Source organism: Scomber japonicus, chromosome 8, assembly GCF_027409825.1.
Source record: "Scomber japonicus isolate fScoJap1 chromosome 8, fScoJap1.pri, whole genome shotgun sequence".
Taxonomy (NCBI): Eukaryota; Metazoa; Chordata; class Actinopteri; order Scombriformes; family Scombridae; genus Scomber; species Scomber japonicus.
In genome coordinates, this window is record NC_070585.1 from 389,947 (window position 1) to 462,035 (window position 72,089).

Genomic DNA, 72,089 nt, shown 5'->3' on the forward strand with positions numbered 1-72,089 from the left:
GTTTAATACATAATGACCAGACTTATAGACTATTTACCTCTATTATAACTAGACTGGAAAGGTTTTTGTCTAGTTTAATACATAATGACCAGACTTATAGTCTATTTACCTCTATTATAACTAGACTGGAAAGGTTTTTGTCTAGTTTAATACATAATGACCAGACTTATAGAGGACTATTTACCTCTATTATAACTAGACTGGAAAGGTTTTTGTCTAGTTTAATACATAATGACCAGACTTATAGTCTATTTACCTCTATTATAACTAGACTGGAAAGGTTTTTGTCTAGTTTAATACATAATGACCAGACTTATAGACTATTTACCTCTATTATAACTAGACTGGAAAGGTTTTTGTCTAGTTTAATACATAATGACCAGACTTATAGACTATTTACCTCTATTATAACTAGACTGGAAAGGTTTTTGTCTAGTTTAATACATAATGACCAGACTTATAGAGGACTATTTACCTCTATTATAACTAGACTGGAAAGGTTTTTGTCTAGTTTAATACATAATGACCAGACTTATAGAGGACTATTTACCTCTATTATAACTAGACTGGAAAGGTTTTTGTCTAGTTTAATACATAATGACCAGACTTATAGACTATTTACCTCTATTATAACTAGACTGGAAAGGTTTTTGTCTAGTTTAATACATAATGACCAGACTTATAGAGGACTATTTACCTCTATTATAACTAGACTGGAAAGGTTTTTGTCTAGTTTAATACATAATGACCAGACTTATAGACTATTTACCTCTATTATAACTAGACTGGAAAGGTTTTTGTGTAGTTTAATACATAATGACCAGACTTATAGTCTATTTACCTCTATTATAACTAGACTGGAAAGGTTTTTGTCTAGTTTAATACATAATGACCAGACTTATAGAGGACTATTTACCTCTATTATAACTAGACTGGAAAGGTTTTTGTCTAGTTTAATACATAATGACCAGACTTATAGTCTATTTACCTCTATTATAACTAGACTGGAAAGGTTTTTGTCTAGTTTAATACATAATGACCAGACTTATAGACTATTTACCTCTATTATAACTAGACTGGAAAGGTTTTTGTCTAGTTTAATACATAATGACCAGACTTATAGACTATTTACCTCTATTATAACTAGACTGGAAAGGTTTTTGTCTAGTTTAATACATAATGACCAGACTTATAGACTATTTACCTCTATTATAACTAGACTGGAAAGGTTTTTGTCTAGTTTAATACATAATGACCAGACTTATAGACTATTTACCTCTATTATAACTAGACTGGAAAGGTTTTTGTCTAGTTTAATACATAATGACCAGACTTATAGACTATTTACCTCTATTATAACTAGACTGGAAAGGTTTTTGTCTAGTTTAATACATAATGACCAGACTTATAGACTATTTACCTCTATTATAACTAGACTGGAAAGGTTTTTGTCTAGTTTAATACATAATGACCAGACTTATAGACTATTTACCTCTATTATAACTAGACTGGAAAGGTTTTTGTCTAGTTTAATACATAATGACCAGACTTATAGTCTATTTACCTCTATTATAACTAGACTGGAAAGGTTTTTGTCTAGTTTAATACATAATGACCAGACTTATAGAGGACTATTTACCTCTATTATAACTAGACTGGAAAGGTTTTTGTCTAGTTTAATACATAATGACCAGACTTATAGTCTATTTACCTCTATTATAACTAGACTGGAAAGGTTTTTGTCTAGTTTAATACATAATGACCAGACTTATAGACTATTTACCTCTATTATAACTAGACTGGAAAGGTTTTTGTCTAGTTTAATACATAATGACCAGACTTATAGAGGACTATTTACCTCTATTATAACTAGACTGGAAAGGTTTTTGTCTAGTTTAATACATAATGACCAGACTTATAGACTATTTACCTCTATTATAACTAGACTGGAAAGGTTTTTGTCTAGTTTAATACATAATGACCAGACTTATAGTCTATTTACCTCTATTATAACTAGACTGGAAAGGTTTTTGTCTAGTTTAATACATAATGACCAGACTTATAGACTATTTACCTCTATTATAACTAGACTGGAAAGGTTTTTGTCTAGTTTAATACATAATGACCAGACTTATAGAGGACTATTTACCTCTATTATAACTAGACTGGAAAGGTTTTTGTCTAGTTTAATACATAATGACCAGACTTATAGACTATTTACCTCTATTATAACTAGACTGGAAAGGTTTTTGTCTAGTTTAATACATAATGACCAGACTTATAGAGGACTATTTACCTCTATTATAACTAGACTGGAAAGGTTTTTGTCTAGTTTAATACATAATGACCAGACTTATAGACTATTTACCTCTATTATAACTAGACTGGAAAGGTTTTTGTCTAGTTTAATACATAATGACCAGACTTATAGACTATTTACCTCTATTATAACTAGACTGGAAAGGTTTTTGTCTAGTTTAATACATAATGACCAGACTTATAGTCTATTTACCTCTATTATAACTAGACTGGAAAGGTTTTTGTCTAGTTTAATACATAATGACCAGACTTATAGTCTATTTACCTCTATTATAACTAGACTGGAAAGGTTTTTGTCTAGTTTAATACATAATGACCAGACTTATAGTCTATTTACCTCTATTATAACTAGACTGGAAAGGTTTTTGTCTAGTTTAATACATAATGACCAGACTTATAGTCTATTTACCTCTATTATAACTAGACTGGAAAGGTTTTTGTCTAGTTTAATACATAATGACCAGACTTATAGACTATTTACCTCTATTATAACTAGACTGGAAAGGTTTTTGTCTAGTTTAATACATAATGACCAGACTTATAGAGGACTATTTACCTCTATTATAACTAGACTGGAAAGGTTTTTGTCTAGTTTAATACATAATGACCAGACTTATAGACTATTTACCTCTATTATAACTAGACTGGAAAGGTTTTTGTCTAGTTTAATACATAATGACCAGACTTATAGACTATTTACCTCTATTATAACTAGACTGGAAAGGTTTTTGTCTAGTTTAATACATAATGACCAGACTTATAGACTATTTACCTCTATTATAACTAGACTGGAAAGGTTTTTGTCTAGTTTAATACATAATGACCAGACTTATAGTCTATTTACCTCTATTATAACTAGACTGGAAAGGTTTTTGTCTAGTTTAATACATAATGACCAGACTTATAGAGGACTATTTACCTCTATTATAACTAGACTGGAAAGGTTTTTGTCTAGTTTAATACATAATGACCAGACTTATAGTCTATTTACCTCTATTATAACTAGACTGGAAAGGTTTTTGTCTAGTTTAATACATAATGACCAGACTTATAGTCTATTTACCTCTATTATAACTAGACTGGAAAGGTTTTTGTCTAGTTTAATACATAATGACCAGACTTATAGACTATTTACCTCTATTATAACTAGACTGGAAAGGTTTTTGTCTAGTTTAATACATAATGACCAGACTTATAGAGGACTATTTACCTCTATTATAACTAGACTGGAAAGGTTTTTGTCTAGTTTAATACATAATGACCAGACTTATAGACTATTTACCTCTATTATAACTAGACTGGAAAGGTTTTTGTCTAGTTTAATACATAATGACCAGACTTATAGACTATTTACCTCTATTATAACTAGACTGGAAAGGTTTTTGTCTAGTTTAATACATAATGACCAGACTTATAGTCTATTTACCTCTATTATAACTAGACTGGAAAGGTTTTTGTCTAGTTTAATACATAATGACCAGACTTATAGTCTATTTACCTCTATTATAACTAGACTGGAAAGGTTTTTGTCTAGTTTAATACATAATGACCAGACTTATAGAGGACTATTTACCTCTATTATAACTAGACTGGAAAGGTTTTTGTCTAGTTTAATACATAATGACCAGACTTATAGACTATTTACCTCTATTATAACTAGACTGGAAAGGTTTTTGTCTAGTTTAATACATAATGACCAGACTTATAGACTATTTACCTCTATTATAACTAGACTGGAAAGGTTTTTGTCTAGTTTAATACATAATGACCAGACTTATAGACTATTTACCTCTATTATAACTAGACTGGAAAGGTTTTTGTCTAGTTTAATACATAATGACCAGACTTATAGAGGACTATTTACCTCTATTATAACTAGACTGGAAAGGTTTTTGTCTAGTTTAATACATAATGACCAGACTTATAGACTATTTACCTCTATTATAACTAGACTGGAAAGGTTTTTGTCTAGTTTAATACATAATGACCAGACTTATAGACTATTTACCTCTATTATAACTAGACTGGAAAGGTTTTTGTCTAGTTTAATACATAATGACCAGACTTATAGAGGACTATTTACCTCTATTATAACTAGACTGGAAAGGTTTTTGTCTAGTTTAATACATAATGACCAGACTTATAGAGGACTATTTACCTCTATTATAACTAGACTGGAAAGGTTTTTGTCTAGTTTAATACATAATGACCAGACTTATAGACTATTTACCTCTATTATAACTAGACTGGAAAGGTTTTTGTCTAGTTTAATACATAATGACCAGACTTATAGACTATTTACCTCTATTATAACTAGACTGGAAAGGTTTTTGTCTAGTTTAATACATAATGACCAGACTTATAGACTATTTACCTCTATTATAACTAGACTGGAAAGGTTTTTGTCTAGTTTAATACATAATGACCAGACTTATAGACTATTTACCTCTATTATAACTAGACTGGAAAGGTTTTTGTCTAGTTTAATACATAATGACCAGACTTATAGTCTATTTACCTCTATTATAACTAGACTGGAAAGGTTTTTGTCTAGTTTAATACATAATGACCAGACTTATAGTCTATTTACCTCTATTATAACTAGACTGGAAAGGTTTTTGTCTAGTTTAATACATAATGACCAGACTTATAGAGGACTATTTACCTCTATTATAACTAGACTGGAAAGGTTTTTGTCTAGTTTAATACATAATGACCAGACTTATAGACTATTTACCTCTATTATAACTAGACTGGAAAGGTTTTTGTCTAGTTTAATACATAATGACCAGACTTATAGAGGACTATTTACCTCTATTATAACTAGACTGGAAAGGTTTTTGTCTAGTTTAATACATAATGACCAGACTTATAGTCTATTTACCTCTATTATAACTAGACTGGAAAGGTTTTTGTCTAGTTTAATACATAATGACCAGACTTATAGTCTATTTACCTCTATTATAACTAGACTGGAAAGGTTTTTGTCTAGTTTAATACATAATGACCAGACTTATAGACTATTTACCTCTATTATAACTAGACTGGAAAGGTTTTTGTCTAGTTTAATACATAATGACCAGACTTATAGAGGACTATTTACCTCTATTATAACTAGACTGGAAAGGTTTTTGTCTAGTTTAATACATAATGACCAGACTTATAGTCTATTTACCTCTATTATAACTAGACTGGAAAGGTTTTTGTCTAGTTTAATACATAATGACCAGACTTATAGACTATTTACCTCTATTATAACTAGACTGGAAAGGTTTTTGTCTAGTTTAATACATAATGACCAGACTTATAGTCTATTTACCTCTATTATAACTAGACTGGAAAGGTTTTTGTCTAGTTTAATACATAATGACCAGACTTATAGTCTATTTACCTCTATTATAACTAGACTGGAAAGGTTTTTGTCTAGTTTAATACATAATGACCAGACTTATAGAGGACTATTTACCTCTATTATAACTAGACTGGAAAGGTTTTTGTCTAGTTTAATACATAATGACCAGACTTATAGTCTATTTACCTCTATTATAACTAGACTGGAAAGGTTTTTGTCTAGTTTAATACATAATGACCAGACTTATAGACTATTTACCTCTATTATAACTAGACTGGAAAGGTTTTTGTCTAGTTTAATACATAATGACCAGACTTATAGACTATTTACCTCTATTATAACTAGACTGGAAAGGTTTTTGTCTAGTTTAATACATAATGACCAGACTTATAGTCTATTTACCTCTATTATAACTAGACTGGAAAGGTTTTTGTCTAGTTTAATACATAATGACCAGACTTATAGAGGACTATTTACCTCTATTATAACTAGACTGGAAAGGTTTTTGTCTAGTTTAATACATAATGACCAGACTTATAGAGGACTATTTACCTCTATTATAACTAGACTGGAAAGGTTTTTGTCTAGTTTAATACATAATGACCAGACTTATAGAGGACTATTTACCTCTATTATAACTAGACTGGAAAGGTTTTTGTCTAGTTTAATACATAATGACCAGACTTATAGAGGACTATTTACCTCTATTATAACTAGACTGGAAAGGTTTTTGTCTAGTTTAATACATAATGACCAGACTTATAGTCTATTTACCTCTATTATAACTAGACTGGAAAGGTTTTTGTCTAGTTTAATACATAATGACCAGACTTATAGAGGACTATTTACCTCTATTATAACTAGACTGGAAAGGTTTTTGTCTAGTTTAATACATAATGACCAGACTTATAGTCTATTTACCTCTATTATAACTAGACTGGAAAGGTTTTTGTCTAGTTTAATACATAATGACCAGACTTATAGAGGACTATTTACCTCTATTATAACTAGACTGGAAAGGTTTTTGTCTAGTTTAATACATAATGACCAGACTTATAGACTATTTACCTCTATTATAACTAGACTGGAAAGGTTTTTGTCTAGTTTAATACATAATGACCAGACTTATAGACTATTTACCTCTATTATAACTAGACTGGAAAGGTTTTTGTCTAGTTTAATACATAATGACCAGACTTATAGAGGACTATTTACCTCTATTATAACTAGACTGGAAAGGTTTTTGTCTAGTTTAATACATAATGACCAGACTTATAGACTATTTACCTCTATTATAACTAGACTGGAAAGGTTTTTGTCTAGTTTAATACATAATGACCAGACTTATAGAGGACTATTTACCTCTATTATAACTAGACTGGAAAGGTTTTTGTCTAGTTTAATACATAATGACCAGACTTATAGACTATTTACCTCTATTATAACTAGACTGGAAAGGTTTTTGTCTAGTTTAATACATAATGACCAGACTTATAGTCTATTTACCTCTATTATAACTAGACTGGAAAGGTTTTTGTCTAGTTTAATACATAATGACCAGACTTATAGACTATTTACCTCTATTATAACTAGACTGGAAAGGTTTTTGTCTAGTTTAATACATAATGACCAGACTTATAGACTATTTACCTCTATTATAACTAGACTGGAAAGGTTTTTGTCTAGTTTAATACATAATGACCAGACTTATAGACTATTTACCTCTATTATAACTAGACTGGAAAGGTTTTTGTCTAGTTTAATACATAATGACCAGACTTATAGTCTATTTACCTCTATTATAACTAGACTGGAAAGGTTTTTGTCTAGTTTAATACATAATGACCAGACTTATAGACTATTTACCTCTATTATAACTAGACTGGAAAGGTTTTTGTCTAGTTTAATACATAATGACCAGACTTATAGACTATTTACCTCTATTATAACTAGACTGGAAAGGTTTTTGTCTAGTTTAATACATAATGACCAGACTTATAGAGGACTATTTACCTCTATTATAACTAGACTGGAAAGGTTTTTGTCTAGTTTAATACATAATGACCAGACTTATAGACTATTTACCTCTATTATAACTAGACTGGAAAGGTTTTTGTCTAGTTTAATACATAATGACCAGACTTATAGACTATTTACCTCTATTATAACTAGACTGGAAAGGTTTTTGTCTAGTTTAATACATAATGACCAGACTTATAGAGGACTATTTACCTCTATTATAACTAGACTGGAAAGGTTTTTGTCTAGTTTAATACATAATGACCAGACTTATAGACTATTTACCTCTATTATAACTAGACTGGAAAGGTTTTTGTCTAGTTTAATACATAATGACCAGACTTATAGTCTATTTACCTCTATTATAACTAGACTGGAAAGGTTTTTGTCTAGTTTAATACATAATGACCAGACTTATAGACTATTTACCTCTATTATAACTAGACTGGAAAGGTTTTTGTCTAGTTTAATACATAATGACCAGACTTATAGACTATTTACCTCTATTATAACTAGACTGGAAAGGTTTTTGTCTAGTTTAATACATAATGACCAGACTTATAGAGGACTATTTACCTCTATTATAACTAGACTGGAAAGGTTTTTGTCTAGTTTAATACATAATGACCAGACTTATAGACTATTTACCTCTATTATAACTAGACTGGAAAGGTTTTTGTCTAGTTTAATACATAATGACCAGACTTATAGAGGACTATTTACCTCTATTATAACTAGACTGGAAAGGTTTTTGTCTAGTTTAATACATAATGACCAGACTTATAGACTATTTACCTCTATTATAACTAGACTGGAAAGGTTTTTGTCTAGTTTAATACATAATGACCAGACTTATAGACTATTTACCTCTATTATAACTAGACTGGAAAGGTTTTTGTCTAGTTTAATACATAATGACCAGACTTATAGAGGACTATTTACCTCTATTATAACTAGACTGGAAAGGTTTTTGTCTAGTTTAATACATAATGACCAGACTTATAGACTATTTACCTCTATTATAACTAGACTGGAAAGGTTTTTGTCTAGTTTAATACATAATGACCAGACTTATAGAGGACTATTTACCTCTATTATAACTAGACTGGAAAGGTTTTTGTCTAGTTTAATACATAATGACCAGACTTATAGACTATTTACCTCTATTATAACTAGACTGGAAAGGTTTTTGTCTAGTTTAATACATAATGACCAGACTTATAGACTATTTACCTCTATTATAACTAGACTGGAAAGGTTTTTGTCTAGTTTAATACATAATGACCAGACTTATAGAGGACTATTTACCTCTATTATAACTAGACTGGAAAGGTTTTTGTCTAGTTTAATACATAATGACCAGACTTATAGAGGACTATTTACCTCTATTATAACTAGACTGGAAAGGTTTTTGTCTAGTTTAATACATAATGACCAGACTTATAGAGGACTATTTACCTCTATTATAACTAGACTGGAAAGGTTTTTGTCTAGTTTAATACATAATGACCAGACTTATAGAGGACTATTTACCTCTATTATAACTAGACTGGAAAGGTTTTTGTCTAGTTTAATACATAATGACCAGACTTATAGTCTATTTACCTCTATTATAACTAGACTGGAAAGGTTTTTGTCTAGTTTAATACATAATGACCAGACTTATAGTCTATTTACCTCTATTATAACTAGACTGGAAAGGTTTTTGTCTAGTTTAATACATAATGACCAGACTTATAGACTATTTACCTCTATTATAACTAGACTGGAAAGGTTTTTGTCTAGTTTAATACATAATGACCAGACTTATAGTCTATTTACCTCTATTATAACTAGACTGGAAAGGTTTTTGTCTAGTTTAATACATAATGACCAGACTTATAGACTATTTACCTCTATTATAACTAGACTGGAAAGGTTTTTGTCTAGTTTAATACATAATGACCAGACTTATAGAGGACTATTTACCTCTATTATAACTAGACTGGAAAGGTTTTTGTCTAGTTTAATACATAATGACCAGACTTATAGAGGACTATTTACCTCTATTATAACTAGACTGGAAAGGTTTTTGTCTAGTTTAATACATAATGACCAGACTTATAGTCTATTTACCTCTATTATAACTAGACTGGAAAGGTTTTTGTCTAGTTTAATACATAATGACCAGACTTATAGTCTATTTACCTCTATTATAACTAGACTGGAAAGGTTTTTGTCTAGTTTAATACATAATGACCAGACTTATAGAGGACTATTTACCTCTATTATAACTAGACTGGAAAGGTTTTTGTCTAGTTTAATACATAATGACCAGACTTATAGAGGACTATTTACCTCTATTATAACTAGACTGGAAAGGTTTTTGTCTAGTTTAATACATAATGACCAGACTTATAGTCTATTTACCTCTATTATAACTAGACTGGAAAGGTTTTTGTCTAGTTTAATACATAATGACCAGACTTATAGAGGACTATTTACCTCTATTATAACTAGACTGGAAAGGTTTTTGTCTAGTTTAATACATAATGACCAGACTTATAGACTATTTACCTCTATTATAACTAGACTGGAAAGGTTTTTGTCTAGTTTAATACATAATGACCAGACTTATAGAGGACTATTTACCTCTATTATAACTAGACTGGAAAGGTTTTTGTCTAGTTTAATACATAATGACCAGACTTATAGACTATTTACCTCTATTATAACTAGACTGGAAAGGTTTTTGTCTAGTTTAATACATAATGACCAGACTTATAGTCTATTTACCTCTATTATAACTAGACTGGAAAGGTTTTTGTCTAGTTTAATACATAATGACCAGACTTATAGAGGACTATTTACCTCTATTATAACTAGACTGGAAAGGTTTTTGTCTAGTTTAATACATAATGACCAGACTTATAGACTATTTACCTCTATTATAACTAGACTGGAAAGGTTTTTGTCTAGTTTAATACATAATGACCAGACTTATAGAGGACTATTTACCTCTATTATAACTAGACTGGAAAGGTTTTTGTCTAGTTTAATACATAATGACCAGACTTATAGACTATTTACCTCTATTATAACTAGACTGGAAAGGTTTTTGTCTAGTTTAATACATAATGACCAGACTTATAGAGGACTATTTACCTCTATTATAACTAGACTGGAAAGGTTTTTGTCTAGTTTAATACATAATGACCAGACTTATAGACTATTTACCTCTATTATAACTAGACTGGAAAGGTTTTTGTCTAGTTTAATACATAATGACCAGACTTATAGACTATTTACCTCTATTATAACTAGACTGGAAAGGTTTTTGTCTAGTTTAATACATAATGACCAGACTTATAGACTATTTACCTCTATTATAACTAGACTGGAAAGGTTTTTGTCTAGTTTAATACATAATGACCAGACTTATAGACTATTTACCTCTATTATAACTAGACTGGAAAGGTTTTTGTCTAGTTTAATACATAATGACCAGACTTATAGACTATTTACCTCTATTATAACTAGACTGAAAGGTTTTTGTCTAGTTTAATACATAATGACCAGACTTATAGAGGACTATTTACCTCTATTATAACTAGACTGGAAAGGTTTTTGTCTAGTTTAATACATAATGACCAGACTTATAGACTATTTACCTCTATTATAACTAGACTGGAAAGGTTTTTGTCTAGTTTAATACATAATGACCAGACTTATAGAGGTCTATTTACCTCTATTATAACTAGACTGGAAAGGTTTTTGTCTAGTTTAATACATAATGACCAGACTTATAGTCTATTTACCTCTATTATAACTAGACTGGAAAGGTTTTTGTCTAGTTTAATACATAATGACCAGACTTATAGACTATTTACCTCTATTATAACTAGACTGGAAAGGTTTTTGTCTAGTTTAATACATAATGACCAGACTTATAGTCTATTTACCTCTATTATAACTAGACTGGAAAGGTTTTGTCTAGTTTTAATACATAATGACCAGACTTATAGAGGACTATTTACCTCTATTATAACTAGACTGGAAAGGTTTTTGTCTAGTTTAATACATAATGACCAGACTTATAGACTATTTACCTCTATTATAACTAGACTGGAAAGGTTTTTGTCTAGTTTAATACATAATGACCAGACTTATAGTCTATTTACCTCTATTATAACTAGACTGGAAAGGTTTTTGTCTAGTTTAATACATAATGACCAGACTTATAGACTATTTACCTCTATTATAACTAGACTGGAAAGGTTTTTGTCTAGTTTAATACATAATGACCAGACTTATAGTCTATTTACCTCTATTATAACTAGACTGGAAAGGTTTTTGTCTAGTTTAATACATAATGACCAGACTTATAGACTATTTACCTCTATTATAACTAGACTGGAAAGGTTTTTGTCTAGTTTTAATACATAATGACCAGACTTATAGAGGACTATTTACCTCTATTATAACTAGACTGGAAAGGTTTTTGTCTAGTTTAATACATAATGACCAGACTTATAGACTATTTACCTCTATTATAACTAGACTGGAAAGGTTTTTGTCTAGTTTAATACATAATGACCAGACTTATAGACTATTTACCTCTATTATAACTAGACTGGAAAGGTTTTTGTCTAGTTTAATACATAATGACCAGACTTATAGTCTATTTACCTCTATTATAACTAGACTGGAAAGGTTTTTGTCTAGTTTAATACATAATGACCAGACTTATAGAGGACTATTTACCTCTATTATAACTAGACTGGAAAGGTTTTTGTCTAGTTTAATACATAATGACCAGACTTATAGTCTATTTACCTCTATTATAACTAGACTGGAAAGGTTTTTGTCTAGTTTAATACATAATGACCAGACTTATAGTCTATTTACCTCTATTATAACTAGACTGGAAAGGTTTTTGTCTAGTTTAATACATAATGACCAGACTTATAGACTATTTACCTCTATTATAACTAGACTGGAAAGGTTTTTGTCTAGTTAATACATAATGACCAGACTTATAGACTATTTACCTCTATTATAACTAGACTGGAAAGGTTTTTGTCTAGTTTAATACATAATGACCAGACTTATAGAGGACTATTTACCTCTATTATAACTAGACTGGAAAGGTTTTTGTCTAGTTTAATACATAATGACCAGACTTATAGAGGACTATTTACCTCTATTAATAACTAGACTGGAAAGGTTTTTGTCTAGTTTAATACATAATGACCAGACTTATAGACTATTTACCTCTATTATAACTAGACTGGAAAGGTTTTTGTCTAGTTTAATACATAATGACCAGACTTATAGTCTATTTACCTCTATTATAACTAGACTGGAAAGGTTTTTGTCTAGTTTAATACATAATGACCAGACTTATAGAGGACTATTTACCTCTATTATAACTAGACTGGAAAGGTTTTTGTCTAGTTTAATACATAATGACCAGACTTATAGTCTATTTACCTCTATTATAACTAGACTGGAAAGGTTTTTGTCTAGTTTAATACATAATGACCAGACTTATAGACTATTTACCTCTATTATAACTAGACTGGAAAGGTTTTTGTCTAGTTTAATACATAATGACCAGACTTATAGAGGACTATTTACCTCTATTATAACTAGACTGGAAAGGTTTTTGTCTAGTTTAATACATAATGACCAGACTTATAGTCTATTTACCTCTATTATAACTAGACTGGAAAGGTTTTTGTCTAGTTTAATACATAATGACCAGACTTATAGACTATTTAACCTCTATTATAACTAGACTGGAAAGGTTTTTGTCTAGTTTAATACATAATGACCAGACTTATAGACTATTTACCTCTATTATAACTAGACTGGAAAGGTTTTTGTCTAGTTTAATACATAATGACCAGACTTATAGACTATTTACCTCTATTATAACTAGACTGGAAAGGTTTTTGTCTAGTTTAATACATAATGACCAGACTTATAGACTATTTACCTCTATTATAACTAGACTGGAAAGGTTTTTGTCTAGTTTAATACATAATGACCAGACTTATAGGTCTATTTACCTCTATTATAACTAGACTGGAAAGGTTTTTGTCTAGTTTAATACATAATGACCAGACTTATAGAGGACTATTTACCTCTATTATAACTAGACTGGAAAGGTTTGTCTAGTTTAATACATAATGACCAGACTTATAGACTATTTACCTCTATTATAACTAGACTGGAAAGGTTTTTGTCTAGTTTAATACATAATGACCAGACTTATAGTCTATTTACCTCTATTATAACTAGACTGGAAAGGTTTTTGTCTAGTTTAATACATAATGACCAGACTTATAGAGGACTATTTACCTCTATTATAACTAGACTGGAAAGGTTTTTGTCTAGTTTAATACATAATGACCAGACTTATAGTCTATTTACCTCTATTATAACTAGACTGGAAAGGTTTTTGTCTAGTTTAATACATAATGACCAGACTTATAGAGGACTATTTACCTCTATTATAACTAGACTGGAAAGGTTTTTGTCTAGTTTAATACATAATGACCAGACTTATAGACTATTTACCTCTATTATAACTAGACTGGAAAGGTTTTTGTCTAGTTTAATACATAATGACCAGACTTATAGTCTATTTACCTCTATTATAACTAGACTGGAAAGGTTTTTGTCTAGTTTAATACATAATGACCAGACTTATAGAGGACTATTTACCTCTATTATAACTAGACTGGAAAGGTTTTTGTCTAGTTTAATACATAATGACCAGACTTATAGACTATTTACCTCTATTATAACTAGACTGGAAAGGTTTTTGTCTAGTTTAATACATAATGACCAGACTTATAGACTATTTACCTCTATTATAACTAGACTGGAAAGGTTTTTGTCTAGTTTAATACATAATGACCAGACTTATAGAGGACTATTTACCTCTATTATAACTAGACTGGAAAGGTTTTTGTCTAGTTTAATACATAATGACCAGACTTATAGACTATTTACCTCTATTATAACTAGACTGGAAAGGTTTTTGTCTAGTTTAATACATAATGACCAGACTTATAGTCTATTTACCTCTATTATAACTAGACTGGAAAGGTTTTTGTCTAGTTTAATACATAATGACCAGACTTATAGACTATTTACCTCTATTATAACTAGACTGGAAAGGTTTTTGTCTAGTTTAATACATAATGACCAGACTTATAGAGGACTATTTACCTCTATTATAACTAGACTGGAAAGGTTTTTGTCTAGTTTAATACATAATGACCAGACTTATAGTCTATTTACCTCTATTATAACTAGACTGGAAAGGTTTTTGTCTAGTTTAATACATAATGACCAGACTTATAGAGGACTATTTACCTCTATTATAACTAGACTGGAAAGGTTTTTGTCTAGTTTAATACATAATGACCAGACTTATAGAGGACTATTTACCTCTATTATAACTAGACTGGAAAGGTTTTTGTCTAGTTTAATACATAATGACCAGACTTATAGACTATTTACCTCTATTATAACTAGACTGGAAAGGTTTTTGTCTAGTTTAATACATAATGACCAGACTTATAGAGGACTATTTACCTCTATTATAACTAGACTGGAAAGGTTTTTGTCTAGTTTAATACATAATGACCAGACTTATAGACTATTTACCTCTATTATAACTAGACTGGAAAGGTTTTTGTCTAGTTTAATACATAATGACCAGACTTATAGAGGACTATTTACCTCTATTATAACTAGACTGGAAAGGTTTTTGTCTAGTTTAATACATAATGACCAGACTTATAGACTATTTACCTCTATTATAACTAGACTGGAAAGGTTTTTGTCTAGTTTAATACATAATGACCAGACTTATAGACTATTTACCTCTATTATAACTAGACTGGAAAGGTTTTTGTCTAGTTTAATACATAATGACCAGACTTATAGAGGACTATTTACCTCTATTATAACTAGACTGGAAAGGTTTTTGTCTAGTTTAATACATAATGACCAGACTTATAGACTATTTACCTCTATTATAACTAGACTGGAAAGGTTTTTGTCTAGTTTAATACATAATGACCAGACTTATAGACTATTTACCTCTATTATAACTAGACTGGAAAGGTTTTTGTCTAGTTTAATACATAATGACCAGACTTATAGACTATTTACCTCTATTATAACTAGACTGGAAAGGTTTTTGTCTAGTTTAATACATAATGACCAGACTTATAGTCTATTTACCTCTATTATAACTAGACTGGAAAGGTTTTTGTCTAGTTTAATACATAATGACCAGACTTATAGACTATTTACCTCTATTATAACTAGACTGGAAAGGTTTTTGTCTAGTTTAATACATAATGACCAGACTTATAGTCTATTTACCTCTATTATAACTAGACTGGAAAGGTTTTTGTCTAGTTTAATACATAATGACCAGACTTATAGAGGACTATTTACCTCTATTATAACTAGACTGGAAAGGTTTTTGTCTAGTTTAATACATAATGACCAGACTTATAGACTATTTACCTCTATTATAACTAGACTGGAAAGGTTTTTGTCTAGTTTAATACATAATGACCAGACTTATAGTCTATTTACCTCTATTATAACTAGACTGGAAAGGTTTTTGTCTAGTTTAATACATAATGACCAGACTTATAGAGGACTATTTACCTCTATTATAACTAGACTGGAAAGGTTTTTGTCTAGTTTAATACATAATGACCAGACTTATAGAGGACTATTTACCTCTATTATAACTAGACTGGAAAGGTTTTTGTCTAGTTTAATACATAATGACCAGACTTATAGAGGACTATTTACCTCTATTATAACTAGACTGGAAAGGTTTTTGTCTAGTTTAATACATAATGACCAGACTTATAGACTATTTACCTCTATTATAACTAGACTGGAAAGGTTTTTGTCTAGTTTAATACATAATGACCAGACTTATAGTCTATTTACCTCTATTATAACTAGACTGGAAAGGTTTTTGTCTAGTTTAATACATAATGACCAGACTTATAGAGGACTATTTACCTCTATTATAACTAGACTGGAAAGGTTTTTGTCTAGTTTAATACATAATGACCAGACTTATAGACTATTTACCTCTATTATAACTAGACTGGAAAGGTTTTTGTCTAGTTTAATACATAATGACCAGACTTATAGTCTATTTACCTCTATTATAACTAGACTGGAAAGGTTTTTGTCTAGTTTAATACATAATGACCAGACTTATAGACTATTTACCTCTATTATAACTAGACTGGAAAGGTTTTTGTCTAGTTTAATACATAATGACCAGACTTATAGAGGACTATTTACCTCTATTATAACTAGACTGGAAAGGTTTTTGTCTAGTTTAATACATAATGACCAGACTTATAGACTATTTACCTCTATTATAACTAGACTGGAAAGGTTTTTGTCTAGTTTAATACATAATGACCAGACTTATAGACTATTTACCTCTATTATAACTAGACTGGAAAGGTTTTTGTCTAGTTTAATACATAATGACCAGACTTATAGAGGACTATTTACCTCTATTATAACTAGACTGGAAAGGTTTTTGTCTAGTTTAATACATAATGACCAGACTTATAGACTATTTACCTCTATTATAACTAAATTGGAAAGGTTTTTGTCTAGTTTAATACATAATGACCAGACTTATAGACTATTTACCTCTATTATAACTAGACTGGAAAGGTTTTTGTCTAGTTTAATACATAATGACCAGACTTATAGACTATTTACCTCTATTATAACTAGACTGGAAAGGTTTTTGTCTAGTTTAATACATAATGACCAGACTTATAGAGGACTATTTACCTCTATTATAACTAGACTGGAAAGGTTTTTGTCTAGTTTAATACATAATGACCAGACTTATAGACTATTTACCTCTATTATAACTAGACTGGAAAGGTTTTTGTCTAGTTTAATACATAATGACCAGACTTATAGAGGACTATTTACCTCTATTATAACTAGACTGGAAAGGTTTTTGTCTAGTTTAATACATAATGACCAGACTTATAGAGGACTATTTACCTCTATTATAACTAGACTGGAAAGGTTTTTGTCTAGTTTAATACATAATGACCAGACTTATAGTCTATTTACCTCTATTATAACTAGACTGGAAAGGTTTTTGTCTAGTTTAATACATAATGACCAGACTTATAGACTATTTACCTCTATTATAACTAGACTGGAAAGGTTTTTGTCTAGTTTAATACATAATGACCAGACTTATAGAGGACTATTTACCTCTATTATAACTAGACTGGAAAGGTTTTTGTCTAGTTTAATACATAATGACCAGACTTATAGACTATTTACCTCTATTATAACTAGACTGGAAAGGTTTTTGTCTAGTTTAATACATAATGACCAGACTTATAGAGGACTATTTACCTCTATTATAACTAGACTGGAAAGGTTTTTGTCTAGTTTAATACATAATGACCAGACTTATAGAGGACTATTTACCTCTATTATAACTAGACTGGAAAGGTTTTTGTCTAGTTTAATACATAATGACCAGACTTATAGTCTATTTACCTCTATTATAACTAGACTGGAAAGGTTTTTGTCTAGTTTAATACATAATGACCAGACTTATAGAGGACTATTTACCTCTATTATAACTAGACTGGAAAGGTTTTTGTCTAGTTTAATACATAATGACCAGACTTATAGACTATTTACCTCTATTATAACTAGACTGGAAAGGTTTTTGTCTAGTTTAATACATAATGACCAGACTTATAGAGGACTATTTACCTCTATTATAACTAGACTGGAAAGGTTTTTGTCTAGTTTAATACATAATGACCAGACTTATAGTCTATTTACCTCTATTATAACTAGACTGGAAAGGTTTTTGTCTAGTTTAATACATAATGACCAGACTTATAGACTATTTACCTCTATTATAACTAGACTGGAAAGGTTTTTGTCTAGTTTAATACATAATGACCAGACTTATAGACTATTTACCTCTATTATAACTAGACTGGAAAGGTTTTTGTCTAGTTTAATACATAATGACCAGACTTATAGAGGACTATTTACCTCTATTATAACTAGACTGGAAAGGTTTTTGTCTAGTTTAATACATAATGACCAGACTTATAGACTATTTACCTCTATTATAACTAGACTGGAAAGGTTTTTGTCTAGTTTAATACATAATGACCAGACTTATAGACTATTTCAATCTATTATAACTAGACTGGAAAGGTTTTTGTCTAGTTTAATACATAATGACCAGACTTATAGACTATTTACCTCTATTATAACTAGACTGGAAAGGTTTTTGTCTAGTTTAATACATAATGACCAGACTTATAGACGTCTATTTACCTCTATTATAACTAGACTGGAAAGGTTTTTGTCTAGTTTAATACATAATGACCAGACTTATAGTCTATTTACCTCTATTATAACTAGACTGGAAAGGTTTTTGTCTAGTTTAATACATAATGACCAGACTTATAGAGGACTATTTACCTCTATTATAACTAGACTGGAAAGGTTTTTGTCTAGTTTAATACATAATGACCAGACTTATAGACTATTTACCTCTATTATAACTAGACTGGAAAGGTTTTTGTCTAGTTTAATACATAATGACCAGACTTATAGACTATTTACCTCTATTATAACTAGACTGGAAAGGTTTTTGTCTAGTTTAATACATAATGACCAGACTTATAGAGGACTATTTACCTCTATTATAACTAGACTGGAAAGGTTTTTGTCTAGTTTAATACATAATGACCAGACTTATAGTCTATTTACCTCTATTATAACTAGACTGGAAAGGTTTTTGTCTAGTTTAATACATAATGACCAGACTTATAGACTATTTACCTCTATTATAACTAGACTGGAAAGGTTTTTGTCTAGTTTAATACATAATGACCAGACTTATAGACTATTTACCTCTATTATAACTAGACTGGAAAGGTTTTTGTCTAGTTTAATACATAATGACCAGACTTATAGTCTATTTACCTCTATTATAACTAGACTGGAAAGGTTTTTGTCTAGTTTAATACATAATGACCAGACTTATAGAGGACTATTTACCTCTATTATAACTAGACTGGAAAGGTTTTTGTCTAGTTTAATACATAATGACCAGACTTATAGACTATTTACCTCTATTATAACTAGACTGGAAAGGTTTTTGTCTAGTTTAATACATAATGACCAGACTTATAGAGGACTATTTACCTCTATTATAACTAGACTGGAAAGGTTTTTGTCTAGTTTAATACATAATGACCAGACTTATAGAGGACTATTTACCTCTATTATAACTAGACTGGAAAGGTTTTTGTCTAGTTTAATACATAATGACCAGACTTATAGACTATTTACCTCTATTATAACTAGACTGGAAAGGTTTTTGTCTAGTTTAATACATAATGACCAGACTTATAGTCTATTTACCTCTATTATAACTAGACTGGAAAGGTTTTTGTCTAGTTTAATACATAATGACCAGACTTATAGACTATTTACCTCTATTATAACTAGACTGGAAAGGTTTTTGTCTAGTTTAATACATAATGACCAGACTTATAGAGGACTATTTACCTCTATTATAACTAGACTGGAAAGGTTTTTGTCTAGTTTAATACATAATGACCAGACTTATAGACTATTTACCTCTATTATAACTAGACTGGAAAGGTTTTTGTCTAGTTTAATACATAATGACCAGACTTATAGTCTATTTACCTCTATTATAACTAGACTGGAAAGGTTTTTGTCTAGTTTAATACATAATGACCAGACTTATAGAGGACTATTTACCTCTATTATAACTAGACTGGAAAGGTTTTTGTCTAGTTTAATACATAATGACCAGACTTATAGTCTATTTACCTCTATTATAACTAGACTGGAAAGGTTTTTGTCTAGTTTAATACATAATGACCAGACTTATAGAGGACTATTTACCTCTATTATAACTAGACTGGAAAGGTTTTTGTCTAGTTTAATACATAATGACCAGACTTATAGACTATTTACCTCTATTATAACTAGACTGGAAAGGTTTTTGTCTAGTTTAATACATAATGACCAGACTTATAGAGGACTATTTACCTCTATTATAACTAGACTGGAAAGGTTTTTGTCTAGTTTAATACATAATGACCAGACTTATAGACTATTTACCTCTATTAAAACTAGACTGGAAAGGTTTTTGTCTAGTTTAATACATAATGACCAGACTTATAGTCTATTTACCTCTATTATAACTAGACTGGAAAGGTTTTTGTCTAGTTTAATACATAATGACCAGACTTATAGAGGACTATTTACCTCTATTATAACTAGACTGGAAAGGTTTTTGTCTAGTTTAATACATAATGACCAGACTTATAGAGGACTATTTACCTCTATTATAACTAGACTGGAAAGGTTTTTGTCTAGTTTAATACATAATGACCAGACTTATAGTCTATTTACCTCTATTATAACTAGACTGGAAAGGTTTTTGTCTAGTTTAATACATAATGACCAGACTTATAGTCTATTTACCTCTATTATAACTAGACTGGAAAGGTTTTTGTCTAGTTTAATACATAATGACCAGACTTATAGACTATTTACCTCTATTATAACTAGACTGGAAAGGTTTTTGTCTAGTTTAATACATAATGACCAGACTTATAGTCTATTTACCTCTATTATAACTAGACTGGAAAGGTTTTTGTCTAGTTTAATACATAATGACCAGACTTATAGAGGACTATTTACCTCTATTATAACTAGACTGGAAAGGTTTTTGTCTAGTTTAATACATAATGACCAGACTTATAGTCTATTTACCTCTATTATAACTAGACTGGAAAGGTTTTTGTCTAGTTTAATACATAATGACCAGACTTATAGAGGACTATTTACCTCTATTATAACTCGACTGGAAAGGTTTTTGTCTAGTTTAATACATAATGACCAGACTTATAGAGGACTATTTACCTCTATTATAACTAGACTGGAAAGGTTTTTGTCTAGTTTAATACATAATGACCAGACTTATAGAGGTCTATTTACCTCTATTATAACTAGACTGGAAAGGTTTTTGTCTAGTTTAATACATAATGACCAGACTTATAGTCTATTTACCTCTATTATAACTAGACTGGAAAGGTTTTTGTCTAGTTTAATACATAATGACCAGACTTATAGAGGACTATTTACCTCTATTATAACTAGACTGGAAAGGTTTTTGTCTAGTTTAATACATAATGACCAGACTTATAGTCTATTTACCTCTATTATAACTAGACTGGAAAGGTTTTTGTCTAGTTTAATACATAATGACCAGACTTATAGACTATTTACCTCTATTATAACTAGACTGGAAAGGTTTTTGTCTAGTTTAATACATAATGACCAGACTTATAGTCTATTTACCTCTATTATAACTAGACTGGAAAGGTTTTTGTCTAGTTTAATACATAATGACCAGACTTATAGAGGACTATTTACCTCTATTATAACTAGACTGGAAAGGTTTTTGTCTAGTTTAATACATAATGACCAGACTTAGACTATTTACCTCTATTATAACTAGACTGGAAAGGTTTTTGTCTAGTTTAATACATAATGACCAGACTTATAGAGGACTATTTACCTCTATTATAACTAGACTGGAAAGGTTTTTGTCTAGTTTAATACATAATGACCAGACTTATAGTCTATTTACCTCTATTATAACTAGACTGGAAAGGTTTTTGTCTAGTTTAATACATAATGACCAGACTTATAGACTATTTACCTCTATTATAACTAGACTGGAAAGGTTTTTGTCTAGTTTAATACATAATGACCAGACTTATAGACTATTTACCTCTATTATAACTAGACTGGAAAGGTTTTTGTCTAGTTTAATACATAATGACCAGACTTATAGACTATTTACCTCTATTATAACTAGACTGGAAAGGTTTTTGTCTAGTTTAATACATAATGACCAGACTTATAGAGGACTATTTACCTCTATTATAACTAGACTGGAAAGGTTTTTGTCTAGTTTAATACATAATGACCAGACTTATAGTCTATTTACCTCTATTATAACTAGACTGGAAAGGTTTTTGTCTAGTTTAATACATAATGACCAGACTTATAGACTATTTACCTCTATTATAACTAGACTGGAAAGGTTTTTGTCTAGTTTAATACATAATGACCAGACTTATAGACTATTTACCTCTATTATAACTAGACTGGAAAGGTTTTTGTCTAGTTTAATACATAATGACCAGACTTATAGACTATTTACCTCTATTATAACTAGACTGGAAAGGTTTTTGTCTAGTTTAATACATAATGACCAGACTTATAGAGGACTATTTACCTCTATTATAACTAGACTGGAAAGGTTTTTGTCTAGTTTAATACATAATGACCAGACTTATAGACTATTTACCTCTATTATAACTAGACTGGAAAGGTTTTTGTCTAGTTTAATACATAATGACCAGACTTATAGAGGACTATTTACCTCTATTATAACTAGACTGGAAAGGTTTTTGTCTAGTTTAATACATAATGACCAGACTTATAGACTATTTACCTCTATTATAACTAGACTGGAAAGGTTTTTGTCTAGTTTAATACATAATGACCAGACTTATAGTCTATTTACCTCTATTATAACTAGACTGGAAAGGTTTTTGTCTAGTTTAATACATAATGACCAGACTTATAGAGGACTATTTACCTCTATTATAACTAGACTGGAAAGGTTTTTGTCTAGTTTAATACATAATGACCAGACTTATAGTCTATTTACCTCTATTATAACTAGACTGGAAAGGTTTTTGTCTAGTTTAATACATAATGACCAGACTTATAGAGGACTATTTACCTCTATTATAACTAGACTGGAAAGGTTTTTGTCTAGTTTAATACATAATGACCAGACTTATAGTCTATTTACCTCTATTATAACTAGACTGGAAAGGTTTTTGTCTAGTTTAATACATAATGACCAGACTTATAGAGGACTATTTACCTCTATTATAACTAGACTGGAAAGGTTTTTGTCTAGTTTAATACATAATGACCAGACTTATAGACTATTTACCTCTATTATAACTAGACTGGAAAGGTTTTTGTCTAGTTTAATACATAATGACCAGACTTATAGACTATTTACCTCTATTATAACTAGACTGGAAAGGTTTTTGTCTAGTTTAATACATAATGACCAGACTTATAGAGGACTATTTACCTCTATTATAACTAGACTGGAAAGGTTTTTGTCTAGTTTAATACATAATGACCAGACTTATAGTCTATTTACCTCTATTATAACTAGACTGGAAAGGTTTTTGTCTAGTTTAATACATAATGACCAGACTTATAGACTATTTACCTCTATTATAACTAGACTGGAAAGGTTTTTGTCTAGTTTAATACATAATGACCAGACTTATAGTCTATTTACCTCTATTATAACTAGACTGGAAAGGTTTTTGTCTAGTTTAATACATAATGACCAGACTTATAGACTATTTACCTCTATTATAACTAGACTGGAAAGGTTTTTGTCTAGTTTAATACATAATGACCAGACTTATAGACTATTTACCTCTATTATAACTAGACTGGAAAGGTTTTTGTCTAGTTTAATACATAATGACCAGACTTATAGAGGACTATTTACCTCTATTATAACTAGACTGGAAAGGTTTTTGTCTAGTTTAATACATAATGACCAGACTTATAGACTATTTACCTCTATTATAACTAGACTGGAAAGGTTTTTGTCTAGTTTAATACATAATGACCAGACTTATAGAGGACTATTTACCTCTATTATAACTAGACTGGAAAGGTTTTTGTCTAGTTTAATACATAATGACCAGACTTATAGAGGTCTATTTACCTCTATTATAACTAGACTGGAAAGGTTTTTGTCTAGTTTAATACATAATGACCAGACTTATAGACTATTTACCTCTATTATAACTAGACTGGAAAGGTTTTTGTCTAGTTTAATACATAATGACCAGACTTATAGAGGACTATTTACCTCTATTATAACTCGACTGGAAAGGTTTTTGTCTAGTTTAATACATAATGACCAGACTTATAGAGGTCTATTTACCTCTATTATAACTAGACTGGAAAGGTTTTTGTCTAGTTTAATACATAATGACCAGACTTATAGTCTATTTACCTCTATTATAACTAGACTGGAAAGGTTTTTGTCTAGTTTAATACATAATGACCAGACTTAGACTATTTACCTCTATTATAACTAGACTGGAAAGGTTTTTGTCTAGTTTAATACATAATGACCAGACTTATAGAGGACTATTTACCTCTATTATAACTAGACTGGAAAGGTTTTTGTCTAGTTTAATACATAATGACCAGACTTATAGTCTATTTACCTCTATTATAACTAGACTGGAAAGGTTTTTGTCTAGTTTAATACATAATGACCAGACTTATAGACTATTTACCTCTATTATAACTAGACTGGAAAGGTTTTTGATTCTGACGGCGCGTGCGCGTGCATGTGGCGCAAGCACGAGAAGTAGGTGAAAGGTTAAAAATGTCTCAGCTTGAAGAAAAAACACAAAATTAAACTTTAAAAAAAACGTTTTAAACTCTTTTATGAACTTAATGGATCCTGATATTAAACTGATGGGTTAGTGATTGATTATTGATTATTAATTATTGATTGAGGGGTTTTTTCTAAAGTTGCTCTGACGTCACAGTTTAGCGTTTTAATGACCGTTTATTTTAAGAGTTAATAAAAGTTTCTCACCCTCTGAGCAGAAGTCTGCACAGCTCTGAGAAGTTCAGCTCTCCTCCAGAAAACAACGTTTCTGAAATTATTGTATACTGCTGTAAATTAAATACAGTGAATAACACTTCACAGTGAATAAAAATACATGTATATCAGTATCTATGGAGTTAGATTTGTTTCATAATATACATAGAACAAATAAACACACACTAATAATCACTGTATGACATTATTAACATGAAACCATGAATGCACGTCACTTATCGCTGATAAACATTTTAAAAAGCTCATAGAAAGACTGCGTGCTCTTACTTTGATATGTGGAAATGACATCATCAGTAGGCGATCACTTGCTATCCGAAAATGGTCGGATGGAGATCCACAAATAAAAACTGAGTTCACAAATGCTTTTCATTTATTTGTAAATTAATTTAATGTATTTTTTATATTTGTGGAATTTGTTTGTGTATTTGCAGATCCGTTTTATATTTGCTAAATATTTTTGTGAGTATACAAATCTTTTTTTTGTATTTGTGGAAGGTGTTTATATTTACAGATTACACATTTACACACAGATTGTCGACCTGCACACACACAACATTATGAAACAAATCTAACTCCATAAATATGATGGCCTCCAGTGTCAGCTTCCCTCTCATCTCTCTGTCCCTCCGCTCTGCGTCTATTCACAGAGCCGGGGGCCCCAGATAACGACTGGTTATGAATTGAATGCAACGACAAACTGTGTGCGGCCCTTTAAATGCTGTGATGGTCAATGCAGGAAAGTGCAGACACTGTTATCGGAATCCCCCTCAAGGGGCCCCCCACAGTAGGGGCCGCTAGCTCGGCGGCTAACTCGGCTGCTAACTCAGCTAAATGGCTAACTGTAGATGGGATCATCCCTATGTTCCCCGCTTTGTATGTGACCGGGGAACATAGGGATGATCCCGTCTACAGTTAGCCATTTAGCTGAGTTAGCTGCCGAGCTAGGAGCTGAATTAGCAGCTTCCTTTCCTTCCATCCTCTAACCTCTAACCCCTAATATATATATATTAATAAGTTGATAGAATAAAGAGTGGAGTCCACTTTTCCTCCGTCTCTCCTTACTCCTTTATTTCCTTCCCTCCTTCCCTTCCTTCCTCTAACCCCTAACTTATATAACTGATAGAATAAAGAGAAAGGAGGGAGGAAAGGAGGGAGGGAGGAAGGAAAGAGAGAAGGAGGGAAGGAAGAAAAGGATGGAGGAAGGAAAGGAAAGGAGGGAGGAAAGAAAGAAAGAGAGAAGCAGGGAAAGGATGGAGGGGGGAATGAAATTAAAGTAAATGCACTCAAAGAAATGATTCTTGGACATCAAAAAAACAAGAAAAGCTGAGGTTAATTTTCTCCCATCTCTCCCTCGCGGTGAAACAAGAGAGAGTCTTGAAAATGAAAGAGTAGCTCTCTTGACAGAGGTGAAAAAGAGACACAATGAGGCTGTGGTCAAGGAGAAAATGCAGAAGACCTTCTCCTACATACGTCAAGAGGTTGTCCAGGACTCGCCTTTAGTCTCTGACTTTGTGAACAGGTGGACTGCCTTGTTCACAGTGAGTGAGGTAAGCATTACTGATGACATTTTGCACACTTATCTGCTGATGTATAACTGCTTTCCAAAATTATTTTAAGGTAATTATTACCTGGGGGAAAAGATTCTTTTATTTTATATAAACATATCTATTTGTACAGTACAAGCAATGGTAAGCAGTTTTATTTCCCTTCATGTCAACAGAATTTTTTAAGACTGTGTTTTCAGAGACTGATTGTAGAGGGAGACTGTACACTGATTTTTACATTCCATTCCATCAAGCTTTCACAATTTTATTTTATTTTTGTAGCTGCCAAACTTTGTTATTGGTGACTTGTGCAACTGCTCTCTATAGCCTGATATGAGCTGGAGCAGGTGCTTTTAAGACTTTAACATACTTATAGTTGTAGAAAGTTATTACTTCTCTCTTCTCCCATTTACACCTTTTTTTCCTCTCTTACAGATAAATGCAGAATTCATGCGTATAACAACTTTGCCACTTCAAGCCAAGTTTTTGGCAGAAGTTGACAAATACACACCTAACTTCATGAAGGTCTTCAGCAGTAGAGGAGGAGCTATTGGAAAGAAGATCAGGCTCCCCATGGCTCCAACAGCTAAGGCAAGTACAGTAAACGGTTAAATTATTTAGCCAGATAAGGTTTTTCTCCCCATGTAACATCTCCTTTTCCTATCTACCTTCATCGTTTAATCTTCTTCCTCCTCAATCTACTTTGTCATTCTTTCATTTTTCCTTTCTTTGCCTCCATCCTTTATATCCTCTGTGGATGAGATGTTGGACCCCTCCCATATTTAGGTGTTTTCATCTTCCGTACTTCATCTTACTACTTCTCCCTTCCACTCTTCCTCTCATCTCCTACAATTTCTCCTTTTCTTTACATGATCACCCCTCTTTCATCCATATTCTCTTCTTCCCCTTCAACTTCCTTTCTATGCCCTCCACTTTCCAATGTCCATCTTTGTTTACCTTTGCAACCTTCCTCTCCACCTCACATGGGGGGTTATCTGTGACAAAGATTTGATAAATGCTGGAAAATGTCTTGAAAAATGAATAGCTTTAATATTTCATATACATTCTTTTGCAGAGTGAGGACATCGAAGTCAAGAGAGACTGTGTAATTTGCGGCCTTTGTGCTTATTTTAACGAGGACAGCAACACTCTTATCAAGGAGTACTTGGTCAGTAATTGCATTTTATTTTACTGTGATCTTTCAGTCTTGCAATGTTTTATTTTATTTCAAAATGCTCAAATTGTTTCTCACCATTATAGAGCGTCAACCATGAGGAAGCAGAGAGAGGCATCGCACAGACCACCATGGGGCTGTATGTCATCCAGAAAGAGGGTGCTGATGAGGAGGAAAAGCCAGAGGATGTTGGAGTAGTGATTGAGGGCGTGCAACTTCTGTGCAATCTGGGAAGTGTTTCCTTTGGGTGTGCCATGCTTTTTGGCCTCATCTACACACTCAACCTGAGCTATCCCCAGGAACTCAAAGTCACATTTGAGTTCTTCCAGAAAGTGTTGATGAACTTGGATGGTAACAGACTGTCCCCAAAGGTCCAAGCAATTAAAATAAAGATGCTACAGTGAGCTCACAAGTTAAGGTGCTGGACAATTGAGCTAGCCACATTTGGCTTGTTGGACATTGCCATTGTGATCTTCTTCCGCCACTTTGACTTTGTTTGAAATTGTTGATTGTTCATATAATGTGCTGTTGGAAGGGATGGTGCATTTGTTGGATGAACCTGCTTCTGGACACTTTTCATTGACATTACTTAATATTATCTTGTTCCAGTTGAAGAGGAATACAGCATTCATATGCACAGCTTTCATTACTGCAACTGACTGAATGCTATTTGTTCATTAGTAATGGAAACAACTTGCATTTTTCTTAATGTTGTTAATTATTACCAATATTGATATGTGCAGACCATGTTCTTCTCCCTCAATCCTCTTCTTGTTTCTACCCCTGGACCTGCATCCCTGGAGGTCAGGTGGACAGTCACCTACAATGTGGATGTGTACAGTTTTGTCATGAATGCCCCCACCCCACATTAGCTCAACTGCTGTTCTGCTGTAATTTCACATTTTAACTGTTAGATGTGTTATGTCTCAACCTTATTGTGAAAGTTGTGCCAGTTTGCTGAGCTTGCTTGGCCCTCTCTTGTGGTGAGGCTAAAATGAGTGTCCTTAAATTAGGACTTAAGTCTTCACTTTTATTAATATATATATATTTTTTGGTAGCTCCTTTGATTGGACCTTTTTCCAAATAGTTAAGGCCAACTGCATTGAACTTAGAAATGTTGGTGGTTGTACATTCATGGTGGGATTTTTTTTTTTTTTTTTGTAGAATCTGGTGTAATGCAGTTTATGCTCTGTGGCCATTTTATTAGGTACATGTGTACACTCTAATGCAGTCCAATACATGTTGATCCAAAGCATATTTGCATAATGCCTCCTATAATCAGTTTTTATAGCATCATAGAATGAAATTTTTGAAGTCATGGTCATGATTTCTAAAGCTGGAATTGACAGTAAAGCCATTGTATTTATGTGCAATAGATTATTCAAGTGTACCTAATCAAATAGCCACTGCTTTCATTATCATCTAATTGCAAGATATCAAAGATGATGTTCCTTAAAGTTGTAATGTGCTGAATTTTATCAGTTCATGCTATAGCGTGTCATACTGTTCCGGTGCATCAGTGTCTGATTAACCTTCACAATTGTGGTTCTTGTCTTCCTGTATTAGTCTACTTGCCAGCCCACAGGGCCCCATTGTGAACCCGGAAATGTTGAGTACCCCAAAGTTTTATGTTAGAAATAGATAGTATGGGTCCCCAGTATTCAGAAACTGCTGGATGCTAACTTATATATATTGGGCAATTAGCATAACTGACATAATTAGAATAAATTAGCATAATTGCCTATATGGGCAATATTTCAACAAAATTGACTTGGCTGATCTGGGCAATATTGGAGTGGTTTTAGGGGTTATTGATGATGCTGAATCCATTTCTGACATTTTCAAAATTCAAAATGGCTGTCTAAACCGGAAGTGACCAGATTTTAACCGCCAGTGGGCCGATTTTGATGGATTTCAAAATCTGGTCACCGGTTTAGACAGCCATTTTGGATTTTGAAAATGCCAGAAATGGATTCAGCATCACCAGTAACCCCTAAAACCACTCCAATATTGCCCAGATCAGCCAAGTCAATTTTGTTGAAATATTGCCCATATAGGCAATTATGCTAATTATGTAAATTATGCTAATTGCCCAATATATATACGTTGGCATCCGGCAGTTTCTGAATACTGGGGACCCATACTATCTATTTCTAACATAAAACTTTGGGGTACTCAACATTTCCGGGTACTCATTGTTGGCAAGACTATATTTGTGTTGAGGTAGACACAAATTTGAATTCAGCAGGGCCTGTAGTGGCTGTGATGTGCCTTGTTCAAGTGCCAACACCACAGGTGTCAGGTGTGGCAGCCAATGTGGTACACATTTAAAGTTACTGTAATTTGAAAATTTGAACTTTGAAAATAAAGTTGTCAAGAGATATGCTGTGTTGCTTTGTGATTTTAGCAGGAGGTAGGATAACACATTTGAAATGCATTACTATTGTATACTATAACACATAGGGTTTATGTGAACTTTCACCTTAACTTTAACTGAAGAATCACATAAAGTTTATGTGAAAGTTCACCTTACCTTTAACTGAATCAACACACACGGTTTATGTGAAAGTTCACATTACCTTTAAGTGAATAAACACATGAGGTTTATGTATTTATTTAATGTATTTACACTGATTCAGCATGGTTGAAACACATTGCATTAAATAGGACCCTCACATTGAACTTACCTAATAAAGTTACATGGAAAAACTTCATGTAATTAAAATACATAAAGTCTATGTTTTTGCTTCAATTATTTTTTTGAGTGCAGGTGGGGATGAGATGAGGGATGTGAGGAGAGGTGTGATGTGCAGGTGGAGGTGAGATGAGATGAGAGGTGTGATGTGCAGGTGGGGATGAGATGAGAGGTGTGATGTGCAGGTGGAGGTGAGATGAGGGATGTGAGGAGAGGTGTGATGTGCAGGTGGAGGTGAGATGAGGGATGTGAGGAGAGGTGTGATGTGCAGGTGGAGGTGAGATGTGGGATGTGAGGAGAGGTGTGATGTGCAGGTGGGGGTGAGATGAGGGATGTGAGGAGAGGTGTGATGTGCAGGTGGAGGTGAGATGAGGTGTGAGGTGCAGGTGGAGGAGAGGTGTGATGTGCAGGTGGAGATGAGATGAGGTGTGATGTGCAGGTGGAGATGAGATGAGGGATGTGAGGAGAGGTGTGATAACCCTAACCCTAAAATACATGTAAACTGATAGGATTGTGGAAGGCCACCATGTTTCAACCATTTATCATTGATTTTGACCTTTGACCTCAAACGACCCCAAACGACCCCAAGCGACGAAGGCAGATGGCAACACGCTGTGGCTTCCGCCAATGCTGTGTTAGACCGGAATCCGAGTAGTTTTCAGAGCGGCGAGATTAGAGTCTCTAGGCCGCTCCCCGGCCGAGCTAGGGTTAGGGTTAGAAGCAAAAACAAAACGGATTACAATACTGGAGGCCTTGGACGAAATCCAGAACAGGAGTGATGTCGAGGTAGCAGACTCCTCTGATAGCAGCAATGCTGAATATGATGAAGAGGAGGACACACATTTTCTGCTGAGCAGGGATCCAGTTTATGAGTAAGTTATTGTGTTTCTTATACATTTTGAACAACGTTGCAGTACATGTTGGCAATTTTGCAGACAATAGCGACTGTTTTGGTTTTTATTTCACCTTTTCAAACAATAGCGTCAGCTGATCTGTGTAAAGGGACGAGCCACAAAATGGCGGCGCCTACTTTGAGGTTTTGTTTTCTTTTGTACATATATGCGTGTATAAAGTTATATATGCATTTTGTCTGCATGTTTTTCACAAAATCTGATATTGCACTTATTTATTTAATGTTAGTGATGTTGTTACTATTATCAGATAGCCTAAAAACATTCGTTTTATTTCACCTACACGCTCACTCTAAACAGCTGATCTGTGTAAAGGGACAAGCAACAAGATGGCGGGGGGTTTCAAACCTGACCTTTCACCAAATCTGATATTTTACTGTTTGATTTCATGTTAGTGATTTTTTCTTACTATTATCATTACACTATTATCATTACACTATTATTATATTTTTGATTTCATTTCACCAACCTGCTTGTATGTTTTTTTTTTTCCATTATTTGTGCTGCAATCACTATTTGTACATAGTAGCTCAAGATTGATCTCTTTTGGCTAAACAGGTTATGATGAATTGGGTAGATGTATGTGGAATGATTCTCATCATTTAACTCCATTTGTCTTCAAAGCCAAGAGGATGACCAACTGGAGGAGACCCCAGGTCCATCTGGCACCAGCAGCACTACAGCCCCCCAGCTGAAGCGACATCTCCTCTTTCTAGCGAGGATGATGAAGATGAGGAGTTGCCACAGGCAAGGAAGACAAGGCGTGGTTCTGCTTCCTCAATATACATGATACACAGTTCAGAGAGCCTCTGCATCTACAACAAGAGTGTCACCCTTCCCTGCCCCAGCCCCCGTTCCTGCCCCAGCCCCCGTTCCTGCCCCAGCTATATAAGTACAGTCCATTCATTGTTTTATTCTTATTTATTGGTCTTATATATTTTTTATATTTGTACATAGTTTACAGGATTTTCATTGGTGTTTTGTCTTGTGAAAAATACTTTTACAAGTTTTACATAATTGTTATCAATAAAATTACTCCATTTGGAGACAAAATTATACAATTTAGTTGTTTTGTTTGTTTAAAAATTGATTTTATACTGTGCACAATGGGCCACAAGGTAAATTTCATATCCAAAAGCTCCAGTAAATGGTAATAGACTCCTGTAATGGACATAAGTTGTATTTTTCAGCCAGTTTCCTTTGGAAGTGGCAAATAACCTATTTGGCACACTTTGGTGCCAAACTGTGCCAAATAGTGCCAAATGAATGTCCGCCTAGTCCTATCCTTACTAAAACCTTTGTGGAGGCTTTGCCCTTTGCCCAAATTCTATCAAATTTGGTAAATGTGTAGTCAAGGAGTTGCTGAAGGTGATCAGTGGCATCTGTGTGCATGGAATTATTGTTAGCATGGTGTTATCCTCTATCAAATAAAAAAAAAAAACTAGGCGAGGATAGAAATTTCACATTTCTCCTTTGTTTTACTCCAATTTACTCAGGTATAATAACAGACACACTATTTCTGACACTGGGAATAGATTCCCTGAGGTCCCTAGATGTCCCCAGACACCAAGGGAATGCATATGAACCTTTTAATTGTGAAGCAATTCTTCATTTACTTTGGGTATGTCTTTTTAGGTGTTTTTTCCGAAAATATGGCTAGGGCTTAACAGGTTAACATAGGGATAAGGACCAAGCTCGAGGCCTGTGTTGATGACAATGGCAAATAAACATTTTTGTAAAAAGGTATGTGACTTGTCCTCGTGAATGCGGGGAAAGGGAAGGGAATTTAAATGCAGTTTCCAGAATATGGATGACTCCAAAATCGATACTTCCAAATGATGAAGTACAGACTTTGGAAGCCTTCCATTTTCTCGCTATTTGTCCGTAATTTGGAAGGGGTTAGATTTGGGGCACCTTCCAGATTATGGACAGTGGGAATTTGGAAGCCTTCCACATTCACGCTTGTTTGCATGTAATGTGGAAGCCTTCCACATTCACGCTTGTTTGCATGTAATGGGTTAGGGTTACTTGGCTTTTTATTTTTCATATATATAAAATCAAGTTGTGTTTATTCAAGCTGGGTTCACCTTGGCTATATCAAATATAAAATCATTTTTTGTCTTTTTTATTTTTCTGTTTTTTTGTTATTTTATTTTTATTTACCACCCTCTATTTAGGTTAACCATTTGTTGTTCTTTGTGTCTGCAGCGGCTACGTTTCGGATCATCTTGTCCTTCTTCAGGCCTGACACACAAGGTTTTGGGTTTGGGTTTTTGGATTTGGGTTTGCTTGAGATGTTTCCCCTTTGCTGGTAAGTTCCCAACTGAATTGTTTCGTCTGCTCTCTCCCTTTTATACTCTCCCGTGTTGTTCCGTAACTTTGGTTTTTCTTTCGTGTGTTGGTTTTAACGTATCTTTTAACCCTGTAAGCGCTGTTTCCAATTAACTTGTTTGTCTTTTAACCCATGTATATTGTTTTTAACCCTTAATAAATCAAATTATTTATTCATGAATTTATTTATTTATTGCCCCTAATCTTGTTCTTCCCTGTTGTAGCCCTCCTTCCATAAGCCGTTCTTGGCATTCTTCGTGTCTTTCTTGACTTCATTTATTCTTTGTTTCTTCATGTCTATCTTGACCTTATTCTTTGTTGTCTGTCTTGACTTTATTTCTTCTGTAGTGTCCTTCTTGACTATACTACTTTGTTTATTCCCCCCAGTATTTGTTGTCCTTTAGTTAGGCTTCTTCTTCCTTTATTTAGGTTTAGGTCCTTTAGTTAGGCTTGGTCTTCCTCTGCTTGGGATAGGTTAGGTTTAGGGCTGGGGGCTAGGGCTAGGGTTAGACAGTGTTGTATTCCCACCCTTATTTTATTTAACCGGTGTAGTTCTGCTGTGTGCTCCATAGGTGGCACCGCGACGTTTCGTCCGCATTTTGGGACTTCTTCAAGCTTGCCACTTGCACACAGGTTCCCATTAATTTGGAGAAGGAGATGTTGCTTCCTCTGTGTCTCTTGCCAAACTGATCCTGCTCCGTGTTTCTCTCCCTTTTATACTCCACCCCCTGGCGCCGTAATTTTTCTTCGTGTTTCGTTTCGTGTTTAGTTTTAACCCTTATTTTTCCCTATTCCAATTGGTTTTAACGTTTCATGTTTCTTTCTTTTCACAGGTATCCTTTCTTTTCTTCCTTTTCTTTCAGGTAAGTATCTTTCTCATCTCTGCTCCCTGTTTGGGAGTCTTACGAGGCATCGTCTTTTCCTTTTCGGCACGGTAAGTAATCTCTTCCTTCTCTGTTCCCTGTTTGGGAGTCTTACGATGTTGTCTATCTTCTTGTTTCTTTCCTTCGTGACTTTCTTGTCTTTCTTCGTGACTTTCGTCTTCTCTTGTACTCACTCTTTCTTCTTTTCAGGTACCCGGTAAGTATATGTTTTTGGTTTTGATTGTCAATAAATTTTGCTTCTTCCATCCAATTGTTGTTGTGTTTTATTCCCATGTTTATTCATCAAATTCCCTTATGTTTAATTTCTTCCCGTGTCCAATTTCCCTTCTCTTCTCTGGTCCGTCTTTCAACTTTCCCAGTCCATTCACCGTTCTCTTCTCCGGTCCTTGTCTCAACTCTGCTTCCTGGAGAGGTTAAATCAAAATAAATTAGGGTTAGGGTTATCTCCAATTAGGGTTAGTTTGCCTTAGGGTTATCCTCACTTAAGGTTAGGTTTAGGCGTGAATTTGGAGTGGTAAGGTTTAGGCGTGAATCCTGGAGATGGCAGTCCTCCATCTCCATCGTCTTTGTCGAGGTTTTAATTATATTTGTTGAATAGCAGCTAACATTAGCGTCAAACATATATGTTCATGGTGACCACTGCATTAAACTGACACTAACGCTAGCTTGCTGGCCATAAGTTACAAATAAAAAATAAAAAATGCAAGGTTAACCTAACATTAGTTGCTGTCCTCTTTGACAGCAAGCAGCAGCACTCTATTAACTTGCTAACAGGGTAACAGAAAGTTAATAAGCTAACTTATAATGTTACAGTGTTTAAATGGGATATTCAGTATTATAATATCAGCATTGACCCCTTAACAGATTTATATGCTACAGTTTTTCTTAACTTTTAACTTGTTTTTAACTTTTTATGCAGTATTGATTGTAAAGTTTACTTCTTGTGCCATGCTTGCTGTGTGGACATGGGTGTTTGTTGAAGGTACATGTATTGGAGTGATTTGGAGCTTTTTCTGTAACTAATAAAGTTGTGTAAGAGTTAATAGCTAACGTTAATGAATGCTATGATAGCAATGAATAATGAAAGCTATGCCCAAGGAGAACAATTACAAATCCCTCTCTTATCTCTCTTCAGGATCATTACTTAAATTTATGTCCACAAAACAGACAAAGTGCCCCTACCAAATGCTGTCGATGAAAACCGTAAGTCCATTGATAACATATGCCATGCCCAGTAAATATTCTTTATCACAATATACACTATTTAGTTTTTTGTCACATCAGTTCCAGCAACATCCACCTCCAGTTGGATAGTGGCCGCTCCACCTGGTGGTTGTCATGAGCAGGAAGAGACACCAGAGGCACATCGAGCGCCCATTCCAAGTTATGGTACTGATAACTGTGAGTTTAATAAATCAATAAAATTCACTTTAATTGATAGCATATACCATGCCCTGTAAAGATTGCTTATGACAATGTACAGATGAAGCCATTTCAAGTACCCGTCCAGTTTTGTGTCAGGGTGATCACAGTGTATGATTTCAGTTGTGTCATCCTTCCCCCCAAGGTTGTGGTTCCCTGACGGTCTAGTGGCTAGGATTCAGAGCTCTCACCGCCGCGGCCCAGGTTCGATTTCCGCTCAGGGAAAGCGGAGGTGGCATGACTTGACATGAGATTGCTGCTTATATAGCCAAGCCAGCAAATTGGTCTAGCCAGGCCAATTTTGTGTCAGGGGTGATTTTCAGTTGTTTCATCCTTCCACACCCTGGTGTCTCAGAGGTGTTCACAAGTCATTTTTTGCAAGTCCAAGTCAAGTCTCAAGTCTTTGAGGGTCAAGTCCAAGTCAAGTCTCAAGTCTCTGGTTAAGAGTCTAAGTCAAGTTTCAAGTCTCTCGCAAACACTAAATCAAATTCAAATTCTATAAGCTCTGTAAAATCCTCTATATAAGACAGTATTGATGATTGTTTCACTAGAATCTACAGCAATGTGATGTGGAAAAAATACAAAGGATTGTTTCAATTTCATAACTGTATTTTTCTTTAACAAGAGTTTTTTTTAACAATGCTGTAAAATACAATAAAAGAAATATATCGCACCAACAATGTATTTTGATAACAGGCACGCAGCACACAATATTTTGCATTTTAACAATAAATGAAAAAACACACCCACAATGGTGCAAGTAAATTATGAGTTGTACTCATTTGACTTACTAACTTAAAAATGAAAAACTGGTTCTTTAAAACCTCTTTCACATTCCTGAAAAAAAAACAAACAAATATTTTCCTTAACAAGAAATAACTGCATGCGCGTGTACACACACGGCGCATGCATGATGTTGGTGTTTACTGTCAGCCTCAGTCACAGCCAGAGATCACTTCCCAAATGCAAACAGAGAAGATGAATGACAGATAATAAATAATGAGACTATAAATGATAACATGAAAATAATGGTAATTTGCGAGTCTCCAGCCTCGAGTCCGAGTCAAGTCTGAAGTCTTTTGAGGTCGAGTCCGAGTCGAGTCTGAAGTCAATGTGTAGTGCGACTTAAGTGCGACTCGAGTACGAGTCGCAAGTCCAAGTCAACAGCTCTGTGGTGTCTCCCTGACCATCTAGTGGTTAGTGCTCTGTGTACTGCAACTTATTTAAAAGGACTTATCACTTCCCCCGTAGATGAACAGATGGCACAGCTGACTCTTCACTTCATGCATCGAACCCGGGTCAACTGCTTGGGAAGCAGCTATGCTCGCCACTATACGACCAATGCCTTGAAAAGCCTCCTTTCAACGCCAGCACAAATGATGAACCCATAACAGCACTTGCCAGACGTCGTAGAATTATTACTAAATCAGAGTCTACAATCCCAGACTGGCATTTGCAATGAACACACTGTCAATTTCAGCAATCGCACACGTTTCGGTGTAACGCCTCACTTCAACAACGCACGTACGTCTGACACAGTGACGAAGTAAGGAAGGAGCAACGTTTGAGGTTTCCGTAGTTGACAGGATTCGAACCTGCGCGGGGAACCCCCAATGGATTTCAAGTCCATCGCCTTGACCACTCGGCCACAACTACCTTCCCGCCCCTTTTTCAATGGGTTCGGCCAATTTTAGAGGTTTCCATGTTTACAATGCCAGCCCAATTGGATGAAAAAAAGGCTGCAGTACATATGGGAATGACAATGATTCACAGCCATTGCAATATCAGTTACAAGCATGCTAAGTGGGACAGCCCCGAGATTTTGAACCCTGTGGAACATCTTTTCTATGAGCACAAGTTTTGATTGAACATGTTTCTTCCAGTCAGGGAAAAGAGGGTCCCTGATGGTCTAGTGGCTAGGATTTGGAGCTTTCACCGCCGCGGCCCGGGTTAGATTCCCGGTCAGGGAACGATGAGGTGGCGTGTGAGGTTACTCAGAGGCGGGTAATAGCGAAGTGCGTCATTTAGTTGAACAGGCCAAAGTTGGCAAAGGGTGATCAGTGTCTGATTTACTTTTGTGTTAAGCTTGCCGACAAGCATGGTTCCCTGATGGTCTAGTGGCTAGGATTCGGCGCTCTCACCGCCGCGGCCCGGGTTCGATTCCCGGTCAGGGAAAGCGGAGGTGGCATGAAGTGTGATTGATACTCATGTAGCCATGGCAGTTGTTTGGTCGAACTCGTCCAGTTTTGTGTCAGGGTGATCACAGTGTATGATTTCAGTTGTGTCATCCTTCCCCCCAAGGTTGTGGTTCCCTGACGGTCTAGTGGCTAGGATTCAGGGCTCTCACCGCCGCGGCCCGGGTTCGATTTCCGCTCAGGGAAAGCGGAGGTGGCATGACTTGACATGAGATTGCTGCTTATATAGCCAAGCCAGCAAATTGGTCTAGCCAGGCCAATTTTGTGTCAGGGGTGATTTTCAGTTGTTTCATCCTTCCACACCCTGGTGTCTCCCTGACCATCTAGTGGTTAGTGCTCTGTGTACTGCAACTTATTTAAAAGGACTTATCACTTCCCCCGTAGATGAACAGATGGCACAGCTGACTCTTCACTTCATGCATTGGCCGGGAATCGAACCCGGGTCAACTGCTTGGGAAGCAGCTATGCTCGCCACTATACCACCAATGCCTTGAAAAGCCTCCTTTCAACGCCAGCACAAATGATGAACCCATAACAGCACTTGCCAGACGTTGTAGAATTATTACTAAATCAGAGTCTACAATCCCAGACTGGCATTTGCAATGAACACACTGTCAATTTCAGCAATCGCACACGTCTCGGTGTAACGCCTCACTTCAACAACACACGTACGTCTGACACAGTGACGAAGTAAGGAAGGAGCAACGTTTGAGGTTTCCGTAGTTGACAGGATTCGAACATGCGCGGGGAACCCCCAATGGATTTCAAGTCCATCGCCTTGACCACTCGGCCACAACTACCTTCCCGCCCCTTTTTCAATGGGTTCGGCCAATTTTAGAGGTTTCCATGTTTACAATGGCAGCCCAATTGGATGAAAAAAAGGCTGCAGTACATATGGGAATGACAATAATTCACAGCCATTGCAATATCAGTTACAAGCATGCTAAGTGGGACAGCCCCGAGATTTTGAACCCTGTGGAACATCTTTTCTATGAGCACAAGTTTTGATTGAACATGTTTCTTCCAGTCAGGGAAAAGAGGGTCCCTGATGGTCTAGTGCAGGGCTATTCAATTAAAAATTCAGTTGAGCCTCAAACCTCAAAGTTCAGCTGGGCCAAACTTTTTCAGTGGCTCATAAGCAGCAGTTAATGATGAATTTTAAACCAACACAAATGAATGTAATAAAGCAAAAAAATAAAATAAATTGTATTTATTGTTCCCTTTTAATGTGGTCACATCTGACACAAGCATAGCCTATCAAAAAGTGCAAAAACAAGAGATTTTTGAAAAAAACAAACCAAAAGACAAAAACAATTTGGTCATGTCTGACCCAGGCCCATCTCAAAGTGCATATAAAAACAACAAAAAAATAGCTATCCATTGTCGTTTTAAGCTCACCGCTCAGTTTTGCGCACAGGACAGTTTGATGCACAATGCAGTGCAAAGACATCATCTGAGGTGTAACAGCGGACCAACGTGCTCCCAAGCCATTCACTTTTCCAGCCATGGATGGAGCCCCATCCGTGACAAGCATACACACGCCTCATATCTAGACCATTGTCTTTAAAAAATGCTGAAATTTTCTCAAAGACAATCTCGCCTGTTGTGTGTCCCTCTAACGGCAATAAGCCCAGCAATTCCTCTCGGAAACATTTGCCGTCAAAAAAACGGACATATATGCACAGCTGGGCAGTGTCGGTCCTGTCTGTGGATTCGTCAACTGCCACAGACATGACATCAGCTTTCTTTAGTTCTTCCAGCAGTGTTTCAAACACATCTGTAGCAAGAATTTCAATCCTGCGTATATTTCATGTGTCTGACAGGGGTACGTTTCTGATTGCAGATGTCACACTTGTTTTAATTTTCTCATCATTTATTACCTCATCCACGACTGCCAACATGCATTCTTTCACTGTTTCGGAGTCTGTGAATGGCCTTTTTTTCTTCGCCAGGATCCAGGACACACGGAGGGATGCTGCTGTAGCGCTCTCTTGGGCTGTGCATGACCTCACCATTGTGATACAGCTCCGGTTAGAAGGTAAGAAGCGACTAAACTTTGTACTTTCGCAGCCCTTTCCTGTGATCCTTCGGGGAAGTTTGTTTGGAAGGTGCAGTGTTTTTCAAAGTGGTGCCTCTGAACGGTTTGGCGCTTGGAGTGGATGGCAAAATAAAGAGATATTTGTCAGTCCAAGCAGGGTTAAACTGACGGTTTTCATTTTCAATTTTCCGTTTCAGGGTTGAGAGAGACATGTTTGACAGTGGGCTACAGGTTGTGTTATGCTAGCCAACGAATTAGCTATACGGTACCGGGATGCAGCAGGTCCAGCGTTGCTAGGTTACTTATAATGTTGCATTCACGATCTGAAGTACTGTAGGAATTTCTATAGAAACATCTGCAGGCTCGCCGGGCTACTTTGCAAGTGCCTCTGGGCCGCATGCGGCCCGCTAATTGAATAGGCCAGCTCTATGGTATATTGGTTAGATGTCAAACTAATACCCTATGATGGGCTAGAGATGGAATGTGAAGACTGTCTGCCCTATTCTATTAGAGCTGTTGTACTATCTCCCGTCCCAGTCAATAGATCTTGTTTTAAACATAACCCTGTAATTAATGCTTTAATTAAGATTTGGAAACAACTAAGGAATCATCTCAAACTTAAGGCAGTTTCTTTTGTGCTACCTATAACTGCAAACCCCTCTTTCACTCCCTCAGCTCTGGATGAGGCCTTTTCCACCACAATTGGGGATCTGTATTGTTGGTAACCTATACATAGAGGGGACTTTTGCCTCTTTCTAACAACTCCAAGAAAGGTTTAATTTACCGAGGAATCAGTTTTTCAGATATCTTCATATTAGGAATTATGTCAGAACACACCTCCCAGACAAGAAAGAGAGTTTATTGTGTGGGAGCTAGTCCTACACGATTTATCATATCAACTTCGTTTCAATGTCAAATTGTACATATCCATAAGGAGATGTGTGCTATTACTTTTCATATCTCTAACATATTCCATTGATTTTATATAATTTTTTAAAACATTAAAATTTATAATGGAAAGTCAATGGGAGCGATGTTTGAAAGCTCATATCTCAAGAAGTAAAAGTGCTAAAGTGTTCAAACTTCAACTACAGGTGGCCCATGAGCAAATGCTTCACATTTTGTAAAGAATGATCTGTAGCGCCACCATATGGTCAGTTATTACATGTTTTACATTTTGGCTTATAACTCATGAACCGTAAGGCGTATTCAAACAATCTTTGCACAGTGTGTTCCTTGGATGGTACCAAGTAGACTGATATAGGCCACGCCCATTTGCGTCTAGAACATTTTTCCGCCATTTTGATTTTTTTGAAAAATACATTTTTTACTACTTTTGGCACGTTTTTCATCCAATCTTCATCAAACGTGGTACACAACATGTTTAGAGGACCCCGAACACAGCTATTATCTTCATTTTTTGGTAACCCTTACCGTTTGTCCGTAATTGGTTAGCAAACTTTTGGGGGCGTGGCCTGATGCATTTAACGATCAATAACTCTTCAATGCCGATTCGGATCGCCACAAAATTTGATAATCTTGTACACATGGTGGCACTGTACCATTATGTAAAATTTGATACAATTTTACCAAATGGGGGCGCTACTGTAATATTATAACACAATATTCCTACAGTTCTGTTGTCTTCAATGAAATGAAACTTGGTACATTAGTTCTCCATGTCAATGTGTACGATATAGTGAAACATGGAGCCAATAGCCCCACCTTGTGGCCATTAGTGAAACACCAACATATGACTTATTAAGTTCCATATCTTTTAATGTCAACCTTCTATGATGACAGCAGAATTGTACAGATGGGGATATTGAACACCTTTGTGGTATTTAATGAAACTTCACCTGTAGGTGGCGCCACAAAATGTTGAATAATTGCTGCTCCAACAGAAATCTGCAGTGAAGGTAGCAATAACAGGAATGGTGGCAGCGGCTGCATCTGGCAGTTTGCGAGGGATGCGTCTGCCAGTTTGCAGCTCCCACACGCAATTTCTTATGAAATTGCTAAATTTTCTAGTTTAATCTGTTCCCCAATCCACGCTACATAATCTTGCATCTATATGAGATACTACAAAGCATGTGCATTCCCAAGATGGACAGGATAAAAGAGGAGTGGGAAAGAGAGCTCGGAGCCCTGGGTTGTTTTTTTTTTTGTTTGCCTTTTGTCCTGTCCTTTTTGTTTCATCTGCTTTGTTGATGCAGGGCTCTGCTTGTTTACTTGCTAATCATTTTTGTCATTAGTCCTTTTTGTCAGGGTTTACTTTTTCTCAGCTTCTGTAAAAAAACAAAGGAAACATAACTGTCGACTGTTAATTTATCTGTTAAGTGATTGGTTTCCCAATAAACATATTTGAAACAATTCAGGGGGACAAGAAGCCCAGCCCGTACACACCGATAAGAACTTGCAGCGTGAGAGTAGTAACAACAACATGATGAGCGGGACTCAAAAGGCAGACATGGACAAAAACAGAACCCAATCTGAACTCTCTGCTCAGACAGTGTGTGGGGCTGGGCAGCTCCTCGTTGCCCCCCCCCCCCCCCCCCCCCCCCCCGGTTGCCGACACAACAGTGGGAGAGGACCTGGGCACACCACGGAGCCCAGACCCTCCCTCAACATCCACTGAGAAAGAACATATTAACTTGATTGTGAGCTTTTTTTGCAGGGATCAGTACCAAACTAAGATTTCAAACTAAGAAGTCTCCATGTCTTCGCGTCCGATGTTTAGATCAAGACATGGTATTTAAGTTGGAAATTCTAGCATCATTATAAGACTATTTGGGGGCGGCTGTGGCTCAGGAGGTAGAGCGAACTTTACTGTCAGAAATAAATGTGCCTTTATCTTGAAGACTCCTTAGAAACGTAACATTTCTACCGCATCAGCCACAATACCAGGACGATTTGAAGGTTCACTCCACAAAATGGACAAAACATGACCTGGTAAATGGATATTGACTAACCTACACAATCAAGAAGGTAATCTGCCCAGAAACTCGTTGTTTTGTCCTCCTGGACAACCACATGAACAGTTGAAGGCCATTTCAGAAGGGAGTTTGTCCACAAAATCAATACACTGTAACAAAAAGGACTATACATTCTATGACCATCAGTACATTTATCTACTTCACTGAAATGTTGGTTTAATATCAGTAATATCCCAACATGGATTACAAGTTACAGTTTTAAATTCACATTCATCCTAATGTCTATTGCAGTTAGCATAATTAGCTTCATATCAAACGTGGCGCTTAACTATATAAATATAACACGTTGAAAAGTACAGTCACATAGCGACATTAATGGAAGTTTTATGAAACCAACGTTTCACTTACTTGTCTTCTTACTTTCTGACGAAAAAACCCTGCTTGTCCCTCAGCAATAATAGTCTCTGCTAACCCAGTCCAATTATAAAATCAGACTGCACACTTTCGCTGTGGCTTTTTTATTTGCACTGTAGCTTTTTTATTTGCATTGCAGCTTCTTTAATTTATGTTGTGGTGTTTGCAGTGTGGTGACCTTTCTCGGCCACCGTAATTTCAAACTCAGAATGCAATACGCGAAAAGAGCAAAACTCAACCTCTGGCTTGGTCATGTCTTCTGAGTAGAAACGTGACAGCTCAGGCATTTTCTCCTCAGCATCAGGTTGCTCAAAGTGTTTTGGGCAGAGTATTGAGAACAATTTTTTGGAAGTCTGAAAATCGACTCTGAAACTGCCCCACAAAAACATTGTCTCAAAATTCCCATGATGCATGATGGTGAAGAGAGTAGTAGTAAAATGTGCTGTTAAGTTTGCCATTTTTCCAAAATTCAGTTACAAAGTAAGTTACTAAATAAATAAATAATATATAAAAATACAAAATAAAAATATGAAAACATAAATGTTTTTCTCATAGGTACGCTTAGAACATAGTGTTTTTTCTTGGTAATTGTCATTCCTTCCTTTGCCATTGTAATCATGAGTGAAGTGACTGTTACATTTCATGACATCAACTGAACTTAAATATGAATGAGTAAACAATTTAATTACAGCTGCAGAGCGTACACTGTATGACCGTTCATTAAAGCTTGGGTTAGGCCCACTGTAAGGGCTGAGTGACAAGTCAGTTAGGGGCCCCTGGCTGGGGTACTGGAGGGGCTGCCCCCATGCCTCATAACTCTGCTTACGGTAATTCCCTTAAGCAAAGGCTGCAGCAATGCGGACTTCCACAAAATGTTTGTATTGTGATGTAACAGTGGGAAAAAGCCCAAGCCCTCATGGACTTTGCGGAAACATGCTTCAAAATCCATGAGTCCATGAGTGTGGACATTGTGATTGGGTCTGGACAGCTCACATGTCCGACCTGGTGGTTGCTGGTGTTGGTGCTCTGTAGCTACTCCGGGTTTAATTATTTCACCCCCCATAATCACATCAATTGAAATGAATGATATTGGCAATTTCAGCACCATGCCTGTTCAAACAGCGCAGTGCAACCATGGTTTAATGCCTCTCCTGGTGTGGAGGTCAGTATTAGATGTAACAAGGTTGGGTTCATTTTAAGTTATACAAGCCTTGTATTTATTTTGTTATCTACAGTAAGATTTTTAAAAAACATGATGTGAAAATTTTGATGAAACTATGAATCATCCAAACTTCAGCTTTGATCAAGGGGCCAAATGTTTTTTGCTGGAGGGATGGATTCAGCACACATGCCACTATCTCCTTGCTGCAGCTGAATTTTGAGACTGATATGCTGACATGACTAAAAATCCTATAATATGATCATTTATTTAAATTTAATTACTTTTAGGTCAGCAAAAGGATTCAGTAATCCCCAAGCAGAATTTTATAACAGGAGAAGCAGAGAAATGATTAAGAACATGAATCATGGCTGCATTCCATTCATGTTTGAAAGTTTTAGGACTCTCTAGCAAGCAAAGCACAGGTGTTACTAACAACTTTAACGATGGCTCTGTTTATTCTAATGACAGTGTCATAGTGAGCCATTAGACACAATACCAGGACCCTGAAACTGAAGCAGCTAAATGCAATTCAGCTATCATTCATTGTACTTCAATACACCACAAATGTCCTCTGTGAAAAATTATTTTGTGTGTTCAAGACTCTGCACATCCACACACAGGTGTTTGCACTTATGGCTAATTAGACCTTTGCTTAGGTAGAAGGTGAGAGAGGAAAGGAATACTCCTCTCCATTTCATCTTCTCTTTTTTTGAAGCCTGGATCGCAGGCATGTGACAACATTGTAATGGCAGATCATTAAACTGCAGTAACCAATAAACCAACTATGTGCGTGTAAGACCTTACATAAGATTTTGCCAGATTAAACAACAGTTTGAAGTTGTGGGGAAGAGGAAATAATGGAAATGAGTATTACCTTATTTGACCACAGGGTGGCGGGAGAGGTTAACTAATGTCTCCTGAGCAGCAGGTATAACTATAAAACTATCTCTAATACATTTTGCAGCATTGCAGTCAACCTGTCTCTCCACTTCTCCCCCTCTTTATCACCTTTCTGTTTTTCCTTTTCCTAACTCTACCTTACCCCTTCTTTTATTTTACTTCACTTTCCTTTTCTTACCTTTTTATTCTCATTCCATTATCTGGCTCTATCTCTTTTTTGTTTCTTGTGTTTCATGTTAACCCCCCAACTCTGCAGCAGCCTGTGATTCTCCACATTTGATACAGCATAGATCCACCTGGACACGACTACTTATGTTTTACTAAGTACAGTAGCAGCAGCCTGCAACAATCCTTAATATGGATATGAGCATGTAGTGTGTGTAATATGGTGTGTGTGCATATGTGTGTGTGCTGTGCTCTGTCTCTCTCCTTGCTGCAGTGTAGTTCTCCTGGTATCATACATCATGTCCAGCTGGGCTCATTACAATTTCCAGAGTCTATATTCTATTAAGTAAACAGTCATTGTAACACTCAGCAGCTTATTGTACTCTACTTGTGTGTATGTGTGCGTGTGCGTGCACTGGCACTCTCTTTCTTTCGCTCTCCCCATTGTTTATGCAGCATATCCAGTTGTGTCTGTGGCCATACATTATGTCCATAGTCTTTTATAATAAGCAGCATCTACTCAAGACTGTCATATATTACAGCTTCTGTGGAAGGACCATCTGTTAAAGTTGGCAACTGTAGTCACCTTAAACCTGTACTGAAACACAAAGGGAAATTAATGCAATTCATCCATGCAATGGCTGTGTAAATGGGTTCCATGTTATGTTATGCGCCCTCTAGTGGTTATAAAGGAGGCTGAGAGATCCTCAGCACCTAATACTATATGGACTTATAAACTTATATTTATAATGATAAGACACATCAAGAATACAAAAACAAATATGCTGCAATATACTAATGTAACATCCACTGCAAGTCATTAGCATAAGGAATGACAATAAAGGAGGTAAAGACTTCCCAGCTGTCACTAACAGGGCATGGGCTAGGTTTCGCAAACACCATAATCAATAAGTCTTACACTCTAGGCAAGTTAACACATTCCAAAGGTTAACCCTTTTCAATGCAAACAATTAACAACCATGTCACACCTTCAGCCTGCCCTGACTGCCTGACTGGTATCCAACGAGAGAGGGAGGGGGGAGGAGTACGCAGACTGACAAATAACGAACAAACAAAAATGAAGGAGAAAAGAAAACTAATCCGCCCCCAAGAGCAATACCCATATCTTTTTGCCTGCTACCAGCTCACTTGTGTGGGTGGACTAGACAGAAAAAGAAACCCCACAAAAACAAACAAGGAAACAATGAAAATAATCCCACAACAAGAACAGATAATGGACCATTTATACTCTGCAGAAGAACAAGTATTAACACACTTAACACTTGATTACACAAAACAAACACGAGAATCAACTTGATTGTCTTCAATTCTTCATCTCTCATATGCAGAGAAATGATCCTTTCACAACTGTTTTACATGTTGAAAATGAGATGACTAAACTTTAAAATACCTGACTTGTCGATCTACTTTCCTACAAACTACAAGTCACCTTCAACCCAGCAGGAAAGCAGTTCTGAAATACATGAAAACAACAAATGTAACCTATACATTCAAGCCTGACAGTATGAAACACTACACAAGGAAAACAGCCTGAGGCCTATCAGTTGTTCCTGCACTCTCATCTTACTTCTACACTGGCATGGACTGAGGTGAGTGCCAGCCTCACTTCACTGGCCTGAACCAACAATGACCAAACTTACAAATTAATCCACAATGAAGACAAATGGCCAGTAAAAACGCCCAAAAATACAATGAAATTCAAATCAACATCATGATTCATGCTAGGGATATGGCTCTACTGATGACTGATGGCCTGTCAGTTGGTTGGTCCACAATAAAATATTTCAACTGGATTGCGATAAAATCTTGGAAGCACATTCATGGTCCCCAGAGGATGAATCCTACTGACTTTGGTGATCCTCTGACTTTAAGTGACATTATGAGATGTACTTTTTTGTTTTATAGTAAAAATGTCTCGAGGACTGTTGAATGGATTGACAAAACATTTGTATTTACACCAATGTTTTCCACTGGATGTTACATTGTGACATTTGTGACCTACTGACTTTTCTTCCAGTGCCAAACATTTTCTTGATCCTGAGAAATATCTGAAGATCTTCTGACCTGACTGGCACAGAGTTTTGTACACATTCATGGTTTCATAGATGATGTATGATGTATTTGACTGAATTTCAGGATCCACAGACTTTTTTCTGTAGTACCTTGTGAAGATCCTCAAACACTTTTGAATGTAATCATAATATAACCTTACCAATAATGCACCACACTAAGACTTAAATTAAAGTACAATTTTATTCATTGCAGACATTTGAATGGTCATTGCCACATGTGTCAATAACATTTGTTATGATCTAACTAAGGACTGACCGATACTGGAATTTTGAGGGTTCATGCCTATACTGATATAAGGGAGTAAACAATTCTGATAATTCCATCAGTGCACTGAACCATTGGGAATTTAATAATTATAAATTCCTATAAATAATACAACACATAAAACAACAACAAAAAAATATGCACTCATATATTAAACTTTATATAATAATATAACTTTAAAAAACAATTAGTGCATATCAGACAACATGCCGATACCAATATATCTGTGATAGACCAATATTGACTGATAATATATCATTCTGGCTCTATACCTAACTCTTTGTAAGTATATATGCCAATGGAGGATTGATAAGAAATGGGGTATGGATGCCAATCAGTGGTGTAGGTGTGCATTAATGATGAATGTAAGTGTGTTGAAACAAGGAGAGCTGCCTCAGCAAGAGGAACAACGGTGTTGCAGAGATAGCAGCCAGACATATCCAGCACTCTTATATAGCAATCAGGATGAGCTGATTCAGGTGTGGCTCATCCAACTGACACACCTCTTCCACTTTGACTGCCTCCTACATAGGAACAGAAAGGACAGAACATAAGGAACCACAAGCAGAGCAGAAATGTTCATCTCATATTTTGGTTGTACATTACATACGCTGAGTAAGCTGAGTTTTTGGGAGTAGGTACAGTAGAGATAAGACATTTAGAACAAATAAACCTCATGAGATTATCTATTTAATATATAATTATACTGAAATATACTGGATTCCCTTCCATATTAGCTTTTCATGTACACCATATATCTTTTATAACCCTCTTTTTCAACCATAACTTGCACATAGCTAATTTCCCCCCCTTGGACCACCAACATCACAAGATTTGTGACCCAACCTATAATTGTAGTTGTTATAACATACAGATTCTTATAATTAGTGATGCAGCACTTGTACACAAAGGAGTCAGCGAAGTTGTGGTCTAGATGATGATCATTTAAACAAAAATCTGAAACCATGAATTAATCAAACTGATCTTTGACATTCATTCAACATTCATTGTACATTTAAACACAAGATTGACGACTTGCTTTGAGGGAGTGTATCACTCACATTTCTAGGTCCATTTTTCTATTCAAGGGCTCTACCGGAATATCTTTGCATGATTTACAGTTTGTCTTCATTACAATGCTGCCTACAATATCCTGACATCAATAAATACACTAAATTACAACCAAGAAAAGACTGGTAATTGTTTTATGAAGATAAATGGACATATGAGGCACATAATCCACTTTAGGCTTACTGTATTCCTTCTCCAAAGTATCATCATTACATCTTGAGCTCTAATAATTAATTCATAACACAATTTTAGCTAAAACAGAAAGTGGTCATTTCAATGATGCAGCAGTTCTGTGAATAAAGGAAAAGATCTCTCTGGAATGCAGTATGTTTTTGTAATTATGAATGTGTGTGTGTGTGTGCGTGTGTGTAGGTAATGTAATTATGGCATTCATTTAAAAATAAGGCCATGTTTAACCTGTAATAATAGACATATTTGCAGTTAAGCTGCTGATGATGTGAATGTGCAGGTGTTTGATGCTAATCACCACTAATCACCATTGTGTAGCTGCCAGGTTTCTCATGGATCATCAATACACAAAGACACACATCACAACACACACACACACACACACACACACACACACATACACACACACACACACACACACACACACACACACACACACACACACACTATAGCCTATATTTGCTACAGCATATGCACATCACAAAACTGGAATCTGTTATGCTGACTTGATTGAATTACTGTAAAGTAGGGCACATTAAGTCATAGCTATCTGAAAGGAGAACCTTGACAGTTAAAGGGTGAATAAGAAAGACTTTTACTCCCCCACAGCACAAGATGTCAATATACACTATCTGCACTGAGTTGAATTATTGATTGAACCCAGAGGGGGGTAGCTGTCCGGAGCCCACAGCTCTCTCCACTTACAAAAGGGGCCCACCTTGGGCCTAATCTGCCTGACTCAAGATGCATTTCTGTTGTTTAATTTAATATTTTGAATAAAGTTTGTGTGCTTTGATTGCAGCAAAACTAAAAAGTTGCCATCACTGTCAAGCAGTTCTCGTCTTAACCCAGCAAACAGCACCAGCACTGTAGCCTGTTTGTACTGTCGTTGATTCCACCCCCTCAGTAACCCCTTTATCGGGCCCCAGCCACTCTGAGTCAATTTGGCTGCCGGGAGTTTAAAAAGCTAGCAGACTGTGTATCCATGAATGCATCATGTTGTCGCACACTGCCAAGTTAACGATCAAGCTAATGTGTTTCTTTAATCTAGCTAGGAGGTCAAATGGAGAGAACAAGAAGTCAGGAGCATTAAAACTGTGAGGAGAAAACGAGTAAGAAAAGTGTGATTGCATCCTGTGCTCGTCTTACATCTTACTTCCCATCTCACTTGTCCTTTCAACACGACTGTAACGATGATGAATCAAGCGTAACTGCTAATACTGCTAACCTGACAGTGGCTAACAGTCAGACTATCCAACCTCACTTTGTCTTTGTCAGTGTTAATGTCCTTCTCAACCACAGCAAAGTGGTTGGCAGGTTCGGCACCATGAGGGAGAGGATGGAGATGGAAACATCTAACTTCCATGACTTATAGAAATTATATTATATACTATCTTGAACTGTCACTCACAACCCCACAGAGGCTTTGATAAGCTGGCTTTTCCCTAGTTTTGCATTCATGTGTGTTTCAGTCACATGTTGACTGTGTGGTTTGACAGTGAGTTGTGTATTTGACACATGCAGTGATACTTTCTGACATGAACTCTTTAAGAAAATACAGAAATATGTGTATGTTGTGTTCTTTGATGAGAACATAAATACACTGTCTAAATCCTATCATAGAGCTTTCTAATTGAATGTAATGTGTTTTGATGTATTACACCACTATGGAACACTCTGACTTTGATTAACTGTTGATAACATGACGACTTTATTCTACTTTCTACTTTAATTCTTTATGACGGCCTGTCTGACCTGGCTTCTGACCACTGCTGCTATTATAAGAGCTTCATTTCAGACTTAAATTAGCCAACCTTGTTAAATGTGTGAGGTCACAAGATGATAAAGGGTATAATACAGAAAAAAGAGCAGATGTTTCTGTAATGTCATTGTTTTTTCTTTGGAAATACTGAGCTTTCTCACCTTTTCACCATAATTAGTCTTGAAATTTTGGATATGAAGAAATCAGTCAGAATGTTGGATTAATCTGTCGTTTAACTTCATACTCAACACATCTCAGCATGTGTCTTTGTCACTGCCTGTGGTGTAGACTGTCTACCTTGTATTTGAATGAAAATAGACCGCTGTCTCTATTTTAGGTGTATGTTATTCCCATGTAAGAAAGACAGTGTTGGTGTTAAATGGTGTTAAACTGTGGTGGTGCTACATTTGAATGCGACTAGAAGCCTGTTGAACAAGCTTGTCTGATAGAGTGGCTTCACTGTATGTTTTCTTAGACACAGGCTTTCTTGGCTCAATAAGTGATGATTTCTGTTTATAGATAGTATAGAATATATCAGCAACACTGTTTCCCACAAGTAGTGAAGTATAAGACGAAAAAATGAAAATATCATTTTTAAACAACCTTCGTGGCCATTTAAGTAGAGATTTCTGAGTTTACGAGATGCACTACTACTCCTAACTGATTCTCTGTCTTTGCCGAGATACAAAATGAAACTCAAAAATGCTTTGATGACAAAAGATTTTATTACATAATCCAAATTTTGTAATGTTTGCAAATTTGTGTTTTTTTTAAAACTTGTATGTAATATAATTACGTGAATAATATGTATGTTTATTTGGATATTTTATTTTGCATTGTTATTGTGTTTTATCTCTTTTAGGTGAGGTTATAAGTTAAGCCCATAGTGGGTTTCTACCTCACCTGCACGTGTTTTTTTATATACTATTTCTCCTCTGACAGTTATTTTACAAATGTGCAGATTTCAGAGTTTACAAGGTGCACCTGAATGCAACATGAAGTCCCCTGTTTTACAGTCCATGATTTCCAAAGCGATGCAGGCACACAATAGATTGTCATGTTATTACGTTTTTAAATGGAGATGCTGCATGGTCACACCTCTCAAGTGTAGATGACGTAAAAACTCAGAGAAGACGAGTTGGTGCAGGTGTGTCCACGTTTTCTTGGGTGAGAGAGGGTGTGGGGTGCATCGCTCCAAAGATAGAAAATCAATTTGTGGTGGGCAAAGTTTTATTGGGGCAGGCTTACCCGGAATAAATACATGTATGGGAAACCCTGAGCTATTTTACAGTTGTGAGTTTTAAAATGACTATCACAAGGGCCTGTTGAGAATGCTCCACCCCCTCTGTACTGAGAGTCTAGCTCCACCCCTGCTACAGAGTACTTTAGGGGGGAAAATAAATCCCTGAGCCGATTCATACTTACAATCTGTTTTATATTGTTGTCTACTAGCAGATTATAGTATCTTAGACTCCAAAAAAAAAAAAAGAAAAGTGGAAGATAGCAAAGCTCCATCTAATAGCAAGTGTGTCAGTCCATCCTTCCAGATGGCTTTTGTGTGTGTTTGTGTGTGTGTGTGTTTTTGGAGGCGAGGTCCTTAATGCATCCCGATGATATAATACTTTATCAGAGAGAGGGCGGACCACTGGGAGCAAGAGAGAGTGTGTATTTGATTGTGTGTTTTAGTGCACACACACACACACACACACACACACACACAACTTTTTATCTGCCCTCTGTCAGCATACACACACTGAATGGAGTGTGTGAGTGAGTGGAGTAAATGAGTTGGAGAAAGTAAGAGATTGCATTACACCTCTGCTGTAACCGCTCACAGATGCAGCAGGACACATTTATATATGCTTTGCCACCAGAGAGAACTTCTAGTATAATTCATTAAAGGTGCTCGACTGGTCAGCTGACCCCTAACCTAACCTAACCCTAACCCTACACACTGACAGATGATGGAAAGTACATCTACTCAAGATCAGTGCTTGTACTTTATGTCAGCATGTCTATTTTATGTAACTTTACACTCCTTCCTAACATTTTAGAGATAAACATGGCAGGTTTTACATCACTGACGCTATAAACTCACTGTATAGCACCTTCCAAGCATCAAACTGCAACACAAAGTTCGCAACGACCATTTAGCAGCTAAAGAGCCAAATATTTCCCTCTGGAGTTTGTTCACTCAGAGCAAAAGAAGAGTGAATATTGGACTTGCAATTATCTAATGGCCTGAGACATGACTCTAAATGAATTCCAAAAAAAATGATGCATCTGTTCAATGATTGATTCCTTGTAATGTTTTAATAAAACATAAATGTCCAAACCTCACATTTTTAACATTAAATTTCATTGTGACAACTTCAGCCAATTACTCATAAAATCTGACTCATGGATTTAGTTTGTTTTATAATGTTTCAGAGGACATACTTCTTTTAAAATGTTGTATTTTACTTGCTTACATACTGTTCAGGATCAAAATTGACCCATTTTCACATTTAAGAGCTGTAAAAAATACCCTTTACACATTTATTTTAGCTGTACTTTTCCTAATGTGACCCACAGTATACAAAAATGGAAATAAAATGTGTACATTTTTAAATACTTATGCAGCTGATACACTTTTTACATGCAAATGTACAAGTTCGACCTGTATTTAGCATTCACACATGTTGTATTCATCATATTTTATAAAATGTCCTGGACAATAAAATAGTGATTGTGAATGTCTTGGTTCTATAAGATTAATCAAACATATATTAATGAATGTTAATTGGTGTAGAGACTAATGATGAGTCAGAATATGAACAGTATATATGGGTTAGCATTGCTTTATACTCCTTTTAGGCCCTTTTAATGTGAAAAACTTGGTGTATTTAAGCTCTATTGATGTAAAGCATTTTGAGCTGCATTTCCTGTATGAAAGTTGCTATACAAATAAATGTATTATTATCATGATTATCATTATCATTATAACTATTACGATGATAATGATGATTATTATTTTTATGATGATTATTATTGGTAGTAGTAGTATGACCTTTTAAGACAGAATTGATCATTTTAGCTTCAGCCCACCTGATTTTAATTCACCCCGCCGTTGGAAACTTACTGAGGTATGTTCAAATAGTACCATGACATTCATCAAGGTGGTTTCATCCATTCCTTGTGGCCTCACTGTAATTGTAGACTAACCTAGTTTTGCTGTTTTTCCAGCAAACACATACAAGCTTGTTTTACATGAGGCAAACCTGCTTCATTTAAGAGTTATTGATGAGTTTTACTGAGAGCGCTGTTGAGACAGAAAAACATCCATGCAAGAGAGCATCATGAATACTTGTGATGCACTTTATGCAGCCAAATATGAATTAAATTACACCAATGAGGCTTTATTCTCTGCAGGCACTTTAAAATTCTTAATTTGTATGTGGGAGATGGAATAAGTTACCATGCATATTAATGATTTTGTGCATAAACTTCAAAGAATGGATGTATTTGTTTTTTGGGCAGTGTCAATAAATGTTTGTTGAATCGTGTGTATGTGTGTGCGTGTGTGAGTTTCTTATTTTTGCGTGAGTTTGTGTGCACCTGTGATTAATCATGTAACCACGAACTGTCGAATCATTAGCCTAATGTTCCCATATATTCATTTGCCCCACACTCTGTAACACTGTAATGGATTATAAGTGATTACATTTAGTACAAGCTTTTCTTCACGTCTTAAGAGAATTAAAAAGGGAAATCACTGATTTGTCTTTGTTACATTAGTATTCATGAATATCACACTTCTGCAAAAAGTACTTTTACTTTTTGTAGATAACCACCAAGCAACAGAACTAATGAGAGCTCCCATTCTAAGTATTCACCTGTGTAATCAAGTTTTAAAAGTGCCCTTAAAAGACCAGTGTGTAGGAATTAGTGCCATCTAGTGGTGGTGAGGTTGCATATTGCATCCAACTGATAATGCCTCCCCTCCCCTTCTAACATGTAGGAGACCCTTAATTGGCCACAAAACTCATGAGAAACATAAAAGGAGGAAGTGTTTGGTCATTCAGGGTTACTGTAGAAATATGGTCGTGCAACATGGTGGGCTCTGTGGAAGAGGACCTGCTCCCTATGTAGATATAAAGTTGTTCTAAGCTAACGAAAAAACATGATCACATTTTCATGGGATTATACATTAGTTAAAACATAGTTATGAATATTCAATTCAATTTCTGCAAAGTCTACAAGAGGCCACTAAATTCTACACACTGCACCTTTAAAACCAGCATTGAAGTTACAAACCTGATTCTAAATGTGATGTGTGTTTGTGCTGAAGAATTTTACAAACATATTTTTCTTGGCTTGTGTGTTTCTTTCATTGGCAAGAGCTTCTGTCTTATACTGTACACATGAGCACACAAAATATGGTCCTAAAAGCATTGGGTTGTAAGTTCAGGGTTAATGATGCACCAGAACCAAGGCTAGAACTTTCGAAAAATACTCAGCAGGCAATCTATCATCATCTTACCTTGAGGGGCAACTGCATTTGTGACCACTGGTGGTTTGGACTAAAGCACATAAAGCCGAGTCTACACTTCAGGACTTTGAGAATTTTTTTCAAATCCTGTCCAAGGAGAGCAGTCCACAGCCCTCATCGTCTTTTAAAAAACCTGTTGATAGGGTGCACATGGTTAAAGGTGGTAAGAGTTGCAGAAGAAAACCCTAACCCTACCGGTTTGTAAAGTTGCTTCCTGTTTTGCAAACTTTTTATTTTCAGACAGGTGGGTGCAGTTGTATTTATTGTGGATTATTTGTTTTGTGTAGTGTACATTTGGTATTGCACTTAAACTTAGAGTCTTCTGTTAGTTGCTTTGGCCTAGGGTTTTTGTTTAAGGTGCCACTTAAATGATACAACTGCAGTTTTTTTTGCCTGATACTACAATAATACAGGGAATCTGGGAGGGAATAATGTCCCTTATTGTGAAGAAAAAGAGAAAAGAAAATATCTTGAATTTTCGATTAAATACATATCTTTGTCTTGATCTTACTCCACTGTAAACAGATTCCATCTGTTGCAGACATAGCTGACAGGATTGGTAAAATACAATTAAGAGGAATAGATGTGAATGTAGGAACAAAGACTTAAACCATCATACAGCTGCTGAAGCCACACAGAATGTAAAAATGTGTTATTTGGAGATTAAAAAGTAGGAGGTTGAGTTCTGGTTAAGAAATCTCAACCAGGGAAAAAGTCTGTGGGCAACATTTAATCTATTTCATGGTTGGTGTATCAAGATCTGAGTTGATAGTAGAAGAGTTTTGGGCAGTGCTGAAAATTAACTTTTTTGTCCACAGGCTACAGTGGCTTTTAGATTTTAGATTCTATAAGCCACTCATAATTTCCACAAGCCACCATTTGGTTATTACTTTTTTGTGTAATGTTTGTCTAGCTAAAAATATAAAATTTGAACTTTGTATCTTAAAGCATTTGGAGTTATAGTAGTTTCACAAAAAACAGTTTATCCTCATTAGCATCAAGGGGGGAGTTGTGGGTTCAAAAAGCTGCAGTTCCCCCCGCGGCCTCTGGGGGCTGGTGCCAGCCGTGAGCAATTTCCCATTGAGCCCCATGTTAAAATAGCCGACTTTACAGCTTAAAAAAACATATTTAAAGCCTGGTGCCTTTGACTTTTTTGGTCGTACTCGAGCCGCACTTAAGTTGCACTACACATTGACTTCAGACTCGACTCGGACTCGAGGCTGGAGACTCGCAAATTACCATTATTTTCATGTTATCATTTATATTCTCATTATTTATTATCTGTCATTTGTCTTCTCTGTTTGCATTTGGGAAGTGATCTCTGGCTGTGACTGAGGATGACAGTAAACACCAACATCACGCACGCGCCGTGTGTACGCGCGCATTTCGAGCAGAGCCTGTCTACTACTGTATACTGTGTTAGAAACTCTCTGATTTTAAGACAATGGCGAGTGAAAGAAGCCCAACAGGAGTCCCTTGGATCGTTACATTTGGCTACAATGCCTTCACTCAATCAGCCAACAAACGGACAGCAGTGTGCATAGTGTGCAACAAGAAGATTCAAGATTTTGGTTCAACCACTTCAAACTTCATCCAGCATCTGAAAACGCACCCAGCCCGGTCAGTCACTTGCTAATGTGAAAGACATTAAAATTAGCAATTAGCTCTCAAACAAATATTAACGTTACATTCTTGCTGCTGGCCATATGATGTGACAGGCTGAGTTAACATTTCATAACGGTGTGCCAGAAGATTATTCTGTGACATTATCTTAAGTTAAGTTACAGTACAGTCATCCAGTGGAGCACCTACACATTTAATGCTTTATAAGAGTCATACCCAAGCAGCCTATTCTAGATATCAAGAAGGATATTTGTCACATATCGAGAGAGAGAGGGAGAGAGAAAGAGAAAGAGAGAGAGGGGGAGGGAGGGAGAGAGAGAGAGAGAGAGAGAGAGAGAGAGAGAGAGAGAGAGAGAGAGAGAGAGAGAGAGAGAGTGGAGTCATACTGTAATAACCATAACGGTTATTTCTTTTATTGCATTGTTAAAAAAAACTCTTGTTAAAGAAAAATACAGTTATGAAATTGAAACAATCCTTTGTATTTTTTCCACATCACATTGCTGTAGATTCATCAATACTGTCTTATATAGAGGATTTTACAGAGCTTATAGAATTTGAATTTGATTTAGTGTTTGCGAGAGACTTGAAACTTGACTCGGACTCTCACTCAAAGACTTGAGACTTGACTTGGACTTGCAAAAAATGACTTGTGAACACCTCTGGTGTGAACTCAGTGTCTGCCTGTTGTCACAGACACTCAGAAATTTTTTTTCTGACTTTCTTAAAACTAGTTGTATAACATGCATCTTAAACCTTATTAAAATCAGTTAATCATGTGGAGAGATTTCTCATGCAAGTAGATAATTATCTACATATTAGAGTTCTACCGTTAGTAAAGGTAAGACATAGACATATGATTTAGCACATTTGAAAAAATAAAAACAAATGTACTGGTAAAGACTTCCTAAGGTTCCATGGACACTCTGGAAAGGTCAGAAAACAGAGAAAATAATGGAGAAAATTGCTCATGAATAGATTCAGAGTTATTTTGTCAAAAATGGTTTGATGACCTATTACCAGCATGCATACAGGAATAAACATTCAACTGCCACAGCTTTAACACAAATGGTGGATGACTGGTTGCAGGGAATGGATCAGAGCCACATTATAGGTGCTGTTCTTTTGGATTTTTCGGCAGCATTTGATATTCTCAATCATGAGCTTATGTTGGAAAAATTAAAATATTATGGCTTTACTGAGTCAGCTCTGTTCTGGGTCAATAGCTATTTAAGTAACAGGAAACAAATGGTTTATTTTGATGGAAGTTTTTCAGACATTATACCTGTGAAGCATGGAGTGCCTCAAGGTAGCTGCTTAGGCCCTCTTCTTTACTCTATATTTACTAATGACCTACCCCTAGTATTAACTAAGGCTAATATTTCGATGTACGCTGACGACTCCACTATATATTTAGCTGCAGCAACTGTGGATGATTTAAATTAAAAATTAGCAAGGGAGACAGCAAACGTGGTAGAGTGGATTAATAAATATAAATTCATACTAAATGTGTCTAAGACTAATTGTATTGTACTTGGTACTAATCACTTGTTGAGTTCCAAACCAGTGTTGAACATAGCAATAAATAATACAGTGATACAACAAGTAGAAGAAGTTAAACTTTTAGGTGTTACAATTGACAATAAATTATCTTGGGACAAACATGTACAAAAGGTTGTCACCAAAATGGGAAATGCACTATCAATAATCAAAAGATGTGCTAAGTATTTCACACACACACTTGCTAAACAGGTAATTGAGGCTCTGGTATTATCAAACCTGGATTACTGTTCTATTGTCTGGTCTTCTACATCTGGTGGTAATATAAGGAAATTGCAGTTGGTCCAGAATAAAGCAGCAAGAGTAGCTCTTTCGTGTAGTTGGAGAACAAATGTAATCAAAATGCACAAAACGCTGGGTTGGTTAAATGTAAGAAATAGGCTTTTGTCTCTACTTATGGTTTTTATTAAAAATGTCATTATTACAAAATCACCTCAGATAATATATAGAAAATTGTGTTTTAGTTCACTTGTCCATACACATTCTACAAGACATGCAGTTGGTGGGTGTTTCACCTTACCCAGCTCTAGTACAGCAATGCAACGCTCAGTTACTTACAGGGCAATGCACCAATGGAACACACTACCTAATAACATTACGCAGCTAAATATCCATGCCTTTAAAATGCAAATCAAAAATTATCATATGAATAGCAACTTTGAATAGTGTAGTTTTTTCTTCTCCTTTTTTTCTTGTGCTGTCTTTGTCGCTTACGTTGTTGTGTCTAGTAACTGACAGTGATAATTTAGGAGGAACACACCAGAGGCCTGTACTACGAAGCTGGATTAACCTATCCAGGATCTCTCTCCGTTACCTGGGTTGACTTAACCAGATCTTCGCAGTCCAGGATAAGCGGTACTACGAAGCTGGTTATCAACTCGGTAAATCAACCCAGGGTTTTCCAATCTGGATCTCTGCGCGTTCACAATATAAACGGACAGCACTCTGATCACACAATGTCACTTTATTACGGCACAGACGTTTGGGGCAGAGCCCTTCCTCAGTGCCCTTCCTTTCATAAGAGACATTAAGTTAGTTTAATATTCAACATTCAAAATACAAACCTATTATGCGCTTCAACCATTTGAGTGAATGATGTCAAACCAACTGTATAACATACAGAATAATATCCCTCATGTGCCTCAAGGATTATTTTACAAATATATATTTTCGTCAGTTTTTTACAATTACAATAAATAAATACAGTTATTATGCTCCCTGACACTTTGATCTCAGGATGTCAAACCTACAGAATAATATCCCCCACGTGCCTCAATGATTATTTTTTAAATATATATTTTGGTCAATTAAAAAATTGCATCCATCCCTAAAAACTCTTCCTCTCCTAAGCGCTCCTCTCATGATCCGCACCAATGTTGACAGCCAGGATCTTTTAAGAATGGGAAGGTCATTTTCTAAGAGAACTGATTGGTCAGGAGGTGGTGCTTTTGTACTCTTTGATCTCTTATCCAGAACATAACCTGCTCCGGAGCAGGTTAGCCGTTCAGCATAAGTTACCATGGTGATTTACCCCGGTAAGAAGTGAACCAGCTTCGTAGTACGGAAAACCCAGAGTTAACCCTGAAGTTACCTCGATAAGAGAAAATCCAGCTTCGTAGTACAGGCCTCAGGTGTCGTTTGTGTTATTTATTCTCTCCTTGTATTATTATTACTATATTTTTGTTGTTTCTTTCCTTATTTAGTAGATATGGATTTCATGTTTACTACTACTCCGTGTAGCTGATATTTGTTAATGGTTAATTAGAAGGACCACAGGAAGAATATCATGTAACCTATGTTATGTTTGCCGCCACTCTAAGTGGCTTATATCATGTAATTGTCAATGATTAAGTGAAAAGACCCCAGGAAGAATAGCCAATGCTATATGGGGATTCATAATAAAAAATAATGGGGATCTAATAAAAAAAACCAAAAAAAACAACCTTATAATTCTCTGTTTATCGTGACTCCCGGGGTAGCTAAAGCTACTCGCGCTGCCCCCAGGGGACTCAACGCCCCCGGAGCCGCAACTGGGGCGCGCTGGGGGGGATTGAGCTGAGGGATTTCATCGGGCTGATGATACTGGAAGTGATTTTGTCTCTGATTTTCACCAGATTTAAAATGTTATCAAAATTTGCCGTAAAAAAAAAACTGTAAAACGAGAACCAGTCCCAGAAGCTCCAGCTCCAACAAAAAAAATATTGTAATACCTATTTTAACTTTATCATGGTGTGTGTTTGCAAACAACAGGAGGACGTTAGTCATTTCTAACAGGATCTGAGGGTTAAGATGAGTTTTGGTCCCCAGCGGACTTATTTAACTTTATCTCTTATGTAGTATAATCTCAATAAAACATTTCAAGAGCTGCAGCGTTATATTTGTTTTATAAGGAACTTAACGTTACCTGCGGTCGAGTCGCTGTCTGGAGGCTGGACTGCCGTGTAGCTGCTGTTAGCCTAGCCTAGCTGATTAGCCTCAGGCTAGCTCAGTTCGGTGCGGTTAATTCGAGTTCAGTGGGCGGGATCTCGGCCGGCTGACCCGTAGAGTTACCGCCTCTCCTCCAAATATGGAAAATACACACCCACTAAAATCCAAGATGGCGCAGTCCTAATGCCCATAGTAGAGGCACAAAACACACTCCCCCAAACCAATGGGTGACGTCACGGGTGCTTCGTCCATTCTTTTTACAGTCTATGATTAGCATGTACTGTAAATGTATGCTGCATGTATGCAGATCACATAGTCCATACTTAATTCTCTATCTCTCACACCAAACACAAACACTCTACAAATGCAGGAAAACAACATACAAACACCCAAACAGCGATACAGTGTAGATCCATTTTAAGTCAGAATCTGAAAAACAGTCTAGCGTCAAGTTTGGTAACCAAGTAATTAGGTGTCTTAATGTTAACTGACAGATTTGTCACAATGTATGTGGCACAGTCTGGTTCAGTGGCAGACAGACTAACAGAGTAACACAGTAGACTAACAGAGACAGACTGCTGGCTCTGGTCTGCGGAGGCACACACACACACACTCTCGCTCGTCGCAATCTGAATCACATTTTAACAATGTTGTTGTTTCCTGAACCCGCCTTCCCTCCAGGAAATCAGGCCACCTGGATCGGATGCTGTCTTGATGCTACTGCTGGACGGCAGGGATGGGGTCAAAGTCCTCATTTGAGAGGGTTGCCAGCTGGGCCATTAGGAGGTCAGAGAGAGTGACTGCAGCGAGGTGCAGTCACCTTTCAAGAGCTTCATCACACTAAATCCCCTCTCGCAGTCAGCGGTGGAGGCTGGAATAGAGAGGACAAGGTCGACCAGGCTGAGAGCATCAGGGTGCTGGTGGTGTAGTATTCTATTTATCTCAGGCCGGGATGACGAATGGAGACTGTCACTTTTTTAGTACAAGCTGTTTTTGAGAATCGGGCACTGGTCTGGGAGATCACTTGTCACTCCCCAAGACAGGAAGACTTGCTTTAAGTACTTTGTTCATCTATTTCTGCCTCCCCAACTCTGATGAGAGATAAATAAAGCCAGAAATGTTTAGTTCCATGAAGGTGTGTAAATGTATTAAATGTCGTCAAAGGCCAAACCACATACTTTCACAGTGTTGTACTTCAGGCCGCCACTTTAGAACTACCAACTCGGTTACACGCAGGACACTGGAGCTCATGTTAGCAAATTGGCTCTGCAGGTTCTCACACAGTTTGTCAAGTAGGTTGTTCTTAGTCACAGAGCTCATGGTGTTGTCACTGCACTTGTGCTGGTTCAAGATAGACGTCATTGATAACTTTGTAAGGATGATACATTATCTTTCTGTTTCGCCTAGTCTTATACTTTGTCAGCACTGACTGAGCAAAGGTCAGACAACCATGTACTTCAGGCAGTGTTATTGAGGAGGCCTGATATGTAAGAGAGAGGTGGGTCAAACTTAATGTATGAAGTTGGAGAACATCCACACAGCAGGATCCTAGCAGGTTTTAAAGAAGTGGCATGTACTGTATCACTCCTTCAGCATCTGGTGGGGAGAAAGGAAATTTCTTTCCTTTCTCCCCATCCCTCATTGCAGCAAAAACGTAGATTTGAATTTGCGGTCAGAATTTTTGGTCACTCTTGATCGGTTGAGACTCGACATGAAGGCTGGAGTTGACCTATCGACCACCATGGCTTGTGATTTTTTCATTTGTCTTTTTGCCGGTGGCTGGTACTAATGTCCAACTCTTGTTTTGGGTAAAAAAAGAACCTACAACACATGTAATAACACTGTAATTTTACAAAGGCTTACAAGTATCAATCGGCTATGAGATCAGACAGTAAAGCACAAAGGTAGGTTGTGGTAAAGGCGCACATATATTATCTATCAGAATACATATTTGTTGCATTCCCATCACTTCTGGAACCAAACCTCATGGTCCAAAGGTGGTTTGAGGTGTGCCTTTGCTGAGAGGCAGCTCAAGGCATTTTAATTCTAATGTGGTAGATGCCTCTGTTGGCATAAGGATTAGTTTCAAAGGCTTACTGCCAAAAATCCTGGTCAAGTTAAAATTGCAAATGAAACAAATTGTATGACTAACCCGCCATAAAAGATGTAGGTAAGATTAAATATTTGACCTGCCTCAGGATTTAGTTTTTTTCTTGAAGAAGAAAGTTCAAATGAATCTGACAAAAAAAAGTCACCTTACTATCTGAAGCTGCTATTGTCTTCTTGTACGTCATACAGTTGAAGGTTTTTATTGCTGTGAAAGTCATTTTATTACAAGAAAAAAGGAAAAATCACAGATAGGTCAGTATGAGATAACAGTGAGGATAAAAAGCCTTTGTCATGTCATCCTTGAGTGAAAATTTTATTTAACACCTAGCTCTACCCTTAAAGAAGAAAGTTGTGCTCTGTGATTGGATGAAAATGAACTCTGATCTGTTGTGTGTACTGTCAAGTACAAAAAGTTCTAATAATTGCATGTTTGTCTGGCTACAAACTGACACACATATTGTAAAGTCAATGACTGTTTTGTTGATGCTGACATTTCAATGATACACCATCAAACTGTCATTACAATGTCCTCAGTAATGTCAGCAGTAGGACTTTGCAGCATTGTCAGGGAGAAGCTCAAATTGCCACAGAGAGTACTCCCTGTGAGCAGGCCAATATTAACATCCAACGTTAGCTTTAGCATCAATTTCTTTATTCAGATGCTAATGAATCACTTGTCTAAATAGGATACTCAGACACTCAATAATCCAAAAACATGTAATCCCTTAAAGTCTAATTTTAGACAGTGAGATAAAGACAACCAACGTAATGCTACAACTCCAAAGAGAATCAATAGAGAGTTATAGGATTTATAATATTATTGTGACAAAATTGCTTACTTGACCTGAAGTATTGCCTCCGCTAAGTGTCGTACAGGAAGTTTTAACACGTCTGCACAACTCTGAATAAGTTAATTAATAATTGATGTAAAATCAATTGTCCCTAGAGATGCCATGCCAGGGGAAGGGGAAAATGTGTCTGTATTCCAGTTATACTTGTAACTGACTAGCAAATAAGTTCAAGAAATGACAACAAAGTGAAATGAAATTGGGTTTGCTTTACACAAACAATAGAATGTTACACTGGAAGATATTTTATAATAGATACTTCTAATAACATTCAATTTTGATATTGTGTCAGTGAAATGTGCTTTTAACTCATTGGTTTGACTTAACGGTTCACTTTAAAAAAGGAACATCTACCGTTGTGCAATTTTCTGATGAAGACTTTGTGACAAGGATGAAAGCTCAGGGACAAGAAAGTAAGTGAACCTGGAGTTGAGAGTTTTGTCAATAAACCTTTCTTTCGTTGCATTATTGAAGTATGAATTTCAAACAATAAGGCAGGATGACCATGGTATTAAAGGCCCCTGGCATAAACTGAGTATTAAAGAAAAAAGAGAAGCATTCAAAAGTAGAACAATCAAAAAATGGTAAAAAAATATAATAATTTAAGTGCATAAATAATAAAATATACATTATAATAATACATTAATGAATGAATATTAAGTGGTCTTCAATTTCAGTTAAACATTAGTACAGTGCTTTTGGAGGTTTTAAATCCATACACTTCAGGGATTCACAATACAGCAGCAGTTCATGATAAAAAGTATTAAAAGTGGGCTATGTTCATGAATTTTGCTATGTTAATATTTTGCAGAATTAATCAGAAAGTTTTCTAGGTTATCTTTGTCTTTACCACACTACATCAACATGTGCTTTGAGTAATTATTTTGTTTAAAGCTTTCATTCTATATTGTTTTAAATATAGATGGGATTCACAAGAAGAAAACGTTCAGAAGTTTCAGTACTGTTGTGCAAAAGGAACAAACATAACTTTAGAAATAGAAAGTTAATGGAAGGAATTCACCAGATGGATAAATACAATTCAGTTTGGAGTTATTTTCTCTAACTTCAGGTAATATAGAATAATATTTTTCGTCTTTCATCCTGCAGTGTATATGATAGCCCAATAACAAAATCATTTTCACAAGTTGGGGGTGACCAGAGGTCAAGTACAAGCAATTTAAGTTTGAGTCTACATACCTGATAGGGAAGTCTATTAGACTGTCACTGCGGTGCAAAATGCAAATATCTAAAGCTGTGAAATGTTTCCTGGCAGAACAGCTTGGAGGGCACAGTTGGATAAGCACAGAGAACATTTTCTCACATACGTGGATCAGCGGCAGACCTTTTGCTCAGTAAAATCTTGACATACGTCCAAACTTCTGCAGTGCCTGCTGGAGGTCCTCATCTAGATTCTAAACCTTTCATCGGGGCTTAAATGAAATTAATAGCAACCTAAAATATCATAATCAACCTGATCACCCCCCCCCCCAAAAAAGGTTGTAAGACTCTTAACGTTTTCTCTTGGGTCCTCCAACTCAAGCACCATAAATTATGACTCATCTATGATTCCCTGAAGAGCTGTAGAAAACTCTCTCCATCTCACCTACAGGTTCTATTACTTCTGATTCTTTAGCTGTTTGGTACAACATTAAATTATTTATACTAATAAAATTTAAAATATAATTACAACAATATTTCATTGGCTCTGTGCCTTTCAAGTATCCCAACTCGGCAACAGGAACATACGGAGTCACATGATATCTGTAATAGCTACGTTGGTCGACAGTGCAAAACATAATAGTTTCACAGTAATATTTTAAATTCACAGTTTGCAAAGAAAACCTCCATGACCAATCCAACTCCAGTGTAGGGGGAGGAGGTTGAGAAAGAGAGATTATGTGTAATGGTGATGTTATGATCAGAAGAGACAGTACGTAGAATAATATATGTAACAGTCTAATGTATGTACAGTTTAGGCTAATTATAGGTGATTAATGCTCCTACTGGGCCTGCTGCCTGCTGCCTGCTGAGTCTGGCAGGCAGCTAGACTATGAGTTACTTAAATATTTACAAAAGAATGTGAACATTTTATTAAAAATATTTAAACATTCAAAGTTTTTCATCACATTTAATAGCAATGGCTCCCTTTGAAGTTTGCTTGGTGTGACAATATCACAGCAACATCATCCTGTCTAACATTATTATCTGTAATACTACAATCAAAGCATATCCATAACATTAAGTACACTTATAGAGCAGGCATGAGGCACCCCAGTCTTACAGCAGTTTGTGAAATAGTCACGATTTTTTTTTTTTGTGACACTCCGCTCGACATTTAAGTGATGTGATTTTGGTTATAATAGTTTTCTAAGTTTTCTGACTTTCTGGCAATGTCAAAAAAAGTTAGTCGGTCTATTGTACAAGCAAGTGCATCCAACAAATATTCAAGCTCAGTTCAAAGTTATGGAGTTCCTCAATGTCACCCTTCATGTCCTGAATTGGTACCAACACATCTCTACCAAACAACTGCTATATTCAGAGCACTACCACACAAATAGCACACCCTTGATTCTTTAAAGTTCCCCTTGTGTCAGAAGCCAGAATCTACTGCTTGGTACTGAATTGTAACAGTATTTGTGTCATCCTTTTTATTTCCACATGGTTAATCTTTGTCTTTTAATGTCATGGCATGGCTCCTGGGTTTTTGTTCTTGGCATTTTCCTGACTTCTGCTCTATGGCAGCAAGTTAAGTTGAAGTTGAACTCTTTGTTCTGCCCTTACCTTTTATTCAAAAGCTAGTCAATGCTTTCATCACCCAGTCTTTTGTTCACATATATCCTCCTTGTGTTTGTTTTGCCCCAACAGTCCTTCTGTTCTTGAAGTGTCCTGGTTGGTTTAGGCATTAATCATGTAACTGTGGCAGATTGGGTTGTCTCTCTATCTTGCCACACCTCTTTATCCTTCCTTTATCTGAAGGGTCTTTATTATCTTCAATATGTTGACGTTCCCCTTATTTTCTCCATCAGACAACACTCAACAAACTACATTTCATGTCTCTCTCCCTGGGCCCAGTCACATTAGTATTTATAACAGCAGAATTTCAGACTCAAATAAATTAATTTCACCACTATTTGCTTTGCCCAGAGCTTTTGGGTAGAGTTGGTAAGCTTGACACACACATTTGTGCTGTTAAAGGAAAGCAAACTGCCTTGACAGTGCTGCTGTTTGAGGGAAAAAGGCCTTGAGAATCCAAAATGAAGGTCACTATCTAATAGGTTGTTTTGCATCTACAAAAGAAGCACGGTTTGCAGGTAGTCATGATTAGGAGTCAAAGGTACAAATAAACGAACAAACTTTTTGCCCGTTACTAACGGAGATAGCTAATTTACCTCGGTTGCTGCTTTCATTTTACTGGCAGTTCACAATTTAGCAAGCTTGGAAGCCAAAATAACATCACTTGTAGGTAAGTTGCTAGAGTGTTATTTTAAATGAGGACAATCCTCCTTAATAGAACCTGGAAGTTCCAGTTCCACTATGGCTTTCTAATGTGACTGGCTTGCTAGCATATTACTAGTTATGATGCCTTCCAGTTGTACTCTGAAGTCGGAATTTCCGAGTTCCCATTCGGTAATTGCAACTGGAACGCCTCCAGAAGTCGGATCTCGGACTCCAAAAGTCGGACGAACCTCACCAGCAGTTTTGCCTTATTTGTGTCTCATTAAGTCGTACACACAGCACTGTCCAACATCTATCTGTGGACATGTTGCTACACTGTTTGTATGCACAAAATACGGCAAAATGTGTTTTTATCAATTGTTATTGCTATCAGTGGCTATCATGGCTAGGACTGGTTTACTGACTTTTAATTGGAACAAAACAAACTCTGGTGTGACATCATTCCCAGCTCCGACTTCCAACTTTCGATGTAAATGGAACACAGCATGAGTTCTCCAGCCATGTGCTGCAGATAGTCATTATATCACCAAGCACCAGAATCATTTAGTGGCATTTACTGGTCTGAAGTCCAAAGTGAAAAAAAATCGATGCTGCCACACAGTTTGTGATACAGAACTAAAAAGTACAGAAAAACACATAATGCAGAATCCATACAAAATAGAATGGAGTGATAATAAAACAGAATAATGTAACAACCATCATGAAATGATGAGTTACTAATAAGGGAAATGACATTGACTGACACTTTGAGTGATGCATTAACTGCCTGCCTTAATATGCCTCTCATATTGTGACAGGTTGCCAGTAGCTCATTGCTAAAATGAAGTTTCACAGCTGAGAGGCTCCTGCTCCTAAAGCACACTGAGAAATGCTTTTAGTCTTACACTACAATCATATTTACTTCAGTTTGAGGCATACTGAACTCACACTGAACAGCAATCATGCTTTTTTTTGCATGATTTACATGTTTAAATGCAGGTGTCTTATTTTCAGTGTTAAATAGAATCAGGCTCTGATTCCCTGCTGGTGCACTCCTTGGAGCATTTGCTAACAACTATACACTCTCTCACCACCGGGACTGATAAACACGAACAGCCTGGCTTTTCCAATTCCTCTTACTCTGGCTGTTGTTGAGGAATACAATTAGAGGGAGCCATGTTTGTCTTTTATGATCTGTGAGGGAATCAGGAAACTGGAACATTGGCTTCTATTGCCCTTTACAACTCTGCCTCAAAGAAGAAAAAAATAAGATCTATGAACAATGGCTCCCAATGATGCCCTACTGCGTCAGGGCCTGTGTCAGCCAGCTCCACGGGGATAGTTACTCACCAACAAGACACGTAGCAGCATATAAGCTCATGGGTCTACTGAAAATGTTAACCTGCAGGCTGCCCCTGGGTGGAGTGAGTGTGCCCTGTGTTGGTCTGCCAGCATCCAGGAGCAGACTATGGGTCTCCAGGGTTGTTACAAAGCAATCACTCCTCAAGTTTCAGACAGCATAGAAGGAAGTAAATTACATCTGTGTTCAAATGTTGCATTGACTTTTTGCCCCCACCACCACCACTACCATTTGCACAAAAAGGCAAATGAACAACATTTAAAGGATAATTCTGGTTTATTTTCACTTGATCATTTATAGAGTGTCTGGGAAACAAATTCTATTTGGCTGTAATATGATATGGACCAAATGTAAAGAATATACCTGATTTAGAAAGGTTGTGTTAGATATAACCATAGGTTGATGATATAAGTATGGTAATCTCTTAATGTATCTCCATATTTCATGTCATCCTCCATCGACTGGTTCATCTCAGTCCTTCTCCAGTTAGCCTGGTTAGTGTCGTGTCATGCTTCCACTGAAACTAGCCACCTAGAACAGCTGTGCAGTAAGCAGCAATCCTGATTTTTGCTATCACCCATTGACACTCCAGTAGCAAGGCAGTTGTCCTAATTGAATTCCAATTCTCATTAACCTACATCCCACTGTCAGTATTGTTGTCATGCATGTTGGAACAAATGATGTCATGGCTGGAAATTACAACAACTTACACGCAGCTTTACAGTTAGCTTGCTATACCCGGTAACAATAACTATCCCAATAAAGCACATTTAATTCAGTGAAGAAATACTTAGTCTGTACCAATCAATCTATCTTTCCCTAACTTAAACATAAAGTTAGCTACAAGCGAGTAACACCTTGATAGCTAACTACATTGACCATCATTTACCACAAATTCATATTGAAGCGAGGTATCTTTACTATGTGACTACTTCATATTTCAGTCTGTATAAAGTTTTAGTCAACATCTTTGTAGCAGAGTAGATATAGCGACGCCCCTGGGTGTACCCGTAGCTTATGTTAGCATGCTGCCAAAACAGTAAATCGCATTTCTTCTCCACTGGAGCAGTTGTTCAGCTGATTGCATAGACCACATTGATATCAACCCTCCATTAATCCTCATTAAGACAGCGAGCCCCCCCCGACCCTCATGAGTAAAAAAAAAAACAATGTGTCACTGGGATTAGTAAATGTACATTTCAAATTGTAATCCTTTACATTACTCGATACTGTAAAAAGGTGACTACATTACTGCAATGTGTCACAAAATAATGCTTCTAGCACTGTTACCAGCCAGAGAAGGTTTAATAAAAAGATGCTATTCACTTGCATTATGGGCAGTGTTGGATTCAGTGTTTTTGGAGCTTCATTCATACTAGTGATTGTCAGGATATCTCTGCTGCTTCAATTTTGACCATTTTTCTTTCCTTTATCCTTTCTGTCTCTTGTGAGCTCCTTAACTTTATGGAAGCGCTGTACTAAATTGTTGAAATACCGGAGGAGTCGCCTCACAAAATAAACAGAAATGCAGCTTTATGAGCACACCTGTACAGGGATTAGTGTCAAAGGGAGATTTGTTGTTGAAATTTACTGGCATGCAGCCACATCAACAGAATTAGATAGGCCCAGCGGGGTCAGATTCTTCCACTGTGGAGAGCGATTTCAAATGCTGAAGGTGTTGGATTAGTATGAACTGAAGGCCAAAATGGAGAGCAAAAGATTTTGCTTGCTTTGTGTGGATGCACTCTGTCATTTTTGTTGAGTTGCAGCCAGGTAAAAAAAAACATTACGACTTTTTTCCATCCTTGCTTTCTCCCTCATCCACAATGTTTTCAGTCTTTGTCCATGTATTTTTCCCTTATATCTATTATCACTCTGTTTCACAGGAAGATCTCAGAGAGCAAAAAGTTTAAGTGTTGGTCTCTCTCCCTCTGTGTCTCCACCCTTCTTTTCCTCACTAGGATTCGCTCTCCCTCTTTCTGTCTTGTCTTGGATGTCAAAGGAAACTAATTTAAGCTGGAGGTCTGCCCCTTCAGCCCCTTCCAATCTGTCAAAACTGAAGAATTGTTCTAAGATGAAAGGGCAGATCGAGGCCACAGGACACTGAAAAGGATAGTGGGAAGTTTTATATATATGAATAACTTATATGTAACAGAAGGCTTAGGCAGGATACAGTACCAGATGTCTTTGGAACCTCAAAAAAACTGCATGGTATAATAGTTTAGTCAACCAGTAAATTTCCCTCCTGTCTCATTCTGTCAGGAAGCATCTTGTTTTTTTAGCATTAATTAACTTTAACAGTATAGTCATGTGTTGATGAGGGCCTGATAAAGTTCATTCAGTTACTTCCATGTAATTGTATTTCTTCCCAATTTCTGACATTTAAACTGTGTTATCTTGTTTTTCCTGTTTAACCTTACTGCTTGCTCCATGACAGCATCTATAGAAAAAGCTATTCGTGTGTGTAATTGTAAACATCTTTTTTCTGTTTTGGG

At 35.9% G+C, this 72,089-nt stretch overlaps 5 non-coding genes across 5 annotated transcripts; 2 read left to right on the forward strand and 3 right to left on the reverse strand.

The window, feature by feature from the left end:
• Positions 1–38,088: 38,088 nt before the first annotated feature.
• trnas-uga (transfer RNA serine (anticodon UGA)) lies at positions 38,089–38,170 on the reverse strand. Its single transcript has one exon. It is a non-coding gene; the product is annotated as a tRNA-Ser (tRNA).
• A 242-nt stretch (positions 38,171–38,412) lies between these two features.
• Positions 38,413–38,484, forward strand: trnae-uuc (transfer RNA glutamic acid (anticodon UUC)). The gene has a single exon. It is a non-coding gene; the product is annotated as a tRNA-Glu (tRNA).
• Positions 38,485–38,617: 133 nt separating this feature from the next.
• On the forward strand, positions 38,618–38,689 carry trnae-cuc (transfer RNA glutamic acid (anticodon CUC)). Its single transcript has one exon. It is a non-coding gene; the product is annotated as a tRNA-Glu (tRNA).
• Positions 38,690–39,126: 437 nt separating this feature from the next.
• On the reverse strand, positions 39,127–39,198 carry trnag-ccc (transfer RNA glycine (anticodon CCC)). Its single transcript has one exon. It is a non-coding gene; the product is annotated as a tRNA-Gly (tRNA).
• Positions 39,199–39,427: 229 nt separating this feature from the next.
• On the reverse strand, positions 39,428–39,509 carry trnas-uga (transfer RNA serine (anticodon UGA)). The gene has a single exon. It is a non-coding gene; the product is annotated as a tRNA-Ser (tRNA).
• Between the last annotated feature and the right edge of the window lie 32,580 nt (positions 39,510–72,089).